General features: G+C 44.8%; 2 protein-coding genes and 1 long non-coding RNA gene across 5 annotated transcripts; all 3 read right to left on the reverse strand.

Moving 5' to 3' along the window:
- Positions 1 to 1,948: 1,948 nt before the first annotated feature.
- On the reverse strand, positions 1,949 to 22,083 carry LOC142586971 (uncharacterized). Of its 3 annotated transcripts, XM_075697840.1 has the most exons (6): positions 22,068 to 22,083; positions 16,334 to 16,419; positions 11,684 to 11,770; positions 4,500 to 4,585; positions 4,123 to 4,208; positions 1,949 to 2,578 (listed from the first exon to the last, which is right to left on the reverse strand). In XM_075697840.1, the coding sequence occupies exons 4-6, from the start codon at positions 4,550 to 4,552 to the stop codon at positions 2,031 to 2,033; spliced, it is 687 nt and encodes a 228-aa protein (XP_075553955.1). In that variant the 5' UTR covers positions 4,553 to 4,585; positions 11,684 to 11,770; positions 16,334 to 16,419; positions 22,068 to 22,083; the 3' UTR covers positions 1,949 to 2,030. The 3 variants fall into 3 exon arrangements, with proteins under 3 accessions (XP_075553955.1, XP_075553957.1, XP_075553954.1); XM_075697842.1 differs by lacking the exons at positions 16,334 to 16,419; positions 22,068 to 22,083 and adding an exon at positions 16,005 to 16,093; XM_075697839.1 differs by lacking the exons at positions 11,684 to 11,770; positions 16,334 to 16,419; positions 22,068 to 22,083 and adding an exon at positions 4,658 to 4,831.
- A 622-nt stretch (positions 22,084 to 22,705) lies between these two features.
- Positions 22,706 to 31,666, reverse strand: LOC142586972 (uncharacterized). Its single transcript, XM_075697843.1, has 3 exons — positions 31,497 to 31,666; positions 30,652 to 30,738; positions 22,706 to 23,381 (listed from the first exon to the last, which is right to left on the reverse strand). The coding sequence occupies exons 2-3, from the start codon at positions 30,725 to 30,727 to the stop codon at positions 22,831 to 22,833; spliced, it is 627 nt and encodes a 208-aa protein (XP_075553958.1). The 5' UTR covers positions 30,728 to 30,738; positions 31,497 to 31,666; the 3' UTR covers positions 22,706 to 22,830.
- Positions 31,667 to 39,263: 7,597 nt separating this feature from the next.
- Positions 39,264 to 48,137, reverse strand: LOC142587652 (uncharacterized). The gene is made up of 3 exons (XR_012829604.1): positions 48,019 to 48,137; positions 47,177 to 47,263; positions 39,264 to 39,940 (listed from the first exon to the last, which is right to left on the reverse strand). It is a non-coding gene; the product is annotated as an uncharacterized LOC142587652 (long non-coding RNA).
- Positions 48,138 to 63,960: the final 15,823 nt, after the last annotated feature.

A 63,960-nucleotide genomic window follows, 5' to 3' on the forward strand; every position in this document is an offset into this window, starting at 1 on the left:
TGACATCTGTAGGTAAGAATCAGCGAGTGCTGCCAATCCACAATTTCTTATAAGCTCATTGGTGAGCTCAAGATACCAGGTTAACGCGGTTCTTTCTCTCAGTTTCATTTATTCAGTTTGGTTGCCTTCTTGCTATAATACGATGACACGAGTTAGGTGCTGCCACGTTGATTGCACTACATAATGACTGGATCAACAACTCGGCTAGAAAATTCCATACGAAGGGCGCCGCCTATAGAATTCCTGAAGCTCTTCTAGCACAGCAGAGAAACCTAATACCTGCCTCGTTTAAATTGTGCAATTGGCAGCAAACAAATATTTACTATTCTTGGGAACGCAATACTGAGGAAAAAACGGTAAAGAATCTGCACTCAATATGCGCAAAAGGGCTTCTGCTTCTTTTCTGAACACGGACGCGATGCCACGTATACTTATATCGGGACACTGCGTAACATTGCTGATAATGGCTGTGTAATGATTTCAAGCACTTGCCTGTATAAATTTCTACTGTGGCTTTAATTTATACAAGCACATATAAATTCCAAAGCCCATAAAAATAATAATCCGTTAATTTTCTTGACATTTGTATTGGGCATATTTGGGATAGCTGGCTAACTTCTCCACTCTTTGTGAAACAGCTAAAAGTTCGCCAAATGTTAGAATAACCAATATACTGCTAGAAGGCTGACTACACCATACTATTTATTTAGTTTGCACCCATAACATCCATCTTACTATCACCAAATATGAACAAGGTGACCTGTTTAGTTAACCGAGGATGCCGCAGAAAACTACTAGAAACCTCATATAGAGCATAAAAAAGTAGAGAACGAGTATTCAGCAAATTTTTGTGAAACGATCATAGGCCATAAACGTTGCATTGTATACAGGTATCATTATTAATTATGGCGCTGTTTCTAGGAAATAAGATCTCATGGTCCCGCACCGTTCGTCCTGTACCCTATAAAAAGTTGCGATTAACAGGTGTATAACACTTTGAAGCACTTGCTGAGGTAGCAGTAGCAGTTGTAGTAAACTTTGTTAAGACAGGGAAAGGGGAATGGGTTCTAGCAACGATGGGTGGCTCCCTAAGTCCAGGGCTGCTCTCTCCTTGGCCGCCCCCTGGGTTTCCTAGAGGATTGTTCTCTGCATCCTAGAGTGAGACTTGGCAAGCTGTACCTGCGCAAATTTCTCGCAATGAAGGTGTTTTACGGATGCTGTTGTAGCATTTCTTGCACGTCAATCATAAAATTTATATTGTATTTTAAAAATATTTACATTTTAGCACGTTCGCCCCTTTCAGCACATTCGTCAAATTTTTTTGCCGGTTCGGGAAATTTGTTTTCAATTGCTTTGACACCATTCTAGAAGTAACTGTTTATACTAGGTGCAATTACCCGCTCACTTCAAGCTTCCCGTATTGCTCAGCCGTAGGATGACCCTACTTATCTCAAGTTATGTGATTGCTGCAGCCTTTAAGTTTCCGAAGGGCAGTGGGTAAAAATTACAAATGCATGAAACAAGCCGACAAACAGGCAGAGCACGAAGCTTTAGCAACTTAAATTTAGCTCCTCTATAAACCAGACACATCAAAAACTACCTGCCCATCACTCAAAACATGGTGAACTGTTTTCTAACTATAGAATTCGTCAATAAACTGCTCCTTTAGGGATATTTCTCAAACGCAAATCCGATGTTTCCTAGACTTTATAGTCACACTTCTTCAAAAAGATGACGAACGGATTTTGTTTTATCTAGACCATTTATCTATTTGCCTCACACCTCCATTGAGCTGTAATGACATGCATCGTGGCCTAAGGCTAAGTCCAACTGGTCTTCAGTATTTCTGAGTTTCACGAAATAATTCACGATCCCATCAAAACCAGCTTCAGTAAAGACTAAAACAATTGTGCAGGAATGAAATTGGCAGAAGTTGCACAAATCCATGTACATTTTGATATCTTTATTGCAGAACGATGCGGGAGAGTGCACAATCATTTATTTATCTGGCAAGCATTAGCAAGTATCACTCATTCGATGGGCTTACGCAAGGCTCTATCAAATCCCACAGAAAACTCCCAGTACCAGAATTCATTGACTACGCTAGGGAAGGCTGCGCTCAGGACTTGAGACGCGAAGCGCACCTCGCTACCGGCTCCGTCGACAATACCACGTAGTCCTTCTGTTGCGACAGGAACAATTCGACCCAGCAGTTCCAGTTTGACGCCTACGCCAGAAGACTCAAGGATGCGGAACTGGGCGGTAAACCGTGAGAACGTGGCCCTAAGGCTGAAGTTACCTGCGTGCCCTGAGCAAACCTTCCATGGCAACGATAAAGCGATGTCACCGTCATTGACGAAGTCTACTTGTAGCATGCGGCTTCCGTTGATGCAGTACGGAAACAGGGGTCCGTAACGACGGAGTTTGTTCAGGCCCTTCATTGTGAATTCTCCCACTTGGAGTCCAGCCACGTACGGCTCGAGCTGCTGGCGATCGGACCCCTGAATTTCAGGGAGCCTGGCGAGCCCCCGGGACACTTCGTCGTCGAGACTTAGGGCCGAGAAATCACATGTAGTATCTGTGCAACTAAGAAAAAGCATTTTTTGTATAATCGACACGGTAATGTTGTTACTGAGCAGAATGTCACTATTCAAATACATGTGCCTGAGCCATTTAATATTTGGTGCTGGAAAACTGTGAAGGACATTATGACTCAAGGGACTATTAGAACGGGATTTGCGGTCGCTCTCATGACTTCAAGGCAAGCTACAGCTTTCGCTAAATCCATTGAAACACTTTCATAACTTTTTGTATGACCATGTGCTGTAAAAATGATCTTCTTGAAGCTGTATTGATCTTACTGATAAAAACATGGATCTCTTAGTCCCCCCAGTGCCATATATATTTGCACGTAGATTGACAAATCAGGAAATCAAATTCGCGCGTCTTCTATATGCACCGACCAACTGCTAGTAGTTTGAAAGAAACAAGACTTCCCTGAGTAAAAAACGAAAATGTTTTCACATTGTAAGACGGTTAAAAGGGGCCATGTACGCTGTTAACAACACAATACAGTCTTGTCTGGCTTGTGTTACTGTGAGCAACTGTTCCTTGTTAACTATTTTGCAAATATAGGTGCGCGATTTCTTTCTCTCGCATTCACAAATTATCGCTCCATTAAACTATTTTTGTTTTACTTTTTCAAGCATCAAGCTATATTGGTATCTGCATATGTTTTGAACCTTGGCAAAGAAAAGCTTATAAAGCATTGCAGTGAAGCAGTATGTGCGCCCACAAAGACAAGAAGCATTTACCCTTGTGGAAATACTTCTCCCAAACATCAGAATCCGGCAACCTTTCTTCGCCCATTTTTGATTACACCAGCCATAGTCAGGCGCTTATAGTATTTTGGGTGCAATCAGTTTATAAATCTAGACATTTATGGCAATTCCCTTCAGCAAAAAATGAGGGAAGTGTATTTTTTTTGTCTAAAGCGCTAATAAGATCAAAATATTTTCCGTTCTAACAGACATTCTACGAAACATGCCTCTACAGTGTAATAATGCACTTTCTTCCAGTAGTTGCCTTCCAGAGAACCATGGGTCCGTGTGAAAGTCAGTACAGTGCCATTTCTTAACCGGTTGAGAAGCGAGAAAAGGTAGAATGAGAACCTGAACAATGCAGTCAAACAGCTTTCTTTCAGATATTCTAAACGCGTGATTCAAGAACATTGTGTAAATGTGTGCGAGGTGATCTCATTTGCCACCTGTGACTAGTAGAATATGTTGGCAGTCGCTGTTCCTTGTGACCACGATACCGGTTGAAGATTTGGCAAGAGGAAAAAGAAGTACATGCATGCGTCTTGAGGTGTCAATCTTTCCCAAATTATGGATTTTCCTCACCACTTGTAATCTTATCACTCTTCTATCCGCCGGAACCGAAACAGTAAACGCTGATTCTTGCGTTTCACTAAAATACACCTATGCATTTAGTGCGCTTTCCTGTCCGTGTAACTATGTCCGCCGCCACTTAAACCAGCAATGACAACTGACAGCAATCGTTCAACTTACCAAGGCCAAAAAGGTTCCATTATGTGAAAATAAAATACACACATCTCCTCACCTGCCCCGTGGCGCGTTGCAGTACCACATGTGGCCAAATAGGCGGCTAAAACCAGAATTGTGGCTGACCGCATCTTCACGGAGTTCCTGCATGGTATAAGTTAACAAAATGCGCAATAGTAAATCACTGATCTTTTAGGCATGTCCCCTTTTGGCACGTACTGCGCCCTTAGTAATTAGTAGCATATTGCCAAAAACCTTATTGTTCGTGAAAGAATGATTCAGGCACTTCAGTGCTTACTTGAAAAACCTAAAGGCTCTTGCGCTTCTTATACAACGCGTCGCTTTTCCACAACGATTAGTTGAAGTCTTTTTATTGTAAGTGTTAAACAGCCACTTTTATAACACTAGAATTATAAATGACCAAATTAGACTTACTTTATTGCCTCAACGTTGAACCGAGAGCATGGCACGACAAGTCGTACAGTCATATGGCCTCCCTCGAAAGAAAGTGCCCACGGCGCCTGCAACAGAAACAGTTTCAAACTAGTGGCCTAACGTAGTGCTTTTTTAAGCATAAGATGGACGCGCCTTACCCGGATCCAAAATTTTAGGTGGCGTCAAATGCACTGTGTCGCTCCTTTACAATTTTAAGGAAACTTCCATGAAAGCTGGCCCACTCACGCTGCTCATTAGCTAGATTGCTCAAGCAAAGTGTTGTTGACCGCTCCACTGCAACACTTCACGCTCGAATATTTCACCACCAAGCAAGAACCACCGACCGGTATTTTTGATATTTGTTATCAGTGCTAAATGCGGATGTTTGTTCTTTCTCAGCGGAAGCGCCTTTTCCGGGAAATAATTGGAAGCATCCTGTGCTTTCACTTCTACACATACGTTTAGGTTATCCTACGATTGATTCAAGCAGTTGAGCAGCGGTAAAAGCCACGCAGCGACATAGTGCCCACCTGATGCAGTTGATTGCTCACACGCATTTATTGTGAATGAGCATCATTAATATTATGTTTGTGTTCCGGACCAATGCGTTCATTAACGAGCGTAAGCAGTTTGTATATCATGTTTTCAGCGTAAACGAGTAAAAAAGGAGTTAACTGACCGGTCCGATTTTTTATTAGTCATATCATCAGAAGCCAACAAACACTAGCATCGAGGACAACATAGGGTAAATTACTTGTCCTTTAAAAATTAAATAAAGAAATGATCAATAATGGAAATGAAAGTGAATGAAGAAACAGCTTGCCGCAAGTGGGGAATGCTCCCCACAGCCTTCGCACTACGCGTACGGCACTCTAGCTTCCCGTCGCGACCAGGTCGCTTAATTAAGTGTCTTGGCCGGCTCGTGCATGGTGGACATATAGTGCGACTGCAGCAACGCTGCACCGAATTCCACTATTGCACCATCATCAGGACTAGGCCAAGGGGAGGGGTGCGTAACACCCGTGGTCATATGAGGAGATAGACTTCAATTTGTGCGACAGTATTGCTGTCAAATCGCCCGTCTGTGAACTGCATGGGACACTAGTTGCTGTGGTGTGGTAAATAATGTAGGCTAAACATTAGAGTAAAATAAATGTCTGAATTTTAGCCCATCTCGCACATCCGTGCTCCTCGTACACATGAATTCGGTCGTTCGTAGAAATCGCACTATCGTCATTACCATAGAGGTTGTCTGGCTGCTGTTGTCAGACACACGCACTTTCGCTTTAATTGTAGTTAACTTTGCTTGCGTCCCACGGACAAATACAGAATTTACACAAACACATATGTCATCCTGGTAACATTGTGCTTAACCCCAAACAATGCAGCATGCCATTTGCTTGCAGAATGATACACATAAGGTCAATTATAACAGTGTGTTGCATCTGCACAATATAGGAATATTGTTACGGTGAAGTGAAGGAAGAAGTTGAATTGGACTAGAAGAAGACGAAGTCTGGCAGTTGCCTGAACGCCACATACACTATTTGTAAATATACATTATTTTACACTCGTAGGCCTGCTTTCTTCCTGCAACATTTAGGTGGAAGGTGCGGGGTACAATCACGGAACTTCGGAGCGGACGTCATCTACCAGCCGCCACAATGGCAAATCAACCGACACAAGCGACAGCGCCTCAGCAGCCCGTGCCAACGGTCCTCCTCACTCATCCGCGGGACCCGGGGACATTTTGTGGCACGGACAACGCCGACGTCGAGGACTGGCTTACGATGTACGAGCGAGTGTGCGACAACAGGTGGGACCCAACAATAATGCTAGCAAACGTGATATTTTGTCTGAGGGGAACTGTGAAGCAATGGTGCGACACACACGACGCGGACGGAACGAGCTGGGATGTCTGCAAAGAAAAAAATGCGAGATCTGTTTGGCAGACCTGTCGGTCGTCAGCTGGCAGCAGAAAAAAAAACTTGCGTGCCGCGCTCAGACCTTCACAGAATCTTATGTCTTGTACATACAGGATGTGCTGTCCCTCTGTCGCAAACATGATGACAACATGACCGAGGCAGACAAGATTGGTCATATAGTGAAAGGTATTGCAGGCGATGCCTTTAATCTCCTAATGTGTAAGGATTGTGCCACTGTGGATGCCATTATAAAGGAGTGCGATGCTTCGAAGAAGCGAAGGGCCGTCGCGTCACTCAAACTTTCGACCGATTGCCGAATACCGCGGTGACATCTTCTTGCGAAGACTCGCCACGTTTCGTTCAGCCCACAGGACCGGAAGAAATAACGCGCATCGTCCGCCGTGAGCTTGAGGCCATGGCCCCGGCTCCAGTTCGTTCAGACTGTCGGCAAAGCGTACCCGCTATCTCCCTTATACAAGCGGTCGTTCGAGAGGAAATAGCAAGTTTGGGCATTCCCTCTCTCTCCTCGGTCCGCCATACAAACACGTACCCGATTTCTCCTGCCGTTCGCTCCCAGACGCAAAGCTTTCCGCCACACCGTCGCAACCCAGCTGACTGGCGCACAGCAGATGGTAAACCCATCTGTTTTAATTGTTCCGGTATTGGACACATGGCCCGTCATTGCCGCAACCACTGGTCGTCGCCTCCCCGGTGGTCGTCTCTGAGAAACTACCGCCAAGTACCTGACAATCGTACTTTCTCGCCCTATACGCCGACTAGGAACATCAACGCCGACAATGCTCCACAAAGATCCAGCCGCTTCCCGTCTCCGCAAGGTCGTAGGTCCCGTTCGCCGCTCGTCACCGCTCTTCATCCCCCACTGCAACCGGTCGCTTCGCTTCGGGAAACTAGGTGGTGCAGCTCCCGGAGGTGAAGCTGCAAATCGGACCCGGCCCACAAACCCTCTGTTGATTGACAAAACCTACTGGACATTGAAGTTGATGGCGGTCCTGTTAGATCTTTCCTTTACACAGGAGCGCAGCTTTCAGTTATGAACACCGCTCTACGCCGAGGCCCAAGAAGGTTCTGACACCCTCCGTACCGTGCACTGTGCGAGTCGTCGATGGGAGCACTTCACCTGTCCTTGGAATGTGCACAGCACGGGTGACCATTGGGGGCCATTATACCGTTGTTTTATTAATCGTCCTTGAACACTGTCCAGACGACCTAATTATCGGCCTCGACTTCCTTTCGAAAAACTCTGCCCAAATTGACTGCTCTGCAGGTGCTGTACACTTGGATCTGCCGCTTCCTGCCGACGCAACCACTTGTGCTTCACACCGCTTATGTTCTGCTGAGTTTGCAAGGCTGTCTCCACAGGCGGCTACAAATGTCCTCCTGACGCCCTGTCCTCCCGTACCTGATGGCGAGTACGTCGTGTCGCCGCTTACTGACGTGGTTTTGTCGCGCAATATTGCCCTACCAAGCACCTTAATCCGGATCAGCAAAAACTGCGCTCGCGTGACCATCCTCAATTTTGGATTTTCGTCGCATGTGGTGCCACACGGTATCGCCATAGCGCATATCACTCCTTTGGAAGAATTTCAGATTTCTTCTTTGACATCTAAATCCTTCCGCAGTACCAACGGACCTTTGTCACCCACTCCTTCGTACTCGACGCCTGCGGAGGATGTTTCTAATATGATCGCCCCTGACCTTCCTTCCTAGCAAACAACAGCTCTTCGTCCCCTCCTGTCATCTTACCGGGAGATCTTTGGCTTGGACGACCGTCCACTGGGCCAATCATCTGTTGTCACACATCGCATCAACACTGGTGACGCCAGTCTCATTCATAGGCGGCCATATCGTGTCTCCACAACAGAAAGGGCCATTATACAAAAAGAGGTAGACAGGATGATGGACAAGGATATCATTGAACCTTCCAGTAGCCCGTGGGCATCACCGGTTCTCTTAGTAAAGAAAAAAGACAACTCGTGGCGCTTCTGCGTTCACTACCGTCACCTCAACAGCATACAAAGAAGGATGTTTATCCCCTGCCTCGCATTTTTGACGCTCTTGGCTGCCTTCACGGATCCCAATACTTTTCATCAATTGACCTCAGCTCCGGCTATTGGCAGATTAGCATCGATGAGATGGACTGCGAGAAAACCACCTTCGTCACACCGGATGGTCTGTACCAATTTAAACCCATGCCCTCTGGATAATGCAATGTGCCAGCTACATTCGAGCGCATGATGGACTCTCTTGCGCGGCTTGAAGTGGTCTACATGCCTCTGTTTCCTCGACGATGTGATTGTGTTTTCGCCGAACTTTGAGAGCCACCTGCGGCGCCTCACAACCATACTCTCCTTGTTTCGCAGGGCTGGTCATCAGCTAAACTCCTCCAAGTGCCTTTTCGGTCGCCGTGAAATTAACATACTCAGCCATCTCGTAAACACCGCCGGAATCCAACCTGATCCACAGAAAGTTCACGCCGTGCGAAATTTTCCTGTATCTTGTTCAACAAATGATGTTCGTAGTTTTCTGGGCTTATGCCCTGCTTTCCGGCGATTTGTGACAAATTTTGCCGACATCGCTCACCCTCTCACTGACCTTAAGGAAGACGCCTCTTTCTCTTGGGGACCACTGCAGGAGAAAGCCTTCTCTACCCTGATTGAGCGAGTTACAATTTCCCCGATTTTGTCAAACTTTCACCCTTTTGCGCCCACCGAAGTACGAACTGACGCGACTGGTCATGGCATCGGCGCTGTCCTCGCTCAGCGTTAACCGGGCCAAGACTGTGCCATCTCTTACGTTACCCGCCTTGTTTCCACGCCCGAGCGAAATTACTCCATTACTGAGACAGAATTTCACGCGCTGGTATCGGTGGTCGCGAAATTTCAAGCGTACCTTTCGGTCGGAGCCTCTGCATCGTAACCGATCATCACGCCCTCTGCTGGCTCTCCTCTTTGAAGGACCCAGCTGGACGACTTGCACGTTGGGCATTGCGTCTACAAGAATATACATTTTCTATTATGTATAAGTCAGGGCGGCTGCATAAAGATGCTGACTGCCTGTCCCGCAGTCCCGTGCATCAACCGGACAATGCCGATACAGACTCGGACATCAGTGTTCTATCCCTCTCCGGCTTCCTCCATATTGGCGACGAGCAGCGCAAAGATCCTCTTCAAACACTTATGCGACGCCTAAGGCCTTGGCCCAATGACCCGTCCCTTCGTATGTTCACCTTGCGCGATGGAACTTTATGCCGTCGCTGCGTTCGTCCTGACGGCCCTGAACTCCTCCTAGTCGTTGCGAAGCACCACCGACTCGCCGTGCTCCAGCAACTTCACGACGCTCCTACTGCTGGACATCCAGGCATCACTCGTACATACGACCGCCTGCGGCGCCGCTTCTTCTGGCCCGGCATTTATCGCTCTGTGCGCCGTTATGTCGCTCCTTGGGACCTGTGTCAGCGCCGGAAGACACCTGCTATGCCTCCCGCTGGTTTGCTTCAACCAATTGATATACCTACAGAGCCCTTTCCGTGTGGGCCTGGACCTCTTTGGCCTCTTTCCATTTTCCATCAAAGGAAACAAATGGATTGCTGTAGCAACCGATTATGCCATGAGATTTGCCATCGCACGAGCGCCGCCAACCAGCTGCGCTACAGATGTCGCCGACTTCTTACTATATGACGTCATCCTGCACCACGGCGCCCCTCGCCAGTTGCTGACGGATCGCGGCCGCTACTTTCTGTCGAAAGTCGTCGATGATCTGCTCCGCTCCTGCTCTACAGAACACCAGATTGCTACCGCCTACCGCCCTCAAACAAGCGGCCTCACCGAGCTACTCAACCGCACACTAACTGAAATGCTCGCCATGTACGTTTCCGACGATCACCGCGACTGGGACGTCGCTTTACCATACATCACTTTCGCATACAACTCGTCCCCTCACGACACTGCCGGACTTTCACCATTTTACCTGTTGTATGGCCGCGACCTCGCCTTGCCCTTTGACACGTTGCTACTTTCCGCAGCACAATCACCCAACATTGGTTACGCTCGCGATGCTATTGACTAAGCCGCCCAGGCCCGAGATGTCGCCCGTCATCACCTCACAGTCTCGCAAGCTTCTCAAAAGCGACGCTACGACCTGCGGCACCGAGACCACCATTTTTCACCTGGTTCCCTTGTCCTTCTCTGGACACCTTCACGTCTTGTTGGCTTGTCGGAAAAACTACTTTCCCGTTATTCTGGTCCGTACCACATCCTACGCCAACTGTCCGACGTGACATACGAGATCGCCCCAGTCGGTCAGCCTTCAGTGCCTCCCAACGTAACCAGCGATGTTGTTCACGTCGCCAGGCTCAAGCCCTATATCTCGCATGAAGTGAGGCTCTATAACTTTCACCGGGACGGAGCTACCCCGCCGTGAGAGTGATGTTACGGTGAAGTGAAGGAACTAGTTGAGTTGGACTTGAAGAAGACGAAGTCTGGCAGTTGCCTGAACGCCATATGCACCATTTGTAAATATTTTACGCTCATAGGCCTGCTTTCTTCCTGCAACAATATTAATGCCAGCTATCAAGCTGCATTAGATAGTCGTTAATCGTGTTCTGAAGGTCACCAAGTGTACGCGCAGAAAAAATATATTGGTATCATCAGCGTAAATTACTAACTTTGCAATACCCCATGCAATAAAATAAATAAAATGCAATACCCCATCCTTCACTGATATATTTTACCAAGTGACAGCAAACTCTTAGGCCAAGCTATGTTAAAGGCAAACCATCCCATACCCACATGGGAGCAATCCCTAAAACAGCACAGGGCCCGTTACCAAACTCGCATTCAAGGTCCCTTCATGTTTCGGTCTCGGTAATGCTGTAAGGAATTCAAAAGACCACTCTAAAGTCAAACTAGAGAAAGTGCTGAAAGGTTCGGTTATACATGCAGACCAGACAACCAACTCTAAGCTGTCAAACATGGGCCATGGTAATAACAGGCTACGTATGCAGCTTCTTTACGAATAGGGCCGGTGCGCATTCATCTTCAATATTATGCCGACTTGAACATACCACATTTCTATATGTATACTGAAAGACCGTAACAGAGGATGATTTTTGTGCCACTGAAGCATATATTTTTGTAAAATGATAATACTACCAATAAAACTGCAGTTTCAGAACGTACAGCGTTCACAGTTAGATAAATAAGCATGGTAAGCATGCGACAAATTAAGGTGGCAACGTACCAGTCCTGTACACCATCGCAGCACACGATGAAGAGAAGAAAGCGAATACGACAAGGAGTTTCGCAAGGCCCATCTTTACTGATGAAGCTGTAAAGATATTGGAAGGTTATGCAATGTCAGATTAATAAAGTCCAGCATAGTAATCGTGGATTACTATGGAACAGAGAACCTCAAATACCGCGTTCAATGGCTGCTAAATTTTTGCCAATTGAGTACACACTGCCTCCTGTTGTGTGTTCAGAAATGCACACTGTTGTACAGCTCACAGTCTAATTCATCTCAATTAAAACGTTTTGTGTGCCACGTAGATATTAGAATCTAGAGATTATTGAGGCTGCGTTCTTATAAGCCGTTAAAATAATAAAATTGGCGGTACAATGAATTAGGAAGACATTTCTTCCGTTTTGTTGGTTTCGGATGATTTAGAAAAGTGTACCTCCTCAATTGTATTCTTAAAACAGAATAAAATATTTAATGCAGTTTTTTCTTCAAGAAGCTGGTATAGCAATATATTTCACAGCAAGCCGGGACCGTCTATCCAACCGTTCTGTTGATAGTTCGCTCAACAACTACCAACAGTTAAACTGATATTTTGCACAGCTGAAGAACTATGTTGCGTGTTTCTGGTGCTTTTATTCAGTATTCCATCTCAATAATACAATGTAATACAATACGATAATAATACTTTTTCTTATAGATTTCAGTTCCTAGACAATACGTTTCCGCACCAATTGAAGGAAATGAGTGGAATTTATATGGTGCCGCAAGGACAAAGTGACTCACTTTCGGGTCACTCGATTGTCTCTAGAGTGCCGTTGCAGAGCGCACTAGTCCTGTAACCTGATTGCCCTCTGTGAACGACAGCTTTCCCTCGCAATGACCCTGTACAAGAAGGTGTGAGTGACGCCTCTTTCCCCAACAGCTTTATAAAGCTGAACTTCACGGTCATCGGCGCACGCGTGGTGTGTTCATTTTGCGATGAACGTTGAACAACAGTCACGTTTAGCGTGACCCTGCTAGCAATCTTAATGGTAGGTTCCGTGATGCCTGCCGCTTCCGTTACTCCCTTAGTAGTTTTAACAAGGGCTTATGACCGCAGCACCTAGACGGCTACGACTCAGGGATATTGCAGCCTCAAAACACAATCGCGGACACAAACTTGGCTCTCTCACCGCCATCAGTGTAAAATAACGATGTTCATTGGACTTTCGGCTTGGACGATTTTTGTATCGAGTAATTGGACTGATCCGGTGCTTGATATATGGCATTTGTCAATGTACTGAATAGAGTGCTAGTCCATGTTGCATGACGCACATTATGCAATGCGTGTGAAGAGCCCACTGTTCCTTTGAAAATTTTGTACGCTATAGGCAGTGTAGGCGTCCATTGTGCTTATACTCTGTACTAGTACAAGACGTGCGTGGGATCAATCAGAATAGCTCCAGGTATAATGAGAAATCTAGTTTTTTTTTATCCTGATATGGTAAGCATGAGAGACATGACGGGATAATCGTCGAGGAACCCGCCATTGCTCCTAGATGTTTCTGTTGCAAGAAAGTAAGGCAACGAAAGGCCCAGATATCTTTCAGCACTTCAAAGACACGAAGCCACCGTAGGAACAAGACGGCAACGTGGTTGAAGTGGTCGATCCGAAGAATTTTCTTCAGTAATCTTAGTATGACACGAACCGACAAACTTATAGAGCCAGCGTCTACGACCTTATAGCATTCACATTGTTTTTAGAAAACTATTATTATCGTTTAATTGGTTGGTTGAGAAGACGTTGAGCAGCCACGCAGTCAGTAAACGCATCAGCCTTACTACTAATATAACATTGGTAAGCCGAACGGAGGAGGTAAACTGGCAGCGCTGCATGGTATACGGGCAATTACATTTCCGTATACATTTAAAATACTACTTTGCAAAAATGTATGTATCAATTTTACCCTCCTTTTTTCAAAGTAAGCTTTTCGATAACCATGCAGAACAAGCATACGTTTCTTTTTGTTCCCCAGCCTTGTCCAACAGCGCTTCGCTGACGCCAGTGTAGGATTCTATGCTTTGTCAGCTTGACACAAATGACAAGACTGCCACCGAATTGCTTATCGCAAAAACTGAAATACGAATGTAACAAGCCGTAAAACTGCGTTTTTCCTATCGCACTCCTTTATCGTACTATGCTATACGTAGAAATATTTATTATTATAAAATTTGTTGCCTAAGTTGTCGCTTAAAGAAATCGTAGTTGCACATCATGCCGATCCTTGCTGTAAATTGCCGATGAATTTACAGATGGTTTCCCTCTACCACCCACCACGATATATATTTCCGCGTAGATTCACTCACCAGGAAATCAAATTCGCGGGTCCTCGTTACACACCGACTAACTGTGAGTAGCTTGAAACAAACAAGACTGCCCTCACAAAAAAGGGAAATTGTTTCATATTGTCAAACGCTTAATAGTTGCTAGACATCCTTTGAACTACACAGCACACCCTGTCTGGTTTATGTTAGTGTCAGAAATGGTTTCTTTCTTGCTGCATTTCAAATATAGGTGCGTCATTTTTTATTTCGTATCCACAACATCTCTCCATTGCAACATTTTTGTTTGACTTTTTCAACGATCAAGCTATATTGATACCTACATATGTATGTCACCCTTGGCAGAGAAAAGGGGTTATAAAGCGCTGAAGTGAAGCTCTGTTACAAGTACCCTTTACAGTAAAGGACACAAGTATTAATTACCGTTTTGGAAATACTTTCGCTCAGGCATGAGAATCTGTAAACCCTGCTTCGCCTACTTTTGATTATACTAGCCATGGTTTGCTTAATATGCAGCCCCTATAGTATATTTGTGCGCATTTAGATTATAAGTATCGACCTTTGTAGCAATTTGCTTCAACAATAAATGAGACAAGTGTATTTTTGATACAACTGTGTTAAACCTAAATAATGTCGCTATATTTTCTTTTCGAACTGACATTCTACCAAACTTACCCCTACTGTGTGATAATGCATTTTCTCGCTGTAGCTCCCTTGCAGCAAACGATGGGTAAATGTGAAAGTGAATACACTGCCATCTCTAACCGGTTGAGAGGTGAGCGAAAGTAGGAAGAAAACAAGAACCCTGTAGTCAAACAGCCTTATTTCACATATACCCAACACATGATTCACTAACATCGTGTAAATGCGTGCGAGCTGATCTCATGTGCCACCTCTGACTAGTAGAATATAATCGTACGCGCTGTTTCTAGCGTCTAGTGATACGGGTTGAAAATTTACGAAGAGGAACAAGAAGCGAATACTACCAACTTTTTAAGTGTGCGGCATGATGTGTAAGACTTACCCAGATTATGGATTTTCTGCACCACTTGCAATTGTACCCCTTTTCTGTAGGCGGGAACGGAAAGAGGTAAAGGCTGATGCTTGCGTTTTACTAAAATACGCCTACGCATTTAGTGCGCTTTCCAATCCATGCATCTATGTCCATCGTTATTTAACCACCACAACTGCCAGCAGTCGTTCAACTTGCCAAGACCAAAACGATTCCATTAGGTGAAAGCAAAATACAAACATCTCTTCACCGGCCTCACGGCGCGTTGCATCACAAGATGTGGCCACATGGACGGCTACAGTCACAATTCTCGCTTGTCGCATCTACACGTAGTTGCTGTGAAAGAGATGTTTAGAAAATGTGCAGTAGTAAATCACTGACCTTTCGGGTATGTCCCTTTGTCCCACGTACGGCGTGTTTGACCTGTACGTAAGTCAGCTAGCCAGCTAGAAAAATACATCTATAATGCCCTAGTTAGCCTCAAACGACAAAGTTTCAAACCTTAGTTCGCAACTTCAAAAAAAAAACTAAAAAAACACTTAGCTTTTTTTTTCGATTGATAAACTCACCTGAATCTGTACGACTAAACCACATTGTGGGCGCAGAGCACTCCAAATGTCTCCTAAAGCAATATTTCCTTTTTATTTATCACAATGACATGGTGCATCAATATCGCATTTTCGAGGTAGAGCATGCCAACCTCCTCTAGAGCTAATGAAAAAAAAAACGTGTAGCAGCGGTAGTATTCACTACATGTCATTTCATGCAAATTCAATACGGCAATACAGCTTCTCAAGGTGCCTAATTGAAGTGTACCTTTTCATGCAGAATGAGGAGACAACTGATTGACAGCTAATTATTTCACAGAGGTATGAGTGCTGGTCTTCCCTAAAGCGTTTTTTTCGAATGTTATCAAATTTGTTAGTGATCGGTGGCATATTGCCATGGGGATGGAAATAGCCAAAAGGGATAGGAAAGTGCATTCACAAGTTATATGCCGAGAGCGACGGCTGCAGGCTAGATGGCAGAACAGCAACATGAACGTTCCTCCGATCGTCCGCTTCACCGTCTTTCTGGGCATTCTTCCATGCTCGTCAACATGCGCTGGAATAGCGCATAACAGTGTTGCTGAAAACGTTATCCTTAGTAAACAGATAATTTAGACGCTTCATTTCTTACTTGAAAACATTAAAAGCTGTGGCCCTTGTTTTACAAAGCGTCGCTTTTCCGTTACGATTAGTTCAATTATGCTCATTGTAACTGTTAAACAACTAGTTTTATAACACCGCAATTATAGATGACCAAACTGTACTTACCGTATTGCCACAGCGTTGAACCGAGAGTATGACACGACGAATCGTAGAGTCGTATGACCTCCTTTGAATGGAAGTACCCATGGCGTCTGCGACAGAAAGGGATTGAAGCTAGTGGCCTATCGTAAAGGTTTGATAAGACTAAGGCGGACGAGCCTGACCCTCCTCCAAAACTTCGCTTTGCGTCAGACGTAGCGTGTCAATCTTTGTAATCTAAGCGAAACCTTGCTTGAAAGCTGGCCAGTTCGCGCTGCTCATTAGCTAGATTGCACGAACAAAGGATTGTTGACCGCGCCCCTGCAACACTTCAGACTCTCGATTATTTCACCACCAAGGAAGAACTGCTGACAGCCATTTTTGCAATTTCTTATCACTCCAAAATCCGGACGTTTGTTCTTTCTCAGCGGAAGCGCTTTTTCCAAGAAATATTTGGACATATTCTGTGCTTTTACTTCTACTCATACGTTTAGGTTATCTTTCGATTCATTCGTACGGTTGAGGAGTGACAAAATCCACGCAGTGACATAAAGCCCTCCTTGTGCAGTCGATTCCCGGCGCGTATTTATTGTGAACAAGCATCATTATTATGAAGTTCTGCTGCAGGCAAATGGTTTCATAAACGATCAAAAAAAAATTTGTCATTTTTTCAGCGTGAACGAGAAGAAAGGAGGTGAATCGATGGCTCCGATTTTTTATGTCATATTATAAGAAGCCAACAAACTATGACACCAAGGACGTACAACATCGAAAAAATTACTCGTCCTTCATAATTGAAAGAAAGAAACGATAACTTAATGCACTTGAAAGAGGATGAAAAAACAGTTTACCGCAGCTGATGGACGATCCCACAGCCTTCGCATTACGCGTGCGATGCTCTACCAATTTAGCTAGCGCGGCGCCGTTTCCCCATCCACATGCTTGGGTATTTACGTTTTCTAGTAGAATCCTGGGAATGCTAGTCAGCGCCACCACACGCAAACCTTGGCGACGGATGTGGAACATCATTTCTACTGCGGGCGTCAAGACAACGTGATCTTTATGGGTGAAGGCAACCGGTCAATAAACCCAAACATTCTACCTGGAGGCACCAAGGCCGGCCCCTGTTCTCTGGAGCAGCGAAACTGCATCTAAATTTTTATTGGCTGCGGCCCAACGTCTCACAAACTCCTCGACGGAGCAAAGCGGGTGAAAGAGGACGCTCTTAACCGCGCTAATGCGTTAGGTGCGGCCTGAGGGGAGAGGGCAACGTCGCAATGCTTCAACGCTCTCGCTCTAAGAAGCATGCATTATCTGCGTGTTTTGTGGACACGCATGTTCTCGCCTACGCTCTACCTTCGCCTCGGTAATTGCTACAAAGAAATAAATGCCTAAAAAGATACCTAATTGGAAGGTACAAATGTTGGCTGTGAGTTTCGGGCCTATGAACACACCTTGAGCAGCCGAGTGTCTTACTCACTGGTAGGCTAAACCAGTGCCTCCTGGATAGCAAGCCTGTACACTTTGCTTTACGACATCATGCCAATTGGACCGAAATTTATATTGCCAAACCCGGCGGGACAAAATTATTGACGTCAAAATCACCGCGGCTTACTCACGAGAGTGCCCATTACAATGTGTTGCTGTCGGGCAAGGCAGCATGACGTCGCGAATTGAAGTGCACCGACCTTCTGCTATATAGGAGGCGTTGAAGAAGCGTCTCGCCGCGCTCGGAGGCCCTCTAAGTGTTCATGGGCCCTATAACTTAAATCTATTCCGAACTGTTTTTATTCCAATACCTTGGCATGAAATTTGCGTAACTGCCGGCCGAAGCATCGGGGGCACCCTCCAAGCTTGTTGGAAAAGCCCAATCAAACGCTCTCCAGCTTTATAGGAGGTAATTACTGCTTACATTTAAAGTGCATAACATTGCCTCACCGAGCGGATTTTCGTATCTGATTTACTCACCAGAAACTGGAAGCACGCTCAAGTAGAGAGGATTTGGCCACCGGAGTCAAAATGGATAATTTGACGAGTAGGGTGCTGCCAGCATCTGTGATGGGCTGCACCCACTTCACCTGCTTCTCACGCGACGTCACAAAACCGCGAAAACTTACCACGTCAAAGTGACGCGTACGCGTTAAAGATGCATTATTATCCCACGCCTGCTGTGCAACCAGTGGGCCAGCCGGATCGCCAGTGCTCGGCACGAGTGTGAGCCGTTCGGGTAAGCAGCTGTTCCTGCCCTGCGTCACCTGCCTCCTCGGTTAGGAAGAAACGTTACCCTCGGAACTGTTCAGTGCACCCATTACATCGCGAACAAAGCTGAATTTTCTAGTGAATAGGCGCAGGCTGCCCCGTTCCGAAAGGAATAAAATATGGCTGCCGCCGATCGGTCTGGCACTGGCTACTCGCTCCTGCCGGAGACAATGGGTGTATTTGCGTGTAATAAAACTTTTTGCGCGGCCGTGTAACGTTTTCCAGAAATTTCGGCACGTTTACGACCTCGTTCTGACAACTCTTCTTTGCTGGGGATCCGTTTTAGCGTCATTCTTAAGCTTCCGTTGCATGCCGCCGCGATAGTCGACGAGCCACCGCAAGCTAAGTAAGAGAAAGCGGACCAATCACAGACACCGGCACCACGCTCTTCATCCGGTTATCGATATTCAGTGCAGCGGCTCGGCCCCATAGAGTCCCTCTCCACTTGAGCATGCTCCTGGCCTCTTGTGAGCCAATTAGATAAGACAAGCCGCTCACTGCAGGCAATGTTATTCGTTTTACAAGCAAACAAAAGTGACCTCCTATGAACAAGGAGAGCATTTGATTGGTCTGTTCAGGCAGCCCTGCGGGTGACTGCCCGATGCTTGAGTCGGCGGTTACGCAAATTTGACGTCAGGAGATTGGAATAAAACATATTGGAATAATTTTACGTTATACGGCGCCATGTCGCATACAAGTGAGAAGTCTCGATAGCGTTATACTGCTGCGCAATGATTCTTATTATACGCTAGAAAATACGAGCTCTCCAGCAGCTCCCAGAAGCCAGAGCCTGAGTGATCGTCGGGCAGCAATCTTATGTTCCTTTCAGAACAGGGAAGTCTCCGCATGTTCAGAAAAAAGAAGTTCGGTTTTGTTCGGCATATTATTACGTCTTTAGGGCGCACACGTCACTTTGACGGAATGAGTTTCCGTTTCTTTGTGACGTAACCCGAAAGATAGCGAAAAGGCCGCACCCCAAACCTTTGGTCAGTAGCAGAGGCCACACGAGAAAAAGGCGACCAATCAGAAATAATTTATTTACTTATTTTTTTTATTTATTGATACTGCAATCCCCACCGGGATTTTAGCAGGGTGGGTTACAATACATGAGAGAAAATACAACATAATGGCAAACGAAATATATGTACATGCCTAGGTCACAGTCAAGAAAGAATAAATTCTTTCATCAACAAAGAATTGGTTTTCTTTTATTCGGTCTCATCATGCATAATCATTGTGGACACGTCATATGACGTGGCGCACTATCGCGGTTTTGTGACGTCGCTTGACAGGTTGGCATTGTACGGGGCAGACCATAAGTTTTTCGCCCAATCGCTGAGGGCTGATTGCAGAATTGCAGCGCAAAAATTGGGAATAGCTTTGTGTAGGAAAATAATTTTCGCGCAATCACAACTCATACGACGTGCACAGACATCCTAGGATTTCTTAATTGAAAAACGTAGTTATTTTAGTGATGGTGTGTAAATTATGTAGATAAAGCTAACGTTACCCAGCTTTTTAAAATAAAATCGTGCATTACCAGTGCGCAAACAATGTTATTTTTTTCAGTAGTGAAATAGCGCACCAGAAGAATTCTTTGCATTAATGTAAAATTGATAATTACATTAGAATATTTACTCAACTATTTAACTACTGCATTGAGGGTGCGAATTTTGATAAGGAAGTAATATTGGCGTTCTAACATCGAATATTCACTTCGTTTCCGTGTGCTATGCCATGGGTTATTATTTTTTACGCACTATAAATGAAACGTGCGAAGATTAAAAAGTAGCCACGCGATTACGTATCCACACGCCGCAACACCCTTGGTCCCCAGCGTTACACGGTCGAAATAACTCGGCTCAGGACAAAGGATTTACCACAGTTCTATGCAACATAAGATTACACTTCTTTCCTAATTTCTTATTTCATCTAGTTGTTCTCAACGGCTCCATCACATAAACTCTGGGGATATTACCCATCTCCATATGCACGTATTATGCAGTAGAAAATTTACACCCACGTGCCTTCAGGTGGGGTAGGTAGCGTGGACGACAACCAACAACAAGATCCACCTCTGGAGCGGGCATTACCTGACTGTGCATTTGATTCGTAATTTATTTACAGGTACCTTTTGTTGCTGTATTCAAGCCATTTGATTTGCCCATGTTACAGCTGATAAATGAAAGTTTCCTCTGAAGCGGAAGCATCTACTTCGCTTTAAGGCAGTTAGCTAACATTGTCGCACTGACGTGTTAGGTTCATTCACCATCTCCTGTACTTTACTTCAAAGCCATTCACGGTTGTCTGATTGAATTTTTTCTTAGGTCTGTAGCAATTCTTTCCCACTTTTTCGCAGTTTCCTTGCATGACAGAATGTCTCCATTTCCCGCTGACTCCGCTGTAACTGCTCCACTCCAGCCGCAGTTCATTCAGTAGCACGGCTTCCTAATTTATGACGCGATAATAATGTTTTAATGATTACGTTAGTAATAGGCGCATAATAAAGAAGTACACTTATTTGTCGAAGCAGAAAATAGTTTAATCACCCTAGTAAATTATTATATTTATTTTCTGCCTACTGCTCAAGAACTCGCAGCTATGACGCATGTCTTGCCCTCTTATTGCCACCAAGCATATTAAAGGATCATTAGCTGGCCTTGTCAAATCATACACGAGTGCAGACCTATATTTGTGGTGGGCGACCGCCATGTTCACCTTCCTACTACTGCTAATTTCAACGCGCGAACTAGTGCGATACAAGCTAAGGCAGAGGAAAAAACAGGACACGGTGCCGAATATTGCTGGGACCAAAGTTGGGTAGTTCTCTCTGACCTCTGCGCGTTGATACCAGTCAAAACGCAGGCGCAGCGTTACACTTTGTAGGCAATAACTGTTTTACTCTTTTCCTCCTAACAACTCATACGACGCGAGTGGGAAAAGATGGGATGCCTGGAGCTGCGTGATAACGGGCATGTTTTCAGAGTTAAGCGTCGCGCAGTAGACCATTAGTCACACCAATCGCATCACTATGACACAGCTTCGCTTAGAAAACCCTACCTCCTTTGTCGCTCTAAGCGGGCTGTGAAAAGATGCTTTTACAGCACCGAAAACTTTTCTTGCGCAATCCCGCTACATTTTTTTTAAAAGAGGTTAGGCGTTGGTGTTAAGCACTCTAAAAAGTTCTTTAATAAATTGGCACGAAGACTACTTTGTTCAAGACACATTCTGTGGCCTTCTGCAGTTATTGATGTTTTATAGAGAGACTTGGATTCGGCAGCAATGAAGCAGGCGTGCGTTGGGAAAAATGGGCCAGCCTGATACAGAAGTCCGACATTTCAAGTTCTGAAATAGCTGTAGAATCAAAAGAAAATCACTCTGTTATCGTCTCCTGCCGACCAACTGGAAAAAATGCCGCGAAAGATGCAACACAAATTACATTTTATTCATGGTCAACCTCGTCGGCATTATGGTTTCCTCAGTTTTTTTCAGTGAGACTCACCGTCAGTGGACGCAACGAGGTATTTACCGTCATCCTTTTTCTTGGAAGTTGACCCCCTCAGCGTACAATATTTGCCAGGTTAGAAGATCTTGCAATATTTCATTCCACCTATTCCAGTCTTCTTTCCCATATCCTACTCTCATCAAGGGAAGCTGGAAATGGGAGAAATTTTATTTCACTTGGAATAGTCTTCCTGATGTATTCTATGAGACGTTGACCTGCTCGTAGTATACTACCTGTGGATGACACCACGACGAAAGCTTACGACAATTTCATTTGTCAATCACTCTGTAACTTCTCTACTGAAATTATTCTCCGAAACCTGTCCAGTCCTCCGCACTTAACAGAAATAAAAGTATTAATAGTGTTCGAATATACTTTCTAACCAATTTTTGTGAAAGAAACTATCGGCTCTCTCATGGCAATCTTCTTCCCTTAACGTTGTTACGGAAGGCTAAGTAATAGAAATGAACACGTGTACCCCAACCCTCCTCCAAAATTGAGGGAATGGCTGCAGCTAATATCTCTGAATATTTTTTTGGAATTTTCGCTCAAGACCAGCGCTTACTTCTCTGCTCGCCTATAGAAGAGCAATGACGACACGATGTGCCAATAAAAAAAAATAACAACCAAAGCACTCCAGCAACGTAAGTGATTTTATTTGGTTCCTTGAAGTTAGAAAAAATGGCATGATTACAAGACAGTGTTGGGTTTCACGTTGAGTTTCCGTGTCGCGACAGCGTTATTTTTTATTGTGCATATTTCACTCAAGTGCCTTACTGAAGGACCTGCCAATATTAAACGGAAATTGGTTGTCCCAAGCTTCTTGAAGAACACTTGGTAGGAGTGCGCTCAGCGCTTCAACAGTATGGTGCACACCAGGCCCAAGACCTTTTACAACAACACGGATGGTCTGTGTTGTAACAGGAAGCGCACGTTTGAATTTCAGGTTCACTCCTTCGCCAGTGGACTCGGCAATGGTAAATTGGGCTGTGAACCGCACGAACATGGAGCGAAGAAGTAACTCTCCTTGTTGACCAGAGCAAGTCTTAAATGGCGTGGAGAATTCTATAGGTTCAATATTGTAGAAGTCCACTTGAACCATGCGCTTTCCTTTGGCGCAGTAAGGAATTGGGGCACCGAATGGGCGGAGTTTCTTCAGGCCACGCATAGTAATTCTTCGACTGACATCAATTCCTGGGAGGAGAGAGTGGAACCCCTCTGGGCCGTACTCGAGGTCTTCTGGAAGGTTGGCAAGCAGCTTGGAAAACATCTCGTCATCCAGTCGGACGCCAGAGAAGTTACATGGATCATCTGAAAATGGAAACGTAGCAGCAAGCGCTTAGTTCAATTCAGCGAAACTGTTTCTTGCAAGGACAATTTCCAAGCTATTATTGGCCTCGTTATAGCACGACTACTGCACTGCCCCAATCAGAAAGTTGGCATTCAGAGGATTGAGAAACTATGTCATTATTTTGCTGAATCCCTCGGAAATGGTTGTAGCTACACGTAGGGGTCTGTCAAAAATTACATGAAGGCAACGACGTCTACCAGCGGATAGGCGAGAGCGGCACTCCCACGTCTCAAGGTTAGATGATTGATTCTATCGGGGAATATATGGATGTTTTCGACTGGTATCTTCGCAATAAACCCATGTCCCCACCTAATACTTGTTTTCCCACAATATACGCATCGTTAGTTTGCTTCATGCTTTTCCTCAGGATTGGTGGTGGGGGCTGTCACAATTATAGCGGTTACTCATTGTATGTATGTATGTATGTATGTATGTATGTATGTATGTATGTATGTATGTATGTATGTATGTATGTATGTATGTATGTATGTATGTATGTATGTATGTATGTATGTATGTATGTATGTGCTTCTGCCCCCGCGCTCAATGGTTCTCCAATTTTGCTAATATCCATGGTTATCATAAATAAGTTTTAAGCATTTTTTAATCGTCACCTGTGGCACAAAGCATATTTGTACTCTTTGTGTTATATGCCTCGAAGCGTCTGACACTACTTGCATGAGAAATCGAAATGCCTAATCGACTAATAAAAAAAATCGAATGTTCACTTTTTCATAGATAATTTACGGCACACACTGCAATCTGTAAATTGCAGCTGGTGATGTTGCAAGGTATATCCACTTGGAACAAATTTTGAGCAGCCATTGGCCTTGAGATATACGCCTTCAATGGATCGGTAAAAATGCACTGTTGTTTCACTTATTTTTTTATCAATACATTCTTTTTTGCACTGAAGCTCAAAAGTGATTGGAACGCCCACCTATCTCACTCTTTTAAAATGGATATTTCGGAAATTGGTATCATCCTGAAATAGCATTCTAAGTTAATGTGCCTTTCGAACTCACCGATCACAATTCGTAAATTGCAATACGCCTCGTAATGTATAATTAAAGAAGATAGTTTGTTATTTTTGTTATTAACCGATTATGCATTTTTAGTTCCCATCCAAAAAATATGCGCCGCTAGAAATAACCCACCTCAAGGGCTACAATTAGGCTACCTGTGATAGATATTGTCACAGTCTATAATGTGGAAAGAGGACACTGTGTGTGACCTTGTAGATCACGCAGAAGATTGGTTGTTCTATAGTTCTTGGCTTCATCATTAAAAGCCATCTGTGATAGACATAGCTTCTTGCTTCCCATATTATCATTGGTGGAGGTGCGGAGTAATCACTTGCGCAAGACGGCGCACCGCAGCGGAGGTAACCTGGCTGCCATGTCATCCGAAGGAGAGTTTTCAACCACGGACCCGTCGGCGCCACCGAAGGTCATCTTGCGCCAGCCTGACGACCCTGGCATGTTTTTCGGTATTGACAACGTTGACGTCGATAACTGGTTGCACGATTACGATTGGGTCAGCGCACACATTAGGCGGCATAACAGGCTTACGCATGGTAATATATTATTTTACCTTAAGATAACAGCGTGGGTCTGGTTCGAGACACACGAAGAAGAGATTACAAGCTGAAACCAGTGCAAACAGTCTAAGAGGTTTGTTGGGTGAGCCCGTCAGCCTCCAACGTGCTGCCGAGAAGGACATTGGGGCACGTGTACAGAAGTCTCTGAATTGTACGTGGCGTACATCCAGGAATACCTCACTCTTTGCCGCAAGGTGGATAATAATATGGCAGATGCCGACACGGTCAGCCACGTTTTAAAAGGCAACGTGGGCGACGCGTTTAACCTTCTTGTTTACAGGAATATCACAACGGTCAATGATATCTAAGTAATGTCGCTGTTTTAAAGACGCGAACAGCCGTTGCATAGTTCAACAGTTTACGCTTCTGCCCAATACCGCAGCTTCCTCGACGAGCGAACGCAATTTACCACGTGAGCCCAGCTCCTCCAAGAACGTCGTACGTATCGACCGGCGAGAAATCGAAGCAGCGTCTCCTGCCATGCCAGTGACCTGGTGCCTTGATGATTATCGGCCGCTCGTGTCTCTCATTGAGTTGGTCTTTGGCCAAGAATTTCCCAATGTGGGTCTTCCGTCTATCTACTCCACCAATCTTTGCTTTGATCTTTCACAATCTTTGACTTTGCTTCGTATGCAGCCTCTGCTCCTGTTTACCGGAGTCAATGTGGTCCCTATCAGAGCTATCGCAGCCTGGCCGAATGGCGCACACATGATGATAGACCCACCTGCTTTTATTGTGGACGTGTGGGCCACATCTCTCGCCACTCCCGATGTTCCTGGCCAGCCAAGCCTCGACCAAGATTTCCCACCTACTGCCACCACCTACTGGATCCTCGCCTACCTGCACTCTCCAACGAGGTTGAAGATGCACCTGACAACGCTCGACTCACTGTGACTAGTCGCTCGCCTTCCCCAGGTTACCGTCGCCACTCTCCGATGGGAAATCAACTGGGGCAGCTCCTGCAGGTGATGCTGCTCTAGCACCCCCGCCTGAAATCCCACCGCTGACCCTGCCTTCTAATCGGAACCTTCTGTACGTGGACGTGGATAGTTTGTCCCTTACAGCACTCATCGACACTGGAGCGCAAGCTTACATCATGAGTGCGGAGTTTCGAACGGGCTTGAAGAAAGTGCTGACTCCAGATCTAACTCGACAGCTGCAGGTCGCCGACGGTGGAACTGCGGCTGTGCATGGAGTACGTACTGCACGTGTGAGTGTCGCCGGTCGCCACACGTCTGTTTTCTTTAGTGTGCTCGAACATTGTCCTCAGGATAGGATCGTCGGACTCGATTTTCTTACCGCCTATTCTGGTCTGATTGACTGTTCAGCTGGTGTTTTGAAACTTTACAAGCCCATTCCCGTTGGCCTTCTCGCTCAAGCTCCAACTGAGGTTTGTTCTGCGGATTTTATTCACCTCCCGTCCCTAGCAGCAACCTGCATTATTGTTTTAGCCTGCCAATCAATATCAGACGGAGACTATGTCCTTACTTCCGCGACTTCAGTCCAGCTTTCTCACGATGTCTGCTTCCCACACACCGTCGTTTCTGCAGCGGACAATCAGACATGTCTTCCCATCCTAAGTTGCGGACAGTGCCCTCAAGTACTTCCTCGAGGCAGGTCTCTTGCCACGTTGTCACCGTCGCCTGAGTGCCACATTGCCGCTCTATTTGCTGCGCCGTCTTCGAGCAGTACTCATTCTGCGCCTTCTGCATCGGCCCTGCCCGACCACATTACAAACAACATTGCATGGGACTTCTCAACATAGCGAGCCGCAGAGCTTCGTGGCTTCCTGGAGTCGTACTCCGACATTTTCGACCTGAACGATGGCACTTTGGGTCGAACTACCGTCGTGAAGCATCGTATAATTACCGGCAATGCAACACCTGTTCACCGAGGCCCATACTGGGTGTGGCCCTCTGAGCGACAAGTTATTAAGAACGAGGAATACAAAATGCTTGCCAAAAGAGATTATTGAACACTCTTCCAGCCAGTGGGCTCCTCCCGTTGTTCTCGTCAGAGAGAAGGATGTCACAGTCTGTAACGTACGAGCAAGAGGACACTAATGGTGGCCTTGGAGACGTCGAAGGGTTTAGGTTGCTTGATGCTCTACGCTTGTTGGCACCGCCTTTAGATGCCCTCTGTGAATAGCGGTAAGCTTCTTTCTTCCCGAAAGTATATATATTTTTTTTAATTTTGTAAAACGTAGAAATGATTGCCAAGCGTGTCCCTCTACTCTGGAGAAATGACAATATACACGGTTACTTTTTTCTGTTCATTATATAATTGCATCTGCAAGCCCCAATGCCATCATTTTATTACTGCATTTAGTGTGTCTGAATCACACGTGCTGGAAATACTAGAAGTATATGCTTTCTTCCACCGGCCACCTTAAAAAAATACGAAACACAAGCTGATTAAACAAGTAACACTCTATTGAAGGGAAGTTTGCAGGTTTGCCTCATACCTCGGGCACATGAAGCGCAATTGTTGTTGCTTATTTCGTTTCGAACACAATGTTTTTATGCTTCAAAACATATGAAAACAAACCCATTCACGCGAATAAATTTTTTAAATATAACCGTGCCGAGGTACCGAACACTGCGGCGATCGTGGTAGAACTTGAGCAACAGACTTATCTCGATTAAGGAGATATATTCACATTCAAGCATTATTCTTCTATGGGATCTCTGATTTTAATCGTGAATTATATCGTGCACTATAGTGGCTTCTACAGCTGTATTCAATATAAGGAAGACTACTGCACGAAGCAATTTAAGGTTATCGCGTAGGCTCATTTGCCTAATGGTTTTCACCATATTATTTCTACGGTTCACTGATCTTTGCCTATCTTCACCTAAAGCCTTAACGACAAGGTAAATGAGCCGCGCCAGCAACCCGTCAGGAGGATGCGATGCTGCATGGAAGACACTGATTTTGCACTGATGAGAGTAATGAACCCTCGTCAAGCGCCACAACCTGATCGTAGTATGTGCATAAGCTCGCAGGAAACTACTCTTAGTCCTGTGTTCTTTACACATACTGCCCACTTCTGCAATGGGGTGTTATATTTCCCTTACATGACAGTAGCATCTTCCCTGAATATTTAACAGACACTGAAAAATATTGTTTCAAGCTTTCTGCAGGCGCCGCTCGCATCAAGTGATCCTTAAGGCTTTATCCGTTTTTCAACGCAGATTTTAGCCTGGTTTATTAGAGGGGACAACAGCTAAAATTCGCTCCATACTGTAAAGCTCTTTATTTCGAATGTAAAAAAACCACCTTCAGAAATTCAGTTCATTAGCTATGCAACACATGCAATTGGTAATGCTATTTTCCGAAATGATAAATATAGGTGGAATTTCCTGCGACTCGTCTAATATGAAACTACAGTATGTGAATGAACTACCACGTGTAAGACAACCGAGAAACACAGAGCTACTCACAACTTGCACCACACAATGATGTCTTTAGAGAATCGTTATGTACACTGAAGCAGCTGTTCTGAAGAACGAAGGACTGTTTGCATCCATGAGACCCGCGAAATCCGGATCCTCGCCAGCTTCGTGGCCGTTAATGAGTTACATGTCGCAGACCGTGCCATTATCGCTACTTATACTATGTCTATATAGCAATCATTCGAACTTCTAGCAATTCTTTATACGCTGTAAAGCGGCAGAAGCATATGGAAGGAAAATGGTGCATATAAGAATTAATTGCACATTCGGCAGATTTCATTTCATTTTGAAATCAAGGTACAGTGGGCACAGACACCCAGTCCCATCCACTAAGACTACTATAATACAGACAACAAGATCCCTCAATGTGTTCCTTCACCACACAGCCGCCAAATTGCATTTGCTTCGACGCGACGTTTGAGTCCTTCTAACCCTAAAATCTCTTCTTCGACGGGATTCACGTGCTTCAAGCCATTCCCTTGCCTGTGATAACACTCAGGCTTAGAACGTTAATTTGGGAGACATGGGTAAGGAGGGAGAGGGGAGTTTGCTTGCTCCTTCCGTAATCCCGCTTGGGCCGGAACAGCTGACATCGCTGCAAAGTTCGCAAGTTCTCTGTACACGTGTCGTAAGCGGAAGCCCATGATATGATGTGGCGGTTCAGGGTGGAAATATTCTCCCAATATATACCTAACGAGAACGATGACCGGCGCTGCGAAGCTCTGTTATGCATCGGACACCTACACAGCCCGCCTGTTCTGTCTAACAACGGTTGATTATTTGATTATTGTACATAGGCTAGTACTAGGCAACTGTTCTTTTTGATATTACGCAAAAGCGTTTATGTTCTTATCAGAACTTTCACTCAGACGCAGAATTATATGAAAATTAGAATGTTGGAAGGCAAACGACGCCTCCTATGCAACAGTGTCCGCCATTTCTTTTTTCTTTTTTTCTTTTCCTAGTTTACTTGTGAACTGTAGGCGAACAACATTATTCAAAGATAGAGTATCGTGATTTAAATTTTGATATAATTGATATTTGAATGATAGCTTAATTGATTAAATTAAGAAGATGTGTTCGCTGCTGGTAGCTACTGTCACAAACAGGATGCGTCAGCTGAGCACCTGCTCTTCAAGTGTCCGCCATACAAGCGTCAGCTTAACGCCAGCATAGCCACCAACCAACACAGCAGACACCAACACTAAACCAATATGGCCATTTGATTTGATGGGATAAGCATCTTCTATCAAATGATAAGACCTTTATTCCCTGGTCGGGCCCAGACAAAGACAGGCTGTCATAGCTCTTTGTAATTTCGGATAGTGACCTTTTTCAAATCTCTTTAAAGCAGACACACGATGAACATGCTCATTATGTGACTTTGGGCACTTCTATGTGAACTTTCAACACGCTTATACGCTTTACTTATCACCGTGTTATGACGCTCACATCGTTTACGAACAATTCAAGACAATTTTCGTTACACTATAAGCTGCAAATGGAACCTTTCTTGTTACCCATACAGGTCGTTTTAGACCCTACGTACGGCAGAATAGAATGATGCTTTATTCCTTCGCTATGTTCATTTTCTTGTTCTCTTTATAATTTTTCTTTTTACAGCTTTTATTGCCCATTTTGCTCATTCCCTAGAGTTTGCTTTGAACAAACGCGATAGCCAGTCCTTCACTGATATATTTTCTAAATCGACAACAACCACTTAGGCCAAGCAATAGCCAAAACAGAACAGGGACCGCCAGCGAACTCGCATTCATGGTCTCTTCAGGTTTCGCTCTGGGTAATAGTGTAAGCAACTCTAAAGACCACTCTAATGTCCAAATAAAGAAAGTGCCGACAGGTTCGGTCTTACAGACAGACCAGGCAAAGAGCTATGAACTGTCGATAATGGACGATGGTCATAACAGGCTACGTATGCAGCTTCTTTATGAAGAAAGGCTGCGCACATTCATGTTCAATATTCTGTAGAGTGGAAGACCTCGCATTTCTATATGTATACTGAAAGACTGTAAAGGATGATCACTTTTTTGCTATTGAAGCATATATTTCTGTAGAATAATAATACTACCGAAAAAACTGCAGTTTCATACAGTTTAGCATTCCTAATTACATAAATAAGCATATTTATTCATGCGAGAAATTAAAGTGGCAACTTACCAGTCCTGTACAACATCGCAGCGCACGATGAAGAAAAGAAAGCGATTACGCCAAGGAATTTCGTAAGGCCCATCATTACGGATAAATCTGTAAACAAATCCGGAGGTTATGCAATGTAATATTACTACAATCCAGTATAGTAACGGTAGATAACTATTGGGATAGACAACTTTGAACATACCGTAGGCAAGGGCTCGTAAATTTTCGCCAATTGAGTACACTCCCTGCTACAGTTATTCATAGGGTAACTCTACAAGTCACAGAAAGTATAACAGCCATCAGCACTGGCTTCTGTAGTATGTTCAGAATTTCACACTGTTCTACAACTAATAATGTAACTCATCTGATTTAAAATTTGAAATGTTGCGCGTAGATATTAGAATCATGAGCTCATTGAGTCCGAGTTCTTACACCGCTTAAAAATTATCTTGGTAGCATAATGAATTAGAAATCCATTTTTTTCCGGTTTCGTTGGCCTCGGACTACTTGAAGAAGACATCACTTGCAATTGTATTGTTACGTGTAGCATAAAACATTTCATGCTGTTTTTATTCAAGGAAGTGGTAAACCAATACTTTCCACAGCAGGCCATGAACGTCCTTCAAAAGTTTCGGCAGGAAGCTTGCACACAAACTATGGCAACAATTACATTGATATTTTACACAGCTGAAAAACTATGTTGCGTGTTTCTCTTACATGTTTTATTGAGTACTCTATCTCAACATCATAATGTAAAACCAGCCCTATTTATCCTTAAAGATTTCCATTTTTGGACAACAGGTTTGTACTCTAATTGAAGGTGATGACTGCAATCTACATCTTCCGGCAAGGACAAAGTGACTTACTTTTGGCTCGCTGCGTTGCGTCCAGAGTAACGTTGTTGAAAGTACTAGTCCTGTAACCTGACTACACTCTGCGAAAACGAACTTGCCTTCGCAATGGAACTGTACAAGAAGTTGTGAACGACGTCCCTCTTCAGCTGCTTTATATAGAACGACTTCACGGGCGTCTGCGGACCCGTGATAAGTCCAAGCCGCGTTGAATGTGCAACAGCAGCCACGTTGAGCGTGACCCCGCTTGCAATCTTTTGGTAGGCTGCACGATGCCGGCGGCTTCCGTTGCTCCCTCATTGACTCTAACAAGGGCTTATGGACCGCAGCCCTGAGACGGCTACGACGCACGATGATTGCAGCCGAAAATAACAATCGCAGACACACACTCGGCTCTTTCACGGCTATCAGCGCCAAATAACGATGTTAATTCGGCGTTCGGCTGGGGCGATTTTTGCATCCAATAATTGGACAGATCCTGTGCTTGGTCTATGGCACGTGTAAACGTATTGACAAGAGTGCTCGTCCAAGTTATATAAAGTAGTTTAAGCAATGCATGAAAGCAGCCCACTGTTCCTTGGAACATTTTTGTACACTATAGGCAGTGTAGTCGTCCATTGTGCTAATGCGCTTTAATAGCTCAAAACCTACGCGGGATAAATGAGAACAGCCCCATGTATAAAAAGAAATGGAGATTTTTTTCCTGATATCGTATGCATGAGAGACATGATGGTCCAATCGTCAAGGACCCCGCCACACATTCTACATGTTTCTGTTGCCAGAAAGTAAGGCATTAAATTACCCAGATATCTTTCAGCACTTCAAAGCCATGAAGCCACCGAAGGAACAAGACGGCAACACCGTTGAGGTGGTCGATCCGAACCATTTTATCCACCATTCTTAGCATTACAAGATGGACAAACATACATTGCCAAAGTGGCGCAACTTTCGAGCTTTTTTACGACATTATGGTATTCTCATTCTTGTGACAAATCTATTATGCTCGTTTCCTTGGTAGTTTGAGAAGAGATCGAGCGGAAAAGCATTCCGTAAAAGCATTAGCCTTACTAATAAATTATATTGGTAAGACGAGCGGAGCAGTTAAATTGGCAGCACTGCATTGAATACGAGCAGTTTCATTTGAACGTACATTTTAAATTTTATTCATCAAAAACGATTGTATCAATTTTATTCTTTTTTTTTTCAAAGTAAGCTAAGCAGTTCTACGGCCATGCAGAACTAGCAGATCATAATTTTTGTTATCACGGCTTGTCCAAGAGCGCTTCGCAAACGCAGTGTAAGATTCTACAATGCTTTGTCAGTTTGACACAAACGACAAGACTACTAGTACAAAACGTGCGTGGGCTCAATCAGAATAGCTCCAGGTATAATAAGAAATCAAGTATATTTTTTCCTGATATTGTAAGCATGAGAGACATGATGGGCTAATTGTCGAGGAACCCGCCATTCCTCCTAGTAGTTTCTGTTGCAAGAAAGTAAGGCAACGAAAGGCCCAGATATCTTTCAGCACTTCAAAGACACAAAGTCACCGTAGAAACAAGACCGCAACGTGGTTGAGGTGGCCGATCCGAAGAATTTACTTGAGTAATCTTAGTATGACACGAACCGACAAACTTAAAGAGCCAGCGTGGCGCATCTTTCGACCTTTTTACGACCTTACAGCATTCACATTATTTTTAGAAAACTATTATTCTCGTTCAATTGGTTGGTTGAGAAGACGTTCAGCAGCCACGCAGTCCGTAAACGCATCAGCCTTACTACTAATATAATATTGGTAAGACGAACGGAGGAGGTAAATTGGCAGCGCTGTATGGTATACGGGCAATTACATTTCATTATACATTTAAAATATTACTTTGCAAAAATGCATGTATCAATTTTACTCTTATTTTTTTCAAAGTAAGCTTTTCCATAACCATGCAGAACAAGCTTATGTTTCTTTTTGTTCCCCAGCCTTGTCCAAGTGTGCTTCGCTGACGGCAGTGTAGGATTCTACTATGCTTCGTCTGTTTGACACAAACGACAAGACTGCCACCGAATTGCTCATCGCAAAAACTGAAATGCGGATGTAACAAGGCGTAAAACTGCGTTTTTCCTATCGCACTCCTTTATAGTACTATACTATACGTAGCAATATTTATTATTATAAGGTTTGTTGCATAACTTGTCGCTTAAAGAAATCGTAGTTGCACATCATCCCGATCCTCGCTGTAAATTGCGGATGAATTTACAAATGGTTTCCCTCCCCCCCCCCCGACTTTCCGCCACGACTCCTATATTCTACGAAAGGCGAAATTTCATGCACAGTATCTCGAATTCAAGGACTTGGAGCATTGTGGCCTCTCGATGGACTACTTTAACCCAACTTTGCAGTGTCAAAGCTTATTCTGATCAGTCCTTTTTTTGGGAGAACGCGAAAATTTTTATACATTTTCTATAATACCGCTTCGACATTAACCGCATGTCACATGAAGCGACACTGCTTTCTTTGATTTTTTTTAAATATTAATAGCCATGGTTTGTAGACCACACTAGTCTAACACTTTCTAATCACGCCAAATGAAGCCAATAATCGAACCACAGGTGCACATTTTACTGTCCATTCGTTATCATTTCGAAACTCAGATATACCATTAGCCCGCGTGCAGCGCTATCACAAGAACTAACTGAATGTCACCCTTTATCTTCATCACATATGCTTTATTGCTATTAACCGCCATGTGATGGTGTCCCGAGATAAGGGCAGGGCCACATCTTGCCCTGGTCTTCATAGGTGAACTTGTACATTTCATTGCAGTCATTGTATGCTTTATGTCGTTGTTTGCAAGAAAATAACTTTAAAGGAGTGGAAAAGACGATACTCACTTATTCAGGTGCGAAAGATTGTTACGCAAGATGTTGGAGAATCAGTCATTGTGCCTAACTCACCTTGAAAAAGAAAGAGAAAGCTGATTCTATCTATGTTCGGATGTTTTAGAACCGACATGTCACTGCGGGAAGGCGCCTTATGTCACAAATGCTACGGTAAGGCTACATTCGAAGGACTACTGCAACGGCCACTCGAGATGGTTAATAAGCCAGATGACAGATAAAGAGCACTTCTACAGTACTTATAAGCCATATATTAAAAAGAAGAAATTCCCATTCTAGCAGCTGCCTAAGATTAGGAGATTGCCATTGCTATACGAAGGAAAACGCTGACTTAGGTCCCATATGCTTAGCTCCCCCTGTATTACACAAAAAGGACGTGGCGAAATATCTTCTTTTTCTCCTATATCCAAGCTGGCCAAAATAGTGTTCCGAATTATACAGCATTCAATGCTGACAGACACACAGAAATGCCTTGAAAATCGACATAGTTATGTTTTTGCTGAAGAGAGTATCACTACGCTAATGCATGTGTCTCAGCTATTTAATATAAAGTGCTGGAAAACTGTCAATTGAATCATGACACAAGAGAAAATAAGAACGGGGGAGGAGTTCGCTATGAGCTGCTCCTGTCGCTTCAAGGCGAGCTGCAGCTTCTGATAAGTCTATTAAAACACAATTAATTTTTCGTATGCCTACGGGCTGTAAAAATGATGTTCTTGAAGCTGTAGTGATCTCACTGATTAAAAATGGGATCTCTTAAACCACCCAGTACGATATATATTTCCGCGCAGATTCACTCACCAGGAAATCAAATTCGCGGGTCCTCGTTATTCACCGACTAACTGTGAGTAGCTTGAAACAAACAAGACTGCCCTCATAAAAAAAGGAAAATTGTTTCACACTGTCAAACGGTTAAAAGTTGCTAGACATCCTTTGAACTACACAGCACACCCTGTCTGGTTTATGTTAGTGTCAGCAATGCTTTCTTTCTTGCTGTATTTCAAATATAGGTGCGTCATTTTTTTCTTTCGTATCCACAACATCGCTCCATTGGAACATTTTTGTTTGACTTTTTCGACGATCAAGCTATATTGAAACCTACATATGTATCTCACCCTTGGCACTTGTACCCTTGTACCCTCAGTAAAGGGTACAAGTAGTAATTACCGTTTTGCAAATACTTTCTCTCAGGCATGAGAATCTGTAAACCCTGCTTCGCCTACCTTTGATTATACTAGCCGTGGTTCGCTTAATATGCCGCCCCTATAGTATTTTTGTGCGCATTTAGATTATAAGTATCGACCTTTGTAGCAATTTGCTTCAACGATAAATGAGACAAGTGTATTTTTATACAAGTGTGTTAAACATAAATAATGTCGCTATATTTTCTTTTCGAACTGACATTCTCCCAAACTTACCCCTACTGTGTAAAAATGCACTTTCTCGCTGTAGTTTCTTTGCAGCAAACGATGGGTAAATGTGAAAGTGAATACACTGCCATTTCTAACCGGTTCAGAAGTGAGCGAAAGTAGCAAGAAAACAAGAACCATGTAGTCAAACAGCTTTATTTCACATATTCCCAACACATGATTCACGAACATTGTGTAAATGTGTGCGAGCTTATCCTATGTGCCACCTCTGACTAGTAGAATATAATCGTACGTGCTGTTTCTAGCGTCTAGTGATACGGGTTGAAGATTTACGAAGAGGAACAAGAAGCAAATACTACCAACTTTTTAAGTGTGCAGCATGATGCGGTAAGACTCACCCAGACTATGGATTTTCTTCACCACTTGCAATTGTACCACTTTTTTGTAGGCGGGAACGGAAAGAGGTAAAGGCTGATTCTTGGGTTTTACTGAAATACGCCTACGCATTTAGTGCGCTTGCCTATCCATGCATCTATGTCCATCGCTATTTAACCACCACAACTGCCAGCAGTCGTTCAACTTGCCAAGACCAAAACGGTTCCATTATGTGAAAGAAAAATGCAAACATTTCTTCATCGGCCTCACGGCGCGTTGCATCGCAAGATGTGGTCATATGGGCGGCTACAGTCACAACTGTCGCTGGTCGCATTTACACGTAGTTGCTGTAAAAGAGATGCTCAGAAAATGCGCAGTAGTAAATCACTGACCTTTCCGGTATGTCCCTTTGTCCCACGTACGGCGTGTTTGACCTGTACGTAAGTCAGCTAGCCAGCTAGAAAAATACATCTATAATGCCCGACAAAGTAATGCCCGACAAATGCCCGACAATAAACCCACAAATTTTACCTGGAGGCACCAAAGCAGGCGCCTGTTCTCTGGAGCTGCGAAACGGCATCTAAATTTTCATTGGCTGCGGCACAACGTCTCACAACCTTCTAGACGGAGCAAAGCGGGCGAAAGAGAGCGCTCTTCACCGCGCTAATGCGTTAGGTGCGGCGTGAGGGGAGAGGGCAACGTCGCAATGCTTCAACGCTCTCGCTCTCAGAAGCATGCGTTATCTGCGTGTTTTGTGGACACGCATGTTCTCGCCTACGCTCTACCTTCGCCTCACTAATTGCTAGGAAGAAATAAATGCCTAAAAAGAGACCTAATTGGAAGGTACAAATGTTGGCTGTGAGTTTCGGGCCTATGAACACACCTTGAGCAGCCGAGTGTCTAACTCACTGGTAGGCTAAACCAGCGCCTCCTGGATAGCAAGCCTGTACACTTTGCTTTACGACATCATGCTAATTGGACTGAAATTTTTATTGCCAAACCCGGCGCGACAAAATTGTTGACGTCAAAATCACCGCGGCTTACTCGTGAGAGTGCCCATTAAAATGTGTAGCTGTCGGGCAAGGCAGCATGACGTGGCGAATTAAAATGAACCGACCTTCTGCTATATAGGAGGCGTTGAAGAAGCGTCTCACCGTGCTCGGATTCCATCGCGGTGTTCATGGGCCCTATAACCTAAAACTATTCCGATCGGTTTTTATTCCAATACCCTGGCATGAAATTTGCGTAACTGCCGGCCGAAGCATCGGGGGGCACCCTCCAAGCTTGTTGGAAAAGCCCAATCAAACGCTCTCCAGCTTTATAGGAGATAACTACTGCTTACTTTTAAAGTGCATAACATTGCCTCACCGAGCGAATTTGCTTATCTGATTTACTGACCAGAAACTGGAGGCATGCTCAAGTAGGGAGGGTTTCGCCAGCGCAGTAAAAATGCATAATTTGACGAGTAGGGTGCTGCCGGCAACTGTGATTTGTCCTCTTCCACTTAACACTTTGTGGCTGGTCGAAAATAGCGGCGGTGTGCAATGGAGGGTAAAAATGTACCAAAAACGGATCCTCCCTACAGAAGAGGTTGCAGAGCCCCTGGGTGCTATAACGTATAACTATTCCAAACTGTTCTATTCCGATTCTCCAATCAGCCTACCGCGATTTGTCAAAAGCGTTTTTGGACCACCCCCACTTCACCTGTCTGTCGCCATGTTCACCTTCCTACTACTGCTAAATTCAACGCGCGAACTAGTGCGATACAAGCTAAGGCAGAGGAAAAAAGAGGACATGGTGCCGAATATTGCTGGGACCAAAGTCGGGTAGTTCTCTCTGACCTCTACGCGTTGATACCAGTCAAAACGCAGGCGCAGCGTTCCACTTTGTCGGCAATAACTGTTTTACTCTTTTCCTCCTAACAACTCATACGAGGCGAGTGGGAAAAGATGGGTTGCCTGGAGCTGCGTGATAACGGGCATGTTTTCAGAGTTAAGCGTCGCGCAGTAGACCATTAGTCACAGAAATCGCGTCACTATGACCCAGCTTCGCTTAGGAAACCCTACCTCCTTTATCGCTCTAAGCGGGCTGTGAAAAGATGCTTTTACAGCACAGAAAAGGTTTCTTGCGCAATCCCATTACATGTTTTTTTTTTTTTAAAGAGGTTAGGCGTTGGTGTTAAGCACTCTAAAAAGTTCTTTCATAAATTGGCACGAAGACTACTTTGTTCAAGACACATTCTGTGGCCTTCTGCAGTTATTGATGTTTTATAGAGGGACTTGGATTCGGCAACAATGAAACAGGCGTGCGTAGGGAAAAATAGGTCAGCCTGATACAGAAGTCCGACATTTCAAGCTCTGAAATAGCTGTAGAATCAAAAGAAAATCACTCTGTTATCGTCTCCGGCCTACCAACTGGAAAAAATGCCGCGAAAGATGCAACACAAATTACATTTTATTCATGGTCAACTTCGTCGGCGTTATGGTTTCCTCAGTTTTTTTCAGTGAGACTCACCGAGAGCGGGCGCAACGAGGTATTTGCCGTCATCCTTTTTCTTGGAAGTTGACCCCCTCAGCGTACAATATTTGCCAGGTTAGAAGATTTTGCAATATTTCATTCGGCCTATTCCATTCTTCTTTCCCATATCCTACTCCCACCAAGGGAAGCGGGAAATGGGAGAAATGTTATTTCACTTGGGATAGTCTTCCTGATGTATTCTATGAGACGTTGACCTGAGCGTAGTATGCTACCTGTGGACGACACCACGACGAAAGCTTACGACAATTTCATTTGTCAATCACTCTGTAACTTTTCTACTGAAATTATTCTCCGAAACCTGTCCAGTCCTCCCCACTGAACACAAATAAAAGTATTAATACTTTCTAACCAATTTCTGTAAAAGAAACTATCGGCTCTCTCATGTCAATCTTCTTCCCTTAACGTTGTTGCGGAAGGCTAAGTAATAGAAAGAAACATGTGATCTCCAGGCTCCTCCAAAATTAAGGAAATGGCTGCAGCTAATATCTCTGAATATTTTTTTTTAATTTTCGCTCAAAACCAGCGCTTACTTCTCTATTCGCCTATAGAAGAGCAACGACGACACAATGTGCCAATAAAAAACAAAAAAACAAAAAAACCAAAGCACTCCAGCAACGTAAGTGATTTTATTAGGTTCGTTGAAGTTAGAAAAATTGACATGATTACAAGATTGTGTTGGGTTTTCACGTTGAGTTTCGGTGTCGCGACAGCGTTATTTTTTACTCTGCATATTTCACTCAAGTGCCTTACTGAAGGACCTGCCAATATTATACGGAAAATGGTTGTCCCAAGCTTCTTGAAGAACACTTGGTAGGAGTGCGCTCAGTGCTTCAACAGTACGGCGCACACCAGGCCCAAGACCGTTTACAACAAAACGGATGGTCTGTGTTGTAACAGGAAGCGCACGTCTGAATTTCAGGTTCACTCCTTCGTCAGTGGACTCAGCAATGGTAAATAGGGCTGTGAACCGCACGAACATGGAGCGAAGACGTAACTCTCCTTCTTGACCAGAGCAAGCCTTAAACGGCGTGGAGAATTCTATAGGTTCAGTATTGTAGAAGTCCGCTTGAACCATGCGATTTCCTTTGGCGCAGTAAGGAATTGGGGCACCGAACGGGCGGAGTTTTTTCAGGCCATGCATAGTAATTCTTCGACTGACTTCAATTCCTGGGAGGAGAGAGTGGAACTCCTGTGGGCCGTACTCGAGGTCTTCTGGAAGGTTGGCAAGCAGCTTGGAAAACATCTCGTCATCCAGTGGGACGTCTGTGAAGTTACATGGATAATCTGAAAATGGAAACGTAGCAGCAAGCGCTTAGTTCAATTCAACGAAACTCTTTCTTGCAAGGACAATTTCCAAGCTATTATTTACCTCGTTATAGCACGAGTACTGCACTGCCTCAATCAGAAAGTTGGCATTCAGAGGATTGCGAAACTATGTCATTATTTTGCTGAATCCCTCGGAAATGGTTGTAGGTACACGTAGGTGTCAGTGAAAGACTACATGAAGGCAACGACGTCTACCAGCGGGTAGGCGAGAGCGGCACTCCCACGTCTCAAGGTTAGATGATTGATTCTATCAGGGAATATATGGATGCTTTTCGACTGTTATCTTCGCAATAAACCTATGTTCCCACCTAATACTTGTTTTTCCCACAATATAAACATCGTTAGTTTGCTTCGTGCTTTTCCTCAAGGGTGGTGGTGGGGGCTGTCACCTTTATACCGGCTACTCATTGTATGTATGTATGTTTGTATGTATGTATGTATGTATGTATGTATGTATGTATGTATGTATGTATGTATGTATGTATGTATGTATGTATGTATGTATGTGATTCTGCCCCGTACTCATTGGTTCTCAAATTTTACTAATATCCAAGGTTATCATAAATAAGTTTTAAGGAAGTTTTAAACGTCACCTGAGGCACAAAGCATATTTGTACTCTTTGAGTTGTATTCCTCGAAGCGGCTGAGACTACTTGCATGGGAAATTGAAATGCATAATCGACTAATAACAAAATCGAATCTTCACTTTTTCATAGATAATTTACGGCACACACTGCAATCTGTAAATTGCAGCTGGTGATGTAGCAAGGCATATCCACTTGGAACAAATTTTGAGCATGCCATTGGTCTTGAGATATGCGCCTTCAGTCGATCGGTAAAAATGCACTGTTGTTCAGCTTACTTTTTTATCAATACGTTCTTTTTTGTACTGAAGCTCAAAAGTGACTGGAACGCCCACCTATCTTACTCTTTGAAAATGAATTTTTCGGAAATTGGTGTGATCCTGAAATAGCATTCTAAGTTAATGTGCCTTTCAAACTCACTGATCACAATTCGTAAATTGCAATATGCCTCGTAATGTATAATTAAAGAAGTTAGTTTATTATTTTCGTTATTAACTGATTATGCATTTTTCCTTCCCATCCAATTAATAATAGCCGCTAGAAATAACCCACCTCAAGGGTTAGAATTAGGCTACCTGTGATAGATATTGTCGCAGTCTAAAATGTGGAAAGAAGAGGACACTGAGTGTGACCTTGTAGATTACGCAGAAGATTGTTTGTTCTATAGTTCTTGGCTTAATCATTAAAAGCCATCTGTGATAGACATAGCTTCTTGCTTCCCATAATATCATTGGTGGAGGTGCGGAGTAATCACTTGCGCAAGACGGCGCACCGCAGCAGACGTAACCAGCCTACCACGTCATCCGAAGGAGAGTTTTCAACCACGGACGCGTCGTCGCCACCGACGGTCATCTTGGGCCAGCCTGACGACCCTGGCATGTTTTTCGGGATTGACAACGTTGACGTCGATAACTGGTTGCAGGATTACGAATGGGTCAGCGCACACATTAGGAGGGATAACAGGCTTGTGCATGGTAATATATTATTTTACCTAAAGAAAACAGCGTGGGTCTGGTTCGAGACACACGAAGAAGAGATTACAAGCTGAGACCAGTGCAAACAGTGTAAGAGGTTTGTTGGGTGAGCCCGTCAGCCTCCAACGTGCTGCCGAGAAGGACATTGGGACACGTGTACAGAAGTCCACTGAATTGTACGTGGCGTACATCCAGGAATACCTCACTCTTTGCCGCAAGGTGGATAATAATATGGCAGATGCAGACAAGGTCAGCCACGTTTTAAATAGCAACGCGGGCGACGCGTTTAACCTTCTTTTTTACAGGAATATCACAATGGTCAATGATATCATTAAGTAATGTCGCTGTTTTAAAGGCGCGAAGAGCCGTTGCATAGTTCAACAGCTTACGCGTCTACCCAATACCGCAGCTTCATCGACGAGCGAACGCAATTTAGCACGTGAGCCCAGCTCCTCCAAGAACGTCGTACGTATCGTCCGGTGAGAAATCGATGCAGCGTCTCCTGCCACGCAAGTAACGGGGTGCCTTGACGGTTATCGGCCGCTCCTGTCTCTCATTCAGTTGGTCTTTGGCCAAGAATTTGCCAATGTGGGTCTTCCGTCTATCTCCTGCACCAATCGTCCTGACTTTGCTTCGTATGCAGCCTCTGCTCCTGTTCACCGGAGACAATGTGGTCCCTATCAGAGCTATCGCAGCCTGGCTGAATGGCGCACACATGATGATAGACTCCCCTGCTTTTATTGCGGACGTGTGGGCCACATCTCTCGCCACTGCCGATGTTCCTGGCCAGCCAACTCTCGACCAAGATTTCCCACCTACGGCCACCACCCACTGGATATTCGCCTGCCTGCACTCTCCAACGAGGTTGAAGTCGCACCTGACAACGCTCGGCTCACTGCGACTAGTCGCTCGCCATCCCCAGGTTACCGTCGCCACTCTCCGACGGGAAACCAACTGGGGCAGCTCCTGGAGGTGATGGTGCTCTAGCACCCCCGCCTGAAATTCCACCGCTGACCCTGCCTTCTAAACGGAACCTTCTGTACGTGGTCCTGGATAGTTTGTCCCTTAAAGCACTAATCGACACTGGAGCGCAAGTTTACATCATGAGTGCGGAGTTTCGAACCGGCTTGAAGAAAGTGCTTACTCCTGCTCTGACTCGACAGCTGCAGGTCGCCGACGGTGGAACTGCGGCTGTGCTTGGAGTATGTACTGCAAGTGTGAGTGTCGCCGGTTGCCGCACGTCTGTTTTCTTTAGTGTGCTCGAGCATTGCCCTCACGATAGGATCGTCGGACTCGACTTTCTGACCGCCTATTCTGGTCTGATTGACTGTTCAGCTGGTGTTTTGAAACTTTCCAAACCCATTCTCGTCGACCTTCTTACTCAAGCTCATACTGAGCTTTGTTCTGCGGATTTTATTCAGCTGCCGTCCCTAGCAGCAACCTGCATTATAGTTTTAGCCTGCCAATCTATACCAGACGGAGACTATGTCCTTACTTCCGCGACTTCAGTCCAGCTTTCTCTCAATGCCTCCTTCCCACACAACATCGTTTCTGTAGCGGACAATCAGACATGTCTTCCCATCCTAAGTTTCGGATAGTGCCCTCAAGTGCTTCCTCGAGGCAGGTCTCTTGCCACGTGGTCACCGTCGCACGAGTGCCACATTGCCGCTCTATTTGCTGCGCCGTCTTCGAGCAGTACTCATTCTGCGCATTCTGCATCGGCCCTGCCCGACCACTTTACAAACATGATTGCATCGGACTTCTCAACATAGCGAGCCGCAGAGCTTCGTGGCTTTCTCGAGTCGTATTCCGAAATTTTCGACCTGAAAGATCACACTTTGGGTCAAGCTACGGTCGTGAAGCATCGTATAATTACCGGCGATGCAGCACCTGTTCACCGAGGCCCATGCCGGGTGTGGCCCTCTGAGCGACAAGTTATCAAGAGCGAGGACTACAACATGCTTGCCAAAAGGGATTATTTAACACTCTTCCAGCCAGTGGGCTCCTCCCGTTCTTCTCATCAGAAAGAAGGACGTCACAGTCTGTAATGTACGAAAAAGAGGACACTGATGGTGGCCTTGGAGACGTCGAAGGGTTTAGGTTGTTTGCAGCTCTACGCTTGTTGGCACCGCCTTTAAAAGCCATCTGTGAATAGCGGTAAGCTTCTTTCTTCCCGAAAATATATTTTTAAAAATTTCGTGAAACGTAGAAATGATTGCCAAGCGTGTCCCTCACTCTGGAGAGATGAAAATATACACGGTTACTTTTTTCTGTTGATTATATAATTGCATCTGCAAGCACCAATACCATCATTTTATTACTGCATTTAGTGTGTCTGAACTACATGTGATGGAAATTCTAGAAGTATATGGCATTATTCCAGGGACCACCTTAAAACATACAAAAGACAAGCTGATTAAACATGTAACACTCTATTGAAGGGAAGTTTCCAGGTTTGCCTCGTACCTCGGGCATTATTTCGTTTCGCACACAATTTTTTCTGCTACAAAACATAGGAAAACAAACCCACTCACGCGAATAAATTTTTGAAATATAGCCGTGCCAAGGTACCGAACACTGCGGCGATTGTGGTAGGACTGAAGCAATAGACTCATCTCGATTAAGGAGACATATTCACATTCAATCATTATTCCTCTATGGGATGTCTGATTGTAAGCGTGAACTATATCGTGCACTATAAGGGCTTCTACAGCTGTATTCAATATAAGGAAGACTACTGCACGAAGTCATATAAAGTTATCGCGTAGGCTCATTCGACTAACGGTTTTCACCATAATATTTCTACAGTTCACTGCTCGTTGCCTATCTTCACCTAAAGCCTTAACAACAAGCTAATTGAGTCGCGTCAGCACCCTGTCAGGAGGATGCAATGCTGCATGTTTTACACTGATTATGCACATATGAGAATAATGAACCCTTGTCAAGTACCGCGACCTGATTTTACTTTGTGTATAAGCTCGTAGGAAACTACTCTTAGTCCTGTGTTCTTTACATATACTGGTAACTTCTGCAATGGAGTGTTATATTTCCTTTACGCGACAATATCATCTTCCCTGGAGGTTCAAAAAACACTGAAAAATATTGTTTCAAATTTTCTGCAAGCGCCGCTCGCATCAAGTTACCTTCGAGGCGTTATCTGTCTTTCAACGTAGATTTTAGCCTCGTTTATTAAAGGGGACAAATAACAGCTACAATTCGCACCATACAGGGAAGCTCCTTATTTAGAATGTAAGGAAAGCCACCTTCCCAAATTCAAATAATTAGCTATAAAACACATGAAATTGGTAATGCTACTTTCCTAAATAACAACTATATGCGGAATTTCCTGCGAGTCGTCTAACATGGAAATAGAGTATGTGAATGCATTACCACAATTGAGACTACCGAGAAACAAAGAACTACACACAACTTGCACCACACAATAATGCCTTCAGATATTCGTTATGTACACTGACGCAGCTGTTCTAAAGAACGAAGAACTGTTTGCCTCCATGATCACCGTGCAATCCGGATCCTCGCCAACTTCACGGCCCTTAATGAGTTACATGTCACAGACGATGCTATTATCGCTACTTATACTATGTCTATATAGCGATCTTTACAATATCTACTTATTGGTTATACGCTGTAAAGCGCCAGAAGCATATGGAAGCATTAGGCTGATTTCATATAATTTTGAAATCAAGGTCGAGTGGGCAGAGAGACCCTGTCCTAACCACTAAGACTACTATAACACAGCCAACAAGATCCTTCAATGTGTTCCGTCACCACACAGCCGCCAAATGGCCTTTGCTTCGACGCGGCGTTCGAGCCCTTCTAAGCCTAAAATATCTTCTTCGACGGGATTCAGGTGCTTCAAATCATTCCCCTGACTGTGACAACACTCAGGGTGAGAACGTTTCTTTCGGTGACATGGGTAGGGAGGGAGAGAGAGGGGAGTTTGCTTGCTCCTTCCGTAATTCCGCTTGGGGTTCAAGAGCTGACACCGCTGTAATGTTCGCAAAGTGCTCTGTACACGTGTCGTAAGCGGACGCCCGTGATATGATGTGGCGGTCCAGGGTGGAAATTTTCTCACAATATTACCTAGAACGATAACTCGCGCTGCGAAGCTCTGCTATGCATCGATCACCTACACGGCCCACCTGTTCTATCTAACAACGGTTGATAATTGACCTACAAAGCACATAGGCACCTGTTCTTTTTGACATTACACAAAAGGGGTGCCAAAGGTGATGTATTGCATTACACAAAAGCCTTTATGTTATTATAAGAGCTCTTACTCAGGCGCAGAACTATACGAAAATTTAAATCTTGGAAGACAGACGACGCCTCCTGTGCAACAGTGTCCTCTGTTTATTTTTTTTTCTTTTACTAGCTTATTTGTGAACTGTAAATGAACAACATTATTGAAAGGTGGAGTATCTGTGATTGCAATTTTGATATCCTTGATGTTTGAATGATAACCTTGATTGATTAAATGAACAAGGTGTGTTGGCTGCTCGTAGGTACTGTCACAAACAGGATGTGTTAGCTGATCACCTGGTCTTCATGTGTCCGCCACACAAACGTCAGCTTAACGACAGCATAGCCACCAGCCAACACAGCAGACACGAACACCAAACCAACATGGCCCTCTGATTATACGGGGTAAGCATCTTCTATCAACTGAGAAGGCCTTTATTCCCTGGTCTGGCGCAGGCAAAGACAGGCTGTCATAGCTCTTTGTAATTTCTCATAGTGACCTTTCTGAAGTCTCTTTAAAGCCGACCTACGATGAACATGCTCATTATGTGACTTTGGGCACTTTTATGTGAACTTACAATACGCTTATCCGCTTTATTCATCACCGTGTTATGACGCTCACATCGCTGATGAACAATTCAAGGCAATTTTCGTTATGCTTTAAGCTGCGAATGGATCATTTCTTGTCACCCATATAGGTCGGTTTAGACTCTACGTACGCCAGCATAAAATCATAATTTATTCCTTCGCCATTTTCATTTTATTGTTTTCTTTCTATTTTTCCTTCTTACGGTTTTTATTACACATGTAACTAATTCTCTAGCGTTTGTTTTGAACAAGAGTGAGAGCCAGTCCTTCACTGAAATATTTTCTTAATTGACAACAAGCACTTAGGCCATACGATGTTAAAGGCATACGCTCATGGCAGCAATTACCAAAACAGTACAGGGCCCGCCGGTGAACTCGCATTCATGATCTCTTCAGGTTTGGCTCTTGGTAATAGTGTAAGAAACTCTAAAGGCCACTCTAAAGTCAAACTAGAGAAAAAGTGCTGAAAGGTTCGATCTCACAGACACACCAGGCAACGGGCTATTAACTGTCACTAATGGACGATGGCTGTAACAGGCTACCTATGCAGCTTATTTATGAAGAAGGCCTGCGCACATTCACATTCAACATTATGTAGACTGAAAAACCTTGTATTTCTAGATGTATACTGAAAGACAGTAAAGCAGGATAATTTTCTGTGCTATTGAAGCATATATTTCTGTAGAATAATAATACTACCAAAACTGCAGTTTCAGACAGTATAGCATTCACAATTACTTAAATAGGCATGTTTATTCATGCGAAATATTAAAGTTACAACTTACCAGTCCCGTACACCATCGCAGCACAGAATGAAGAAAAGAAAGTGATTACGACAAGGAGTTTCGTAAGGCCCATCATTACGGATAAATCTGTAACGATATTCGGAGGTTATTCATTGTCATATTACTAGAATGCGGTATAGTAACCGTAAATAACTATTGCAATAGATAATCTCAAACATACGGTGCACAAGAGCTCGTAAATTTTTGCCAATTGAGTACACTCCCTGCTACAGCTATGCATAGGGTAACTCCAGACGTCACAGAAAGTAAAGCAGCCGTCAGCGCTGGCTTCTCTGGTAAGTTCAGAATTTCACACTGTTGTACAGCTCATAATGTAACTCATCTCACCTAAAATGGGAAATGTTTCACGTAGATATCAGAATCATGAGGTCATTGAGTCCGAGTTCTTACATCGCTTAAAAGGTACCTTGGCAGCATCAAGGATTAGGAAGCCATTTTTTTTTGTTTCGTTGGCCTCAGACGACTGCATAAAGGCATCTTTTGCAATTGTATTCTTACATGCAGCATAAAACATTTCATGCTGTTTTTCTTCAAGGAAGCGGTAAACCAATACGTTGCACAGCAGACCATGAATATCTGTCGAAAACTTTGGCAACAAGCTTGCTCGAGAACTATGCCAACAATTAAATTCATATTTTACATAGCTGAATAACTGTGCTGCGTGTTTCTCGCATGTTTCATTGAGTACTCTATCTCAACATCATAATGTAAAACCAGCCCTATTTGCCCTTAAAGATTTCAATTCCTAGACAACAGGTTTGTGCTCTAATTGAAGGTGACGACTGCAATCTACATCTTGCCGCAAGGACAAAGTGACTTACTTTCGGGTGGCTCCGTTGCGTCCTGAGTACCGTTGCAGAGAGTATTAGTCCTGTAAGCTGACTACACTCTGAGAAGACGTGCTTGCCTTCGCAACCGACCTGTACAAGAAATTCTGAACGATGCCCCTTGCCAACTGCTTTATAAATAGCAACTTCAAGGGCGTCTGCGGACACGTGATCAGTTATTATCGTGTTGAATGTGCAACAACAGCCACGTTGAGCAGGATCCCGCTTGCAATCTTTTGGTAGGCTGCACGATGCCTTTCGCTTCCGTTATTCCTTCATTGACTCTAACAAGGGCTTATTGACCGCAGCGCTAAGGCGGCTACGACGCACGCTGATTGCAACCAAAAATAGCAATCGCAGACACACACTCTGCTCTTTCGCGGCTATCAGCGCCAAATAACAATGTTCATTCGGCGTTCGGCTGGGGTGATGTTTCCATCGAATAATTGGACAAATCCGGTGCTTGGTCTATGACACATGTAAATGTATTGACAAGAGTGCTAGTCCAAGTTATATAAAGCAGTTTAAGCAATGCATAAGAGCAGCCCACTGTTCCTTGTAAACGTTTTTGTACACTATAGGCAGTGTAGTCGTCCATTGTGCTTATGCGCTTTACTAGCTCAAAACCTACGTGGGATAAATGAGGACAGATCCAGGTATGATAAGAAATAGAGTTTCTTTTCCTGATATCGTAGGCATGAGAGACATGATGGGCCAATCGTCGAGGACCCCGCCATTCATCCTAGATATTTTTGTTGCCAGAAAGTGAAGCAACGAACGGCCCAGATATCTTTCAGCATTTCAAGTCCACGAAGCGACCGAACGAACACGACGGCAACGCCGTTCAGGTGGTCGATCCTAAACATTTTTCCAGCATTCTTAACATTACAATAACCGACAAACTTAGATTGTAAACATGGCCCAACTTTCAAGTTTTTTTACGACCCTATAGTATTCACATGGTTTTTACAAAACTATTGTTCCCGTTTCATTGGTTACTTGAGAAGACATCGAGCAGCGACGCAGTCCGTAACAACGTAAGTAATAATATATTATTGGTAAGACAAGCAGAGGAGTTAAATTGGCAGCGCTGCATGGAATACGGACAATTTTGTTTGAATGTACATTTTAAATTTTATATTGCAAAAACGAATGCATAAATTTTGTTCTTTTTTTTTTCAAAGTAGAGTAAGCACTTCGATGGCCATGCAGAACTAGCAGATCACAATTTTTGTTATCACGGCTTGGCCATACGTGCTTCGCTGACGGCAGTGCAAGATTCTACTATTGTTTGTCAGTTTCACACAAACGACAAGACTGCCACCGAACTGCTAATCGCAAAAAAGTAAATACGAATGTAAGACTGCGTATAAGTGTGCTGTTTCCTATCGGACCCCTTTAATGTACAATGCCATACGTACAAATATTTATTATTATAGGATTTGTTGCATAACGCTTGGGATACATGGAGCGAACTTTCACGGCGAGCATAGCCCGGCACAAATAGACGCGGCGTAACGAGGCCGATGGTTCGCTAGCATCGCTTACATTCAGCCATAAACAGGCGGTCGACGACGTGCGCTCTACGTGTGTTTTTCAGTTTTACCAAGCCCTAAGACTATGGTTTTGGATAAGAAACAAAGTACTAAATTGGCATTTTATTGTATTCTTTGTTGTTCTTGAGTAAAGAACTTGGAAAAAAAGTTTCATAGAGGCGCTTACAAGCCATTTCCGCACAATTCATTTAGCTGTTCTGGCTACGTTGAATGGCGACACCGCGGAGCGTAGGCGTTGCAGAAGGTCTTCCTTTTGGACTAGGTGTTTACTGCATATGATATTACCGCAAATAAACACGGAGACAGGCGGAAGAGAACACACAAACAACACGGGCGGTGTTGTTTATGTGTTCTCTTCCGCCTGTCTCCGTGTTTATTTGCGTTCCAGAAGGTTTTGTGGTTCTCCAACTGTTACTTTGTGTGAAAGCACATTGTGGTTAGTCATGTTTACGGCAGTTTGAGTTCCCGTTTTAAAGCCTTCTCCAACAAAGAACGTTTACTACTGCAGCCGGAGAGGATAGAATTATCGGTATTTGGCCTGAAATGGTCCTGTCAGCGCCGCTCGTTCTCGATGCCTTAGACATTTCGTGCGCTGCCTGGGCCCACACAGATGCTAAAAGCCGGAAGACCAGACATGGTCGTCTTCTAACTGAATCTGTTGTCGCTCTTTTGCCTCAAGGCACTCGAGCAGAAGGGACTTACGGCTCTAGCAGTGCACGGGTGGTTTCTGGCCGAAGAAGCACAAAACCAAGCTTTACGAGCACGCGTGCTGACAGCGAAAAAGAACAAAAAAACTTCTTCGGGCGCCGCGAACGATAAACCTATACCCGAACCTATATGGGCGGCACCCCACACAGAAGGAAGACAATAATAGGAAAAGCCCATACTATTTTGCGACATCGAACATGCGATCGGGTTGGGTAGAAAACTGCACCGCACTTATAATTATTATCTGTTTCGTGAGCACCTCACTGAAGTTTGTAGACGAAAAGTAAGTTTACACAGATTTGTACTTTTAAACGTTCAGTATCCGGCTTTAATGACCAACGGTGTCCCTTTCATGCGCAGAGAGCCCAAAAGTGCGCGCAAACTAGCCCAAACAGCCGCATTCCGTCGCTTCACCGCTGGGCGTGACGGTTGCTCCGGTGGTGAAGCAAAAATACACAAGAGCCAGCCACTGCCGGAAGTCCGATTGAGATCGATCGTCGCGACGCCTGGTGAGCACGCCAGGCACTCCCGCCACTGCCGACGTCGATTTTCGCCGGGCTGCGTTTTTCCGATTCGTCCGGCTAGCAGGCAGGAGTCAAATTTTTTAATGCCGCCGGGCGTATTTCGTCGCCTGGACTCCGGTTTTCCGCTCCGTCTATCCCGGGCTCATGTTGTCACCTAAAGAAATCGTAGTTCCACATCATTACGAGCCTTGCTTAAAAGTGGCGATGAATTTGCCGAAGGTTTCCACCCCTGACATTCCACTACGACTTCTATCTCCTGTGAAAAGAAAAGTCAGACGCACAGTATCTCGGATTTAAGGGCTTTGAGCATTGTAGCCTCTCGATGAACAACTTTAACCCAACCTTGCCGCGTCAAAGCTTATTCTCATTAGTTCTTTTTTGGGAGCACGCCAAAATTTTTATACATTTTCTATCATACCTATTCAACAATAACAGCTCATCACATGATGCCACGCTGCTTTCGTAGATGTTTTTTTTAAGTTAACGGGTATGGGTTTGTGGACCACACTAGTACACACTTTCTACGCACGCTAATTGAAGCTAACAACCGATCCAATTGCGCCCATTTTACCCTCCATTCGTTATCTGTTTGAAACTCAGGTACTCCATTAGTCTACGCCACAGATATCTCTCCAAGAACTAACTGAATCCTGCACTTTATCTCCATCACACATGTTTTATTCCAATCTACCGCCGTGTGATGTGGGAGTGCTCAGATAACGGCAGGGCCAGATCTTTTTGTGGTCTCCGTAAGTGAACTTGTATAATTTATTGCAGTCATCATATGCATTATGCTGTTCTTTGCAACAAAACAACTTTACAAGAGTGGAAAATCTGATACTCACTTTTACAGCTACGAAAGGTTGCAACGCAAGCTGTTCGAAGCTCAGGAAATCGTGCCCAACTCACCTTGAAAAAGAAAGAGAAAACTGATTCTACCTATGTTCGGATATTTTAGTACCGACATACCACTGCGGGAATGCGCCTTATGCCACAAATGTTACGGTAAGCCTACATTTGAAGGACTACAGCAAGGGACACACGAGATGGTTAATAAACCAGAAGTCAGATAAAAACACTTCGGCAATTATAAGCAATGTATTGAAAAAAAGAAATTCCCTCTCTAGCAGCGGCACAACATTAGGAGGTCGCTATTGCACTACGAAAGAAACGCTGGCCTAGGTGTGATATGCTTAGCTCCACCTGTATAACAAGAAAAGGCCGTGGCAAATTCCCTCTTTCTCTCCTATATCCAAGCTGACCAAAATAGTGTTGCGCGCGCATTACACAGCATTCAATGGTGACAGACTTACAGAAATGCCTTGAAAATTGGCATGGCAATGATTTTACTGAAGAGAGTATCACTACGCTAATACATGTGTGTGTCTGAGCTGTTTATTATATAGTGCTGGAAAACTGTCAACGGAATCACGACACCAGGGTAATTAAGAACGGGAGAGGCGGTTGCTATGAGGCTGCTCCCATCGCTTCAAGGCAAACTACAACTTTTGATAGGTCTATTAAAACATTCTAATAATTTTTTGTATGTCCATCTACTGTAACAGTGATGTTCTTGAAGCCCTATTGATCTCACTGATCAAAAATTCGATCGCCTAAACCACGCAGTATACATTTCCACGTAGATTCACTAACCAGGAAATCAAACTGGGCGGTCTTCGTTAAACACCAACTAACTGTCAGTAGCTTGAAACAAACAAGACGGCCCTCATAAAAAAAGGAAAATTGTTTCACATTGTCAAACGGTTAAAAGGTGCTAGACACTGAACTACACAACACACCCTTGTCTGGTTCACGCTAGTGCCAGCAATTGTTTCTTTTTTACTATATTACAAATATAGGTGCGTCATTTCTTTCCCCGGAATTCACAACATATCGCTCCTACTGAACATTTTTCTTTGGCTTTTTCGACCATCAAGCTATAGTGATATATATATATACATATATATATATATATATATATATATATATATATATGTGTGTGTGTGTGTGTGTGTGTGTGTGTGTGTGTGTGTGTGTGTGTGTGTGTGTGTGTGTGTGTGTGTGTGTGTGTGTGTGTGTGTGTGTGTGTGTGTGTGTGTGTGTGTGTGTGTGTGCGCGCGCGTATCTCAACCTTGGCAACGAAAAAGGCTTATAAAGCGCTGCACTGAAGCATTGTTACCAGTGCCCTTTACAGTAAAGGGTACAAGTGTTCTTCATGCTTTGGGAAATACTTTCGCCAAACTTAAGGTCACGGAAAACCTTCTTCGCCTACTTTTGATTACTGCAGTCATAGTTTGCCTAATATGCACGCCAGTGTATTTTTGTGCGCATTTAGCATATAAAGATGGCCCTTTGTGGAAATTTGCTTCAACGGCAAATGAGACAAGTGGAGTTTGTCAAACAAGTGTGTGAAACCTAAATGAAGTCAAAATATTTTCCTTTGGAACTGAAATTCACATCAAACTTAGCCCTACTGTGTAATAATGCACTTTCTCGCAGTAGCTGCCGTGAAGCTATCCATGGGTAAATGTGTAAGTGAGTACACTGCCATTTCTTAACCGGTTGAGAAGTGAGTGAAGGTAGAAGGAGAACATAAACCATGTACTGAAACAGCTTTCTTTCACATAATCAAAACACTTGATTCGCAAACATTGTGTAAATGCGTGCGAGCTTATCTCATGTGCCACCTCTGACTAGTAGAATACGTTAGCACTCGCAGTTTCTAGCGCCTATGATAGTGGTTGAAGATTTACGAAGAGGAACAAGAAGCAAACACTACCAATTTCTTACGTGTACGTCATCAGGTGTAAGTCTTACCCAGATTATGGCATTTCCTCACCACTTGTAATTTTAGCACGTTTTTATAGGCCGCAACGGAAAGAAGTAAAGGCTGATTCTTGCGTTATACTAAAATACGCCTATGCATTTAGTGCACTTTCCTGTCCATGCATCTACCTCCACTGTCTTTTGACCACACAACAACTTCCAGCAGTCTTTCACCTTGCCAAGACCAAAACGGTTCCATTATGTGAAAGAAAAATAGAAACATCTCCTCAGCGGCCCTGTGGTGCGTTGCAGCACAAGATGTGGCCAAATAGGCGACTACAGTCACAATCGTAGCTTGCGGCATCTTCATGGAGTTCCTGTAATATAGATGTTCAGAAAATGCGGAGTAGTAAATCGCTCACCTTTTGGGTATGTCCCCTTGTTGCACGTACGGCGTGCTTGCCCTGCACCTGAGTAGGCTATCCAGCTAGAAAAATCTAACTATAATGTTCTAGTTATCCTCAAATGACAAAGTTGCAAACCACTTCCTAGAACTTAGTTCTTTTTTTGGATAGAAAAACTCACCAGTATTTATTCTTTATTTATGAAAATGTCATAGTGCATCAATATCGCACTGTCGAGCTAGAAGATGGCGACCTTCTCTGGAGCTAATGAAAAAAGTGTAGAAGCGGTAGCATTGATTACATGTCATCATGCAAATTCAATATGGCAATACAGCTTCTCAAGGTGCCGTGTAGAAGTGTACCTTTTTTTGAAGAATACAGACACAGCTAATCAGCAGCTCATTTTTTGGAAGAGGTATGAGTGCTGCTCTTCCCTAAAGCGTTCTGCCAAAAGTAATCAAATTTCTTAGTGATTAATAGCCTATCGCCGTGTGGATGGGAATAGCCAAAATGGATAGGCAATTGTATTTCCAAATTATATGTAGAGAGAGACGGCTGCATGCTAGATTGCAGAAGAACAACACGAGAGTTCCTCCGATCTTCGTCTTCGCCGCCTTTCTGGCACATTCTTCCACGCTCGGCAGGATGCGTGCTTCATTGCGCGAGAGTAGCGCGTAACATGGAACCCCCGCCGGCAAGAGCGCCTTCTCGGCGCTTAAGGAGCAGATGGATCGAGTCCGGCAACAAAATGATTAAACCGAGGGACCTGTACGATATCAGTGGCGGCCGTGGAATATCATCGACTGTCCAATGGAGCGATCGCGTACGTAACGTCAGTGACCTGGCGTAGGACTTTGTAAGGCTCGGTGTAGCAGAAACGAAGCTTGGACGACAAGCCGACGTGGCGGCAAGGCGTCCAGTGAAGGACCAAAGAGCCGGGAGAGTAATTAACGACTCTGTGATGGCGATCGTAGCGGGCGTTCTGCGACTACTGGGAGGCATAAAAACAATCCCTTGCAATATGGCAAGCCGTTGCATCCCGAGAAGCTGCATCGTGGGCATAGTCTGTAACAGGCTGCCCAGGTGATGGTAAAAGAATCTCCAAGGGCAATGTGGGATGGCAGCCGAACAAGAAATAAGAGGGGGAAAAGCCAGCGGTGTCATGACGTGACGAGTTGTAGGCAAATGTCACATAACGCAAGGCGCTGTCCCAATCACGGTGGTCTGAGGAAGCGTACATGGAGAGCACTGTGGTTAGCGTGTGGCTGAGGCCCTCGGTAAGCCCATTGCTTTCGCGGATGGTAAGCAGTGGTTAGCTTGTGACTTATGGAACACGAACGAAGAACGTCGTCGATGACTTGGGACAGAAATGAGCGACCATGGTCGGTCAGCTGCTGTCGAGGAGCACCAGGGGGACAAATAACGTCTTAAAGTAGAAATTCCGCAACGTCAGTGGCATAGCTCGTCGGCAGGGCCCGCGTGATAGCGCATCGTGTCGGACAGTTCATAGCTACGGCAATCAACTTGTTCCCAGTCAGAGATGTTCAAAATGGCCCGATGAGATCAAGGCCAACGCGGTAGAACTGAACACCGGGGATGTCTATGGGCTGAAGAGGACAAGCTGGCGAGAAGAATGGATGCTTGTGGTGCTGGCAGGACTCACAAGCAGTAACGTATCGGCGCACAGAGTGGTGGAGGCCGGGCCAGAAGAACTGACGACGAACGCGATCGTACGTGCGAGTTGCTCCGAGATGCCCGTGGTTGGGGCGTCATGATGTTGTTCGAGAACCGTGGAAAGGAGTGTTTTGGGAACAACCAGTAGAACATCTCGGCCATCGGAGCTGGTGTTGCGTTTTTATAAGATTCGGGCACGAAGGACGAATCATTGTTGGGAGGGGGCAGGGTGATGTGAGCGTAGACGGTGGGTGATTGGTCATAAATTGGCATCGATGAGCTGTTCGCTGCGTATGTCGGTTAACTCACATATCGAGGAGACACAGCAGTCCGAGTCGTACGCGGACAAGTCTGGAGGATTCCCGGGAGGATGGAATGGGCAGTCTGCATCCTGGTGCACTCTCCCAGACTTGTAAATGACGTTAATGGTGTATTCTTGAAGTTTCAGTGCCCAGCGACTAAGTCGTCCAGTGGGATCTTTGAGGGAAGAGAACCAGCACAGCGCGTGGTGGTTTGTGATGACCGAAAACGTGCGGCCGAACAAGTATGGTCGAAACTTGCGGACAGCCCAAACTTGTGCGAGGCACTCACGCTTGGTGGTCGAAAATTTGCACTCAGACGAGCCAAGAAGGCGACTGGCATAAGCAATGACACTATCTCGTTCTTGTTGATGCTGGGAGAGAACAGTGCCGATACCAAGTCTACTGGCCTCGGTGCGAAGTTCAGTTGGGGCTGACGAGTCAAAATGGGCCAAGATGGGTGGTGACGTAAGTAAAGTCGTAAGTGTGTGAAACACAGTGGCCTGTCCACGACCCCAAAAAAGCCGTTTCCTTCTTAAAAAATTGCGTGAGTGGACGGGCAACATCGGTGAACTTCTTGATAAAATGTCGCCAATTGGAGGACAAGCCGACAAAACTCCGCACGTTTTCAGTAGAATGTAGCATAGGGAAGTCTTTGGCAACGCGATTTTTTTCTGAGTCAGGTTGCACGCCTGCAGCCAATGGATTTCAGCACTCACAAGGTGGCCAAGCATATTGATTTCGCGGTGGCCAAAACGGCATTTGGTAGAGTTGAGCTGAAGGCCTTCTTGCCGAAAAAACTTGCCGAATAACTGCCGACAAGCAGCTAAGGTGTCTTTCAAATGTCGGTGAGAAGACGATGACATCGTCAAGGTAACAGAGGCACGTTGACAATTTGTATCCAGGAAGGAGGGAGTGCATCATCCTTTCAGATGTGGCTGGGGCATTACGCAGTCCAAAGAACATTCACTTAAATCGGTAAAGTCGATCGGGCGTAACAAATGCGGCTTTTTCCCGGTCTTGATCTTCGACGGATATCTGCCAGTATCCTGACCTGAGGTCGATAGAAGAGAATTAGGCAGAGCCGCGTAGACAGTCGAGAGCGTTATCGATCCGCGGCAAAGGGTAGAAGTCATTGCGCGTTACTTTGTTTAAGTGGCGGTAGGCTACGCAGAAGCGCCAGCTGCCATCTTTCTTCTTGACTAGGATGACCGGTGGTGCTCATCGACTGCATGAAGGTTGAATGACGTCCTTGGTGAGCATCTTGTAGCCTTCACGCTGTATCACTTTCAGCTCGGCATAGGACACGCGATAGGGACGTCGTCTGATTAGGTTGGCGTCCACAGTGTTGATCTTATGAGCGACCATAGATGTCTGTCCCAAAGGACGGTCATCGAAGTCATATACGTCGCGATAGGACTTCAATATGCGTCGCAAATGGGCTCTCTGAACAGGAAGGAGGCCAGACGCTATCATCATTTCAGTATCACCGTCAACGGTATGGTGCGAGGAAGGGGAAGGGACAGAGGACAAAGAAGCGTCGATGACGAATGCAGAAACGGCACACTCATCGATATAAGGCATGTGGGCTAGAGTCGTGCCGTCTGGGATAAGTTGCCTGCACCAGCTAAAGTTCAATATGGATAGAAACATTCGATTATCCGTAAGTCTAATGAGTGTGTAAGAGCGAGGTTTCTGGCGAATAAGACATCAGCGATCAATAATAATAATATTTGGGGTTTTACGTGCCAAAACCACTTTCTGATTATGAGGCACGCCGTAGTGGAGGACTCCGGAAATTTTGACCTCCTGGGGTTCTTTAACGTGCACCTAAATCTAAGCACACGAGTGTTTTCGCATTTCGCCCCCATCGAAATGCGGCCGCCATGGCCGGGATTCGATCCCGCGACCTCGTGCTCAGCAGCCCAACACCATAGCCACTGAGCAACCACGGCGGGTATCAGCGATCAAGGTCAAGATGTAATGGTCATTGGGAATGGGGAGAAAAAGACCGCAAGTTCACATATATAACAGTTTGAGGTGGTAGAAGAACACAATCAACTGAGCACAAGCACGGTTCGCGTGCAATAGGAGCGTCATGGTAGTAGGGTAAGTCTAGCGCACGCATGTCGGTTCCACAATCAATAAGGGCAAAATAGGCAGACAGAAAAACTATACCGAGGATGAGTTTATGGCAGAACTTCTCGAGAATTATGCTGACCAATCGCTGACCGACCCGAGAATTATGCTGACCAAATTGCTGACCAATCCACAAGCAGTATGCTTGTGGATTGGTCAGCAACACTTATTCGAGCGGAGCACATCCCTAGTGCTGGAAACGTTCCGCCATCGGCGACGCGAATGAAAGGTACTGCGGGTGGTGTTCGGACCTTCTTAAGGCGGCGACGAAGTTCCAAATTAATCACTGATATCTGAGCCCCAGTATGCACCAGAGCAACAACATGGGCCTCATCCAATTTAACGTCTATCAGGTTCCTTCGGGTCTGCAGTGTGGTCTGAGGGCTTGGCAGGCGAGTAGTCGAGGCAGCATCACCTCTCGTAGCTGCATCGTCTAGTTTTCCAGAGCGAGTCGGGGGTGCTGGAATTGCGGCGAGCGAGATGATTCGCGACGAGGCAACGGCAAACGGCACTGGTGACCACGCGGGGATGGTAAACGACGATACGGCATGGAGGGAGGGTATCCCCGGTGTTTCGGGGAGGCTCGCAGTAGGGCCTAATTAGGTGATGATCCCATACTTGGCGACGGTTGTATCCACGGGGCGCCTGATACAAATACCATCGGCTGTTACAACGGTCGGCCACGTGTCCAATACAACGGCAGTTGAAGCAAATGAGACGGTCATCAGCAGTCCTCCACTCGGCTGGATTGCAAGTATGGAACGGCGGCCTTTGGCCTTGGGCGTGCGAAAGTGTGAGACGGCGGGCGGTCGGCTAGTATGGAGCTGCCGCGCACACCGAGTCCAAGCCAGCATTGGAGAGCTCCTGATGAACGAGAGCTTAGACTATTGGCATCCCCTGGGAGCTATGGTCACAGGCACCGCCGCACGTAGCAGCAGGAGACTCAGCATCCAGTCCACATCGTATGATCTTCTTCACGTGTTGTACGGTGAGCGGCGCCGATGGCTCAAGTACGTCTTCGCACGACCACGTTGCTGCCGTGTTCGGAAGTCGAGCGAAATTATGGGCAATGCACACTCTTGGATGATGCAATCGACGGTGTCGCAGTCTTTGCATATTGGCTGATTGAACGCATCGTCTCTTATGCCCTTTAACACGTGACCCACTTCCTCAGTCTCCATCTTGTCATCATCGGCTTTGTGGCAAAGGGCAAGCACGTCCTGTATATAAGTCAGGTGTGACTCTGTCGCTGTCTGCGCACGAGATGTCAGCTCCTTCTTTGCTGCGGCCTTTCTACCTGCAGACTTGCCGAAGAAGGAACGAATCTTTTCCTTGCATGCATCCCAGCTCCCAATTTCGCCTTCATGTATTCTCAAACCACCCCTTCGCTCATCCTTTGAGGTAAAATAATATGTTTGCTAACATGATCGTCTCATCCCAGTGATTATTCTTACTTGCACGCTCATACAGTGGTAGCCAATCCTCGATGTGCAGATTGTCATTCCCGCAGAATGTGCTTGGGTCTTTTAGCTAAGCCAGGATGACCGTTGTTGTTGCCGACGCCACGGTGGGCGCCGACCCCTCTTCCGCCATCATGAAGAAAGCCAAGCGTCAGCCGCAGCGCAGCTCTGTTGTAACGTGTAGGTACCCCGCACCTCCACCAAAGCGCCACGGGGGTGAGAGAATCCAAAAGGGATAGAGAACTGTATTTACAAATTATATACAGAGAGAGACGGCTGCAGGCTAGATGGAAGAACAACAACACATGCGCTCCTCGGACTATCGTTTTCACCGTCTTTCTGGCGCGTTTCTCCATGCTCACCCAGGATGCGTGCTTCAGAGTGCGGGAATTGCGCCTAACAGTACTGCTGAAAACGTTACCGTTCGTAAACAGATGAAACAGATGCAAGTGGCGGTAGATGACTCTGAATACTGGTAAATGCTACCATGTGCAGTTTACATAGAAAAAGAAAACATTCCCCAGTTCCTATTGCGTAAATAATTTTGCACTCAGTACCGCTACCAATGTTAAGTACCTCGGAGTTACGTTTTCTGAAACGCTTGACTGGACTAATCTTGTTAACTCAATTAGCGCGAAACTTGCCGTCTTCTTCACTTTTTCTGACGAAATTTTAAGCATTCTCCTTCACCACTGAAGGCAACCTTGTATTTAACAAGCGTCAGGAATATTATAGAATATGCATGCGTTATCTGGGATCCATACACTAAAAACCTCACAGAAGAAATAGAATGCGTCCAGAAGCAAGCAGCACGCTTCGTAACAGGAAATTATAGTTTTACTATCAGAGGATCCAGATTACGGGAAGGGTTCTGTTGGAAAACTCTTTCTTCGGCAGGCAAATTCGAAGATTGAAATTCCTTTATAATAATTATGAAAGTAAACCTGGTATCGACAAAACACTGTTCATCAGGGAGCCCCATTACGTTTCATCTAGGAGAGACCACGCTAACAAGATTAGAGCTTAAGTGCCGTACCACTGTGTTTAAGTATTAATTTTTTCCTAACACAATTAACGATTTGAATGAGCTCCCTAATGAAGTGATGGCAGCTTCTAGTTTTGAAAATGCTATTGAGAGCCACATTCTTTGATTTTTCTGTTATTCATCTCTGCACATACGCTACTTTTTCTTTTCTGTTTTTGTTAGTTACTTTGTTTTGCACTTTGTTAGTTTTTCTTCCGCTTTTGCGAATTTCAGCGCCTAAGCACTGTTGTATTTACTGATGTATTCGTTTGATGTTGCTGAATATCTTTCCGTTGTGACCACCTGTATTTTAAACCCCCTACGATAATGCCATACAGGCGATGTAGATATACCGAATAAATAAACGAACAAATTAATTTAGGTACTTTAATGCTTACTTGAAAATATTAAAGGCTGTAGAGCTTGTTTTACAAAGTGTCGCTTTTTCGCCCCGAATAGTTCAAATATTTTATTGTAAGTGTTAAACAGTTAGTTTTATAACACCGCAATTATAAATGACTAAATTCGACTTTCTTTATTGCCACAACGCTGAATCGAGAGTATGGCACGACAAGTCATACAGTCGTATGGCCTCCCTCGAACGAAAGTGTCCACGGTGTCTGAAACAGAAAGAGTTTGAAGCTTCTGGCCTGTCGTACAGCTTTATTAAGCCTAAAATGGACGAGCCTGGCCCTTATCCAAAAATTCTATTTCCGTCAAATGTAGCGTGTCGCTCTTTACAATCTTACGAAACCTTCCATGAAAGCTGGCCGGCTCGCGCTAATCATTAGGTATATTGCTCGAGCAAAGGGCTGTTGACCGCTCCGCTGCTACACTTCACGGTCGATTATTTCACGGTCAAGCAAGAACCGCCAACAGCTATTTTTGCAATTTGTTATTACTGCTAAATCCGGATGTTTGATCTTCCTCAGCGGAAGCGCTTTATCCGGGAAATAATTGGACGCATCCTGTGCTTTTATTCCTTCTCATACCTTTAGTTCATCTTGCGATTGATTAATGCAGTTGATTATTGACAAAAGCCACGTAGTGACGTAGTGCCCTCCTCATGCATTCGATTCGTGCACGCATTTATTCTGAACTATCATTATTATGAAATTGTGCTCCAGACAAATGCGTTCATAAACGAGCAAGAAAAGTTTGTATGTCATGTTTTCAGCTGAAACGAGAAGAAAGAGGTGCGTCAGATTTTTTGTTAGTCATATCATAAAAAGCCAACAAACAATGACACCAAGGACAACATAGGGAAAATTACTTCTCCTTAATAAATGAAATAAAGAAATGATAGCGCAATGGGAATGAAAGGGGATGAGAAAGCAGCTTGGGGCAGGTGGGCAGCGATCTCACAACCTTCGCATTACGCGTGCGATGCTCTACCAGTTTAGCTACCGCGGCGCCGTTTCCCCATCCACTTTCTTAGGTATTTAGTTCTTCGAGTAGAACCCAGGGAGTGCTAGCCAGCGCCACCACACGCAAACCTTGGCGACGGATGTGGAACATCATTTCTACCGTAGCCGTCAAAACAACGCGATCTCTGTGGGTACAGGCAACCGGTCAATAAACCTACGCATGCTACCTGTAGGCACCATAGCAGGAGTCTGTTATCTGGAGCGGTGAAACGGCATCTAAATTTTCATTGGTTGCGACACCACGTCTCTCGAGCTCGTCGACGGAGCACAGCGGGCGAAAAGGAGCGCCTGATGCTGCGCTTCCACGCCAGGTGCTGCCTCAGGGGAGAGGGCAGCACCGCAGCTTCATGGCTCTCGCTTTCAGAAGCATGGGTTATCTGCGTGTTTTGTGGACACCCATGTTTTCGCCCACGCTCTAGCTTCGCCTCCGTAGTTGCTACAAAGAAATATATTGCATAAAAAGAGACTTAATTAGAAAGTAAAAATGTTGGCTGTGAGTTTTGAACCTACGAACGCACTTTCAGACGGCGAGTCTAACCGACTGGTAGGCTAAACCAGCGCCTCCTGGATAGCAAGCCTGTACACTTTGCTTTCTGACATCATGCTACTTGGATAAAAATTTCAATTGCCAAACACAGTGCGAAAAAATCGGTGACTTCCAAATCACGGCGGCTTACTCGCGAGAGTACCCATTTAAATCTGTGGCTGTCGGGCAGGACAACATGACGTCACAAATCAAAGGGCACCGGCCTTGTACTAACTAGGAGGCGGTGAAGAAGCGTCTGAACGCGCTCGCCCGTCCGCGAGGAGTTCATGGGCACTATAACGTAAAACAATTCCAATCTGTTTGTACTCCCATACTCTGAAATCAAATTTGCTTAACTGCCGGCGGAAGCATCGGGCGCTAACCACCAATCTTGTTTGAAAAGCCCCATTAAACGCTCTCCAGCATTTTAGGGGGTAACTTCTGCTTGCTTTTAAAGCAAATAACATTGCCTACATCGAGCAGATATTCTCATCTGATTCACCCACAAAACAAAAGCATGCTTAAGTCAAGAGGGTTTCGATGTTGCACAGCAAGCGCAGTGAAAATAGATAACCTGACGAGTAGGATGCTACCAGAATCTGTGATTGGTCCGCCTCCACTTATTTAACTTGTTGCAGCTGGTCGAAAACCTCGGTGGCGGGCAATGGTGTGTTCAAATGTTGCTGAGACTGATCCTCCCTACAGAAGAGGTTGCAGAGCCATGCCGCATACGAGTGAAAAAGGCTCGATAGCGTTATACCGCTACACAATCCTTTTTACTGTATGCAACAATATCCATGCTCTCCGGCAGCTCCCAGTAGCCAGTGCCTGAGTGATCGTCGGGCAGAAATCTGATGTTCCTTTCGGAACGGGGAAGTCTTCGGCTGTTCAGAAAAAAAGTTCAGGTTTGTTCAGCATATTAATGCGTCTTTAACGCACACACGTCATTTTGATGCGATCAGTTTCTGTGTGTTTTCGACATGGCGCAACAAAGAGGGGAAGAGGGTGCAGCCCGAAAACTTTAGAGTCTTACCAGAGGGCAGACGACAAAAAGGCGTCCAATCAGAAATAATTATTTTTCTTTTATTCCGTCTAATCATGTATAATCATTGTGTGCTCGTCATATCACATCTGGCGCTTTCACGGTTTTCGTGACGTCGCTTGACTCGTTGCCAAAGGTGGGGGGGTGGCCGGTAAATTTTGGAGTACGTAAATTGGACTCCAAATTTTGGAATAGCTTTCTGTAGGACAATAATTATATCGTAATCACAACTGACACGAAGTGCTTAGACGACCTGGGATTTCTTAATATAACAAACGCCCTTTTTACAGTGATGGCATGCAAATTATACGTATGAACCTAACGTTAGCCAACTCTGAAAATTTAGAATTACGAAGGCGCCACCAATAATTTTGTTTCAGAACTGAA

This window comes from Dermacentor variabilis, chromosome 7 (assembly GCF_050947875.1).
Source record: "Dermacentor variabilis isolate Ectoservices chromosome 7, ASM5094787v1, whole genome shotgun sequence".
Taxonomy (NCBI): domain Eukaryota; kingdom Metazoa; phylum Arthropoda; class Arachnida; order Ixodida; family Ixodidae; genus Dermacentor; species Dermacentor variabilis.

Excerpts from the sequence above, each read along its gene's own strand:
- LOC142586971 (XM_075697840.1), bottom strand. The coding sequence starts at position 4,552 with ATGACTGTACGACTTGTCGTGCCATGCTCTCGGTTCAACGTTGAGGCA. Across the intron at positions 4,209-4,499 it reads TTCAACGTTGAGGCAATAAA|GAACTCCGTGAAGATGCGGT; the intron begins GTAAGTCTAATT and ends TATACCATGCAG. Across the intron at positions 2,579-4,122 it reads TGCAACGCGCCACGGGGCAG|ATACTACATGTGATTTCTCG; the intron begins GTGAGGAGATGT and ends TTAGTTGCACAG.
- LOC142586972 (XM_075697843.1), bottom strand. The coding sequence starts at position 30,727 with ATGATGGGCCTTACGAAATTCCTTGGCGTAATCGCTTTCTTTTCTTCA. Across the intron at positions 23,382-30,651 it reads TGCGATGTTGTACAGGACTG|ATGATCCATGTAACTTCTCT; the intron begins GTAAGTTGCCAC and ends TTCCATTTTCAG.